Source organism: Panthera onca, chromosome E3, assembly GCF_046562875.1.
Source record: "Panthera onca isolate mPanOnc1 chromosome E3, mPanOnc1 haplotype 2, whole genome shotgun sequence".
NCBI classification, from domain to species: domain Eukaryota; kingdom Metazoa; phylum Chordata; class Mammalia; order Carnivora; family Felidae; genus Panthera; species Panthera onca.
Window position 1 is genome coordinate 42133704 of NC_138354.1, and position 72089 is coordinate 42205792.

At 46.0% G+C, this 72089-nt stretch overlaps 1 long non-coding RNA gene and 1 pseudogene across 1 annotated transcript; one reads left to right on the forward strand and one right to left on the reverse strand.

The window, feature by feature from the left end:
• The window catches only part of LOC144614803 (small nuclear ribonucleoprotein Sm D1 pseudogene), a 2750-nt pseudogene extending 2207 nt beyond the window's left edge, over nt 1–543 (forward strand).
• A 24477-nt stretch (nt 544–25020) lies between these two features.
• LOC145713260 (uncharacterized) lies at nt 25021–52646 on the reverse strand. Its single transcript, XR_014136304.1, has 3 exons — nt 52413–52646; nt 48782–48871; nt 25021–25148 (listed from the first exon to the last, which is right to left on the reverse strand). It is a non-coding gene; the product is annotated as an uncharacterized LOC145713260 (long non-coding RNA).
• Between the last annotated feature and the right edge of the window lie 19443 nt (nt 52647–72089).

The following is a 72089-nucleotide window of genomic DNA, read 5'->3' on the forward strand; positions in this document are numbered from 1 at the left end:
ATTTTTGATGAAATTGAGTCATGAAACCGTAACCATTGAATTAAAGAATGGAACACAGGTCCATGGAACAATCACAGATGTAGATGTCAGCATGAATACACGTCTTAAAGCAGTGAAAATTACTTTGAAGGATAGAGAACCAGTGTAACTGGAAACACTGAGTATTCGAGGAAATAACATTCGATATTTTATACTGCCAGACAGCTTACCTCTGGATACACTACTTGTGGATGTTGAACTGAAGGTGAAATCTAAGAAAAGGGAAGCTGTTGCAGGAAGAGGCCGAGGCCGAGGAAGAGGAAGAGGACGTGGTCGGGGTAGAGGAAGAGGGGGTCCTAGGTGATAATGTCTCTCAAGATTACTATTTCAAAGTGATACGTGATTTGGAATATTTTTTGTACAGGCTTTGTTTATGTCAGTTTTTAATAAACATGAATGTAGGACACAGTTGTCTACTGACTGTCAAATTTTAATAGTTCATATAGATTCATGATATTTACATAGTAGGAGCTAAGCATTTCTACTAGGCAATCACAGACTGATTTCATTTTAGATCAGACTTAATTTTTGAACTAAAGTTTTTGTATGAATGTATGTAGAATATGTACCTATTTCACATGCACTGAATATGCATTTTATTGTTTTACTTTGACTCCATTCTGTAGAACCTGCCTACAAGTGAAATAATAAGTTCATTTTGGTACTTCAGGAAAAAAAAAACAGATGGTCACGGAAGTTCATTAAACTAAGACTGTTAACACCTCAGCCAAGGGATTGGGAATCGCCATTTTAAACAATAAGACAAAGACATGCTTTTTCTATTAAAATTCAGGCCCTACCAGGCAAAGAAAGAAAACGATAATTACGAGAATGTGTATATCAGAGTTCTACATCTGAGATCTGAAGACAATCATATTCCATTACATATAGACTCGCAGATGCATCCACACACTAAAGTGTTCATCTGAGGCCACAGATTAACTATCGAAGAGGGAATGCAGGTAGGAAAACATAACACCATAGGGAAATAACCCCAAATCTCATAAATCTCACTGCCTTACATGACAACTATTTTGAAATTTGAAGAGGACTGTGTGAGCTGACAGAGTATGGTGATTATATATCTTAAAAATGTGAGCACTGGGTGTTGTATGGAAACCAATTTGACAGTAAATTTCATATATTAAAAAATAAAAAAAAATTAAAAAAAATAAAAAAAAAAACAAAAAAATAAAAAAATTAAAAAAAAAAAATGTGTCAGATCTGCCTGCATGCTTTCTCTGCCCACATGGTACTCTCCACTTCGTTTTTCTTAGTATCCCCTAATACTACTTTCACTGTTCTGTCTCTGTTTCAGTGTTTGCTTCTAGGAGGACCTACTCTCACCCCCCATCGAATGCACACAGTACGGTTCCTATACACACAGGTAACAAACCAGCAGAAATTGAGGTGATGGAGGATAGTAGCAAGATCACCCTTTGTGCAGAGGAGCCCGAGAGAGTTTTCTGGGGTGATGGTAATTTCCTATATCTAGATGCATGGGGTCCTTGTGCTCATTTATTTTAGAAATACTCACTGACTCCTGGTGCTTCGGGTCAGATAGACAGGTTCCTGACCCTAGAATATGGCTGATTTGTAATGGTGGGTAAGGATCAGGGACCAGCAGTGACTGTGGGAGATGAGTGAGGAGGCTACACATAGAGATCCTTACCCAGGATGCCATGTCTCCACAGACAGCAACCTTGTGCAGGACGGCTCTGAGGATCATATATTTCTTGATCAGTCCTGTGAACTCCATAATCCTACTCCAGATTTCTCACTGGGGGATGGACAGGGCAGAGGCCAGCAGCTGGATGACACCCTGATTATGGCTGGAGTGGAGCAGTGGGCCTGGGAGATTGAGTCAGAGAAAGGGAAAGGCAGAAGGTAGTGAAGAGGAGTTTGAGAGATAAAGGGAAGAGGAGAGAAGGCAGTGTTTTCTACTGACTTCACTTACATTTCTGTGTGAACAAAAGGAGATTCTTGTCTTCAAGGGAAGGGAAGAGCGCTGGCAAAAAGACAGAGTGACATTCTCAGCTCAAGTGCTCAGGATATCTGGCTTGCTCTTGAATACCTAACACAGGAAGCCTTCACTTTGTCATAAGTGGAACTGCAGCTCATGCCATTTAGTGAAAATTAAAGTGATGATGAAGGCCTCATCATTAAAGTGGTGCAACAAAAGTATGTGAACATACAGAGAGATACAATAGAAGCAAAAGTCCAAAGGTAGACCGACTGCAATACTTATGGGAATATAGACTATTGGAAAAGGAGGTACCCCAATGCAGGCTTTGAGACACCTGGGCAATATCTGAAAAAAAAAAAAAAAAAAAAAGTAGTCCTTACTTCAAAAGCAACATTAGCGTTAGACACAAAGGGATTGTGATGGAAGGTTTAGGAAGAAACCATATGATTTCATGGTGCTGTACCCATGGTCCTGTACCCTCATGTCTCACCAAATTATACCCTTTAACTTGAGGCTATTTGTTATATGTAAATTATCCTTCATTAAAGAGAGTTTCAAAACATAAAATACTAGAAGCACATGTTGGAAAGTTCCTTTCAAATCCTGAAGTGCATGGGTGATATGAATCTGCCTGCCCATGTCTCAAAAATACAAAATAATAAGATATTTAAAAACTTAATAATAGCAGAGTAAGAGGACCCTGAGCTCACCCTGTGCCATGTGTTCAACTACATAACATCCACATCCAAGTCCATGAACCAGAGAGCGATCCAAAGACTGGCAGAACAAATTCCACACCTAAATAGAGAGAAGCTGCATCAGAAAGGTAGGAAGGCCAGAAAGGTGGAGGCTGGCTGCCTGCAGAGAGGGCAGAGAAAGTGAGCCCTCACACCCAGGAGCTCACACAGAGAAGACTAATCTCCATAACATTTGGCATTAAAACCCAGAGCAGCTGAATTTCCTTGAGTTTAGATCCAGGAGCTTTGGAGGTGAGCTGACCCAGCACTGGGTGATCCAGGAGGATGAGTGCTAGCCAGGTCCCTGCCTGTGTAGAGAGGCAATGTAAACGTGGCAGTTTACACAATGCCAAGGCAACAGGAGACAGATGTATTCATGCTGATTCCTGAGTGTGTTGGAGGACTTCAACAATGATGGAGCTCACAGGCACCATTCTTCTCCCCCAGCCTCCCAGAATAAGCATAGAAGCACCCACCAGAGGCTAAGGCTGCACAGACCCTTCTACCTAACTCGTTAGCAGTGCGCCAGTCCCAGGGGTTCACTGGGGGACTCACCACACCAAGCCTCCTGATCTCAGGGCAAACATTCTTAAAACCACAATGGCACCCTGTCCGACAAGCATGCATAGCTGCCACAGTACGCTGTGCACATCTGCACCTCACCTAGCTGTGCACATCCAGGCACCCTCATCTGTCTCACCCAGACACATGTCCCCAGGCACAGACATGCTCTGTGCATATCCTCAAGCCCCTAGCTTCCACCGCTGGTCCACAGCCCCCAGCCACCAAAGGATATTGGGAAATATGGCATAGGACTAGTAGCCTTGTGCAATTTTGCTAACACTCCTGCCCTGCTCCCAAGTTACCCAGTGGGCATATACCCCCACCGCTGGCCTGCCTGGGTCCCACTAATACCACTGAGAGCAAGCACAGCCCCAAACAGGCATGCAATCAGTGCAGACACCTGCCCTGAAAGGAAAAGTAACCCAGACACAACAGCAGGGAGTGAGCAATACCCATATGATATCCTCCTGAAGGTCCAGGTCCTATAAATGGAGACGTGCACAAGTGAGGACTCCAGGACCTCTTCTTCATACAGTCATTAATTTCAAGATCAGAAGGCACTGCTGACTTTCTTAACACAGAGAAATAGAGTCAGAGAGAAGACATACTGGACACACTGAGATGTTTATCCACAATGAAAGACCTAGTCAAAGCCACAGCCAGAGATTTAAGCCAAAGAGATATAAGTAATATACCTGATACAGAATTTAAAGCAATGATCATAAGGATACTCATTGGAGTTGCGAAATGAGTAGAAGAGTGAGACCCCTGACATAGAGATAAGATATAACACAGTAGACACTGAGGACACAATAAAGGAGAAACATGCTTGCTGGAACGAACAGAGGGATGGAAGAAGCAGAGGAACAAACCAGTGACCTCGAAGACTGAGTAATGGAAATTAATCACACTGAACCAAAGAGAGAGAACAGAATTCTGCAACGTGAGATGAGACTAAGGGAACTCAGTGACTACAGCAAACATAATAATATTCATATTGGAGGAGTCCCAGAAGGAAGAGAGAATGGGGCAGAAAATTTATTTGAGGAAATAATAGGTGAAAACTTCCCTAATTGGGGGAGGTAAACAAACATCCACATCCCAGAGACTAGAGAACTCCCATCAAAATCAACAAAATGAGGCCAACACCCAGACATATTGTAAGCAAACTTGCAAATTACAATGACAATAAAGAAAAATTCTTAAGAGGAGCAAGACAAAAGAGACCTTAACTTAGAAGGCAAGACCCATAAGGCTAGCTACAGATTTGTGAACAGAAACTTGGCAAGCCAGAAGCTAGTGACATCACATATTCAAAGTGCTGAATGGAAAAATCAGGAGCCAACAATATTCTATCCAGCAAGGCTATCCTTCAGAATGGAAGGAGACGCAGACTTTCCCAAACAAAGACTAAAGGAGTTTGTACCACTAAACCAGTCCTGCAAGAAATATTAAGAGGGACTCTTTGAGTGGAAAGGAGAGATCAAAAGTGACAGTATAAAGGTAAAGGACACAAATCAAGTAAAACATGAATATTTCTGTAAAAAAATCAGTTAAGGAACTCAGAGAAATGGATTTGAAATATAATAACATCTACCAAAAGCCTAGGGAGGAGAAAATAATGGGTTCAAAGGTAAATGACCATCAACTTAATACAAACCGCTAAATGCAGAAGAGGTTATATAAGCACCTAACAGTAACCATATACTAAAACCAGTCATAAATATGCTAAGAGTAAAGATAAAGAAATCAAATATATCACCAAAGAAAATAAGCAAAACATGAAAGACAGACAAGAAAGGATCGGAGAAAATCATTAGAAACCACAAGAAAACAGGTAATAAAATGGCAATACATAGATACATATCAACCATTTCTTTGAAGGTAAATGGAATGAATGCTCCAATCTAGAGACGTAGGGTGTAAGAATGGATGAAAAAACAAAAGCTGGAGTAGCAATACTTGTATCAGAAAAAATACACTTAAAAAAAAGTGCATAACAAGAGACAGAGGAGGACACTATATAACAGTAAAGGGTACAATCCAAAAAGAAGATATAACAACTGTAAATATATCCCACAATTAAATGGGATTTATTCCCAAGGTGCAAGGGTGGTTCAATATTCGCAAACAATCAGTGTGATACAATACATCAACAGGAGAAGGGATAAGAACCATACGATCTGGGTACCTGGGTGGCTCAATCTTTTAACAGTCCGACATCAGCTCAGGTCATGACCTCATGATTTGTGAGTTCAAGTCCCGCATCGGACTCCGTGCTGAAAGCTCAGAGCCAAGAGCCTCCATCGAATTCTGTGTCTCCCACTCTCTTTCTGCCCCTCCCCTCCTCACGCTCTGTCTCTCTCAAAATTAATAAATGTTTAAAGAAAAGAACAATACGGTCATTTCAATACATGCAGAAAAAAGTATTTGACACACTACAACATCCATTCATGATTACAACCCCCTAATATAGGTTTACAGGGAACATACATCAATGTAATAACAGGTATCTATGAAAACCCTGCAGTGAAAATCAACCTTAATGGGGAAAATCTGAGAGCTTTTCCTGTAAGGTCAGGAAGAAGAGAAGGATGTTTACTCTTACCACTTTTAATAAACATAGTACTGGAAGTCCAAGCCACAGCCAGCAGATAAACGAAATGAAACGAAACGAGATGAAAGAAACAAAACAAAACAAAATAAAGTAAAATAAAATAAAATAAAAACAAATCCAAATCTGGAAGAAGTGAAACTTTCACACTTTGCAAAGTACATGACACTATATATAAAAAACCCTAAAGAGTCCACCCAATAACTGCTAGAACTGATAAATGAATTCAGCAATGTCACAGGATACAAAATTATTGTACAGAAATCTGTTGCATTTCTAAACAATAATGAAGCAGTAGAAAGAGAAATTAAGAAAACAGTCCCATTTACAGCTGTACACCAAATAATAAGATATCTATGAATAAGTCTAACCAGACTGGTGAGCGACCTATACTCTGAAAACTATAAAACAGCGGTGAAAGAAATTCAAGATGACACAAAGAAATGGATACTCATGGATCAGAGGTACAAATATCATGAAAATGTCTATACTTCCCAAAGCAATTGACACAATTAATGCAATTTCCACCAAAATACCAACAACATTTTTCACAGAACTAGAACAGTCCTAAAATTTGTATGGAACCACAAAAGACCCCAGGCTTAAGAGTAAACAACCTTTATGTGAAGTGATAATTATGGATGGCATTATGCCTCTGGATCTTCTGCTCCACAACACGGTAACTCTGACCTAAGCATTTGAACAAACGGTAGACATATCCCAACCAGGGATCATTCTACAAAATACATTCTACAGATGTACCCTCAAAACTTTGCAGGTTATAAAAAATATGGAAAAATCTAAACATCGTCATGGTCAAGTGGAGCCTAAGGAGACAGGATGACTGTAACGTGCCAGCTGGGATGAGTCTGGGACAGAAGAGGTTAAAACTGAAGCAATCTGAATACAAATATAAACTTTAGTTAATACTACCATATCTCTTCAGGATACTGATTGTGATCATGTACCAATTCATATGACATCAATAATGAGGAGACAGTCTGATGTATGTGGAGACTCAATAATATCTTCCCAATTTTTTTGGAAACTAGAAACCCATCACGAATGAACAGATTATTAGTAATCATGGTTTTATGTTTTCAACACATAATATATGACTAGTTCTAGTATTAGTTACTAGTGATGGGCATGTACCTATTCTTTTTGTTCTTACTATTGTTTAATTTAAATAATAGCATTCATGTTACAGAAAACTGAATACTGATATACGATTCATAGAAACATCTACTTTACATATTTTAAGATAATAATGCATGTATATACCACTGTATTATGTGGTATGTAAATTAAGTGTTTTTCTGATCTTGAACGAGCATGTCATTGAATGGCTTTCCATAAAGGTGGTTATCCTAGATAATGAATGATACTCAGATTTTACAGGATGTACTTCACATCATGCCTGAACATTGTCAAAAAAAAAATGTACACACGGCCAGATGGATAACTGTGACTGGCTCAATTATTGTAAATAATCCTTGCTTTAATATTTTCACGCATATTTTTAGCAGCAGTATAAGAGAATAAAATTATTCCAAATCAAAGAGATATTCAAAGACTGGAAAAATGATACGGAGTTCAAGGGGTTTCAGAAGGAAAAGATGTGACCATGAAGTGGCAGTCACAGGCAAGCAGTTTTCTCTGGTCCACTTTGACAGGTTTGCATGAGGGGATATCCATCACAGCGTATGATCTGCAAAAGGGTAAGACCCAGAAGTACAAGAGGGAAAGAACGCTTTAGGGGGAGGTGACTTGGAAAGGATGCTTCTGTGCCTAAGTGATGGCTCAGCAACCTGCTGGGGGTCCCTGGGTCAAAGACTTCAAAAGACCAGCAGTAACCTAGATCACAAAGATCTTAGTAACATAGATCAAAGGAACTTAGAGCCACAAAGAGCTTAGAGCCCAGAGTTGATTTTCATCTATGATTAGGAGATGGTCACAGTTTTACAGGATATGATCATCGGGCCGGCAGTAGATGGCTAAAATATTATTTAGGGCTATACTTAAAAATTTTTTTTAACGTTTATTTTTGAGACAGAGAGAGACAGAGCATGAACGGGGGATGGTCAGAGAGAGAGGGAGACAGAATCTGAAACAGCCTCCAGGCTCTGAGCCATCAGCACGGAGCCCAAAGTGGGGCTGGAACTCACGGACCGTGAGATCATGACTTGAGCCGAAGTCGGATGCTCAACCGACTGAGCCACCTGAGCGCCCCTTAGGGCTATATTTTAATAAAAAAATGGATGTGTAAACATTTGGGTTTGGAATGTTAAGAAAAATCACAGGCCCACCATGGAGTTACTTATGTTAAGGCCCCATGTCACTAAACCTAATTTCATTCCTGCAGGAATGTAACCTTTAACCAGTCAGCAAAGAATTTCCTAGTCAGTGCTGGAAATTTAACTGATAGACCCCTGCCATTCCCCTCAGGGAGGAAATCCTGCCTAAATAAGGTATTCCATGCCACTAAATTTGTTTTAAGTTTATTTATTTTGAGAGAGGCAGAAAGAGAGCACATGCAAGGGAGGGGCAGGAATAGAGGGAGAGAGAGAATTCCACGACAACGAGGTCATGATCTGGGCCAGGACCAAGAGTCAGACACTTAACCAAGTCATCCAGGCACCCCGAGAATGTGGCGTTTCAAAATTTAGCAGGCTTGGCTGGGATACAGCCATGAGTTCACTGGCCTACTCCTTGAGAGAAGGCAGCAAACTACTTGCAGGCAGATGGCATGGAAACAGTGGTCTGTACATTGCCTGGTGGACACAGTGGGGAGATTATACACTGATCATGGAGAGCATCCCTGAGAGGCAGTGTTCACAACTAGGGGACAAAGGAGCTATGACAGAGGAGCTTGGTGGGACCATTTTCCTCCTCTTCCCCACAGCATAAACACAGAGCCATCTGCTGGAAACAATGTCATCCCCACACTGGCTGCCTAAGCTGCTTACACCAACCCCACATTCCTGTGCTCTGGTGAGACTGGCCTTCTAGGTCAATCAGGCTTGCCTCAGTCCCAATGGAGGTGTCCCCTTCCCCAGAAGACCAGCGGAAGCCCGTGACCACACCACCTCTCTTGACCAGACAGTTCTGCAGGGCTTCACTTTGAGTGGCAGTCGTTTCAAGTCTCATTTAATGAGCAGATTGGAGCAGACCTAGATAAAACTCAGCACATTCTGGCCAAGGACCATACATTGCCCATACAACTGGCCTGAAGAATAGTGCAGCAAGAACACAAAACCGTGCATGCAACACACACCACAGACACTCCCTGATGTGCCAGGGCCTGGACACTAGATGACTTCCTCTTCATAAAGCCATTCATCTCACAGGAAGGTAACATAATGAGCTTTTGTAACACAGAGAAGCAAATACTCAGCCAAAATTCCAAGACAAGAGGAATGCATCCCAAATGAAAGAACAAGATAAGGTCATGGCCAGAGAAATGGAAGGAACACTTCCAAACTCATTCTATGAGGCCAGCACGGCCTTGAGTCCAAACTGGACAAAGACCCCACCAAAAAGGAAAACTACAGACCAATTTCCCTGATGAACCTGAATGTAAAAATTCTCAACAAAAATTAGCAAACCGGATCCAACAATACATACAAATAATTATTCACCACAATGAATTGGATTTATTCCTGGGATGCACAACTGATTCAATATCTGCAAATCAACTGATGTGATACATCACATTGATAAAAGAAAGGATAACAACCACATGATCCTCTCAATAGATGCAGAAAAACCATTTGACAAAATGCAGCATCCTTTCTTGATGAAAAAAAGCACTCATGAAAGGAGGGATAGAAAGATCTTGCCTCAATATCAGTATGTCCAGATATGAAAGTCCCACAGCTAATACCATCTTCAATGAGGAAAAAGTGAGAGCCTTCCCCCTGAGGTCAGGAACACGACTGGGATGTCCACTCTCACCACTGTTATTCAACATACTGTTGGAAGTCCTAGCCTCAGCAATCAGACAACAAAAAGAAATACAAGGTGTCCAAATTGGCAAGTAGGAGTCAAAACTTCCTTATTCACAGGCATGATACATTCCATGGAAAATCCAAAAGACTCCACCAAAAAACTGCTAGGACTGATACAGGAATTCAGGAAAGTCTCAGATTATAAAATCAATATACAGAAGTTGGTTTCATTTCTATACACTAATAATGAATCAGCAGAAAGAGAAATCAAGGAACTGGTCTCATTTAAAACTGCTTTAAAACCATAAAATACCCAGGGATAAACCTAACCAAAGAGGTAAAAGATCAGTACTCTTAAAACAATAGAGCGGCGCCTAGGTGGCTCAGTTGGTTAAACACTGACTTCAGGTCAGGTCATGATCCCGCATTTGTGGGTTCGAGTCCCGTGACAGGCTCTGTGCTGACAGCTTGGAGCCTGGAGCCTGCTTCAGAGTCTGTGTCTCCCTCTCTCTCTCTCTGCCCCTCGCCTGCTCATGTGGTCTCTCTTTCTCTCTCTCAAAAATAAACAAACATTAAAAAAAAAATAAAGGAACAAACCATACAACGTCTATGAGAGAAATTGAAGAAACACAAAGAAAGGGAAAAACTTTCCATGCTCATGGATTAGAAGAACAAATATTGTTAAAATGTCAGTACTACCCAAAGCAATCGACACATTCAATGCAATCCCTATCAAAATAACAACAACATTCTTCACAGACCTAGAACAAACAACCCTAAAATTTGTAAGGAGACAGAAAAGACCCCAAATAGCCAAAGTCATGTTGAAAAAGAAAACAAAGCTGGAGACATTACAATTCTGGACTTTATGGTGTTTTAGAAAGCCACAATCATCGATACAGTATGGTACGTGCACAAAAATGGACACAGACATCAATGGACTGGAATAGGGAACACAGAAATGGACCCTCAAACATAGGGCCGAGTAATCTTTGATAATGCAGGAAAGAATATCCAATGGAAAAAAAATAGTCTCTTCAGCAAATGGTATTGGGAAAACTGGACACTGAGAAGAATGAACTTGGACTATGTTCATAAACTACACACACACACACACACACACACACACGCACGCACACACACACACGCACACACCCCTCAAAATGGATGAAAGATCTAAATGTAAGAAAGGAACCATCAAAATCCTAGAGGAGGAGAAAAGAGGCAAGCTACCTCCTTGATCCTGGCCACAGCAACTTCTTGCTTGTCATGTCTCCGAAGCAAGGGCAATAACAACCAAAATGAACTATTGGGACCTCAAGATAAAAAGCTTCTGCACAGCAGAGGACACTATCAGCAAAACTAAAAGACAACTGAATGAGATGGGAGAAGATATTTGCAGGTGACATATCAGATAAAGGGTTAGTATCCAAAATCTAAAAAGAACTTATCACACTCAACACCCAAAAACCAAATAACCCATTGAAGAAATGGGCAAAAGACATGAAGAGACACATTAACAAAGATGACATCCAGAATGGTCACACATGAAAAGATGCTCAATCTCACTCGTCATCACTGAAATACAAATCAAAACCATAATGAGATATCCCCTCACACCTATCAGAATGGCTAAAATTAACATCTCAGGAAACGACAGATGTTGGCAAGGATGCAGAGAAAGGGAACGGTTTTGCAATGCTGGTGGGAATGCAAAGTGGTGTAGCCACTCTGGGAAATAGTATGGAGATGCGTCAAAAAACTAAAAATAGAACTACACTAAGACCCAGCAATTGCACTACTAGGTATTTATCCAAAGGATACACTAACGCTGACTCGAAGTGGCACATGCACTCCAATGTTTATAGTAGTATTATCAACAATAACTAAATTATGCAAAGAGCCCAAATGACCATTGACAGATGAATGGATAAAGAAGATGTGGTATATTCATACAATGGACTATTACTCTTACTATTGAGTATTGAGTAATACTATTACTATTACTCAAAAACAATGAAATCTTGCTATTTGCAACAACGTGGATGGAATCGGACTTTATTATGCCAAGCAAAATATATCAGAGAAAGACACATATCATATGATTTCTCTCATCTGTGGAATTTAATACAACTGATGAATGTAGTGAAAGGAAAGCAAAAATAAGATACAAACAGAGAGGGATTCAAACGATCTAAGAGACTCTTAAATACAGAGAAGAAACTCAGGGTTCCTTGAAGGTAACTGAATAGGGGTATGGGCTAAATGGGTGATAGGCATTTAGGGGGGTTACTTGAGATGAGTACTGGGTATATTTTGTACTTGATGGATCACTAAATTCTACTCCTGAGACTGTATTCCACTATAACGTAACTAACTTGGGCTTAAATTTAAAAAAGAAGAAATATTAAAAATAAGAAATGTACTACCAGTGAAAAGCAAAGAATATTTAAATCGGACTGTTTGGGGCACCTGGGTGGCTCAGTTGGTTGAGAGACCGACTTCGGCTCAGGTCATGATCTCATGGTTTGTGAGTTCGAACCCCGCATCGGGCACTGTGCTGACACCTCAGAGCCTGGAGCCTGCTTCTGATTTTGAGCCACCCTCTCACTCCACCCCTCCCCCACTTGTGCTCTGTCTCTGTCTCAGAAATAAACATTAAAAAATTTTTTGAAATCAGACTCTTTGAGTGGAAATGAAAGACCGAAAGTGTTACAGACAAGAAAGGATCACAGAAAATATCAAGAAACAATGGCAAAACAATTAGTAGAATGGCACTAAATACATACCTATCAATAATTACTCTGAATGTAAATCAACTACATGCTCCAATCAAAAGACATTGGATAGGGTGTCAGAATGGACAAAAGAAAAAACAAACAAACAAACAAACAAACAAACAACAAACAAGACCTATCTAGATGCTGCCTACAAAGCCTTATTTGGACTTAAGTCACCTGCAGATTTAAAGCAAGGGAATGAAGAAACATTGATCATGCCAATAATGTCAAAAGAAAGCCAGTAGCAATACTTATATCAGGCAAAATAAACTTTAAAACCAAGACTCTATTTTGGTACCATTTGGGTAAATACCTATTAGTGAAATTGCATGACCCAATATTTATAGCAGCATTATCAACAGTAGCCAAACTATGGAGAAAGCCCAAGTATCCAAAAACTGATGAAAGTATAAAGAAGTTGTGTGTTGTGTGTGTGTGTTGTGTGTGTATAAGTATGTATACGCATATGTACATATGTACATATGTGTATGTTCATACATACATACATACATGTGTATATACAATGAAATATAACCAGCTTCAAAAAGAATAAAATCCTGCCATTTGCAACGATGTGGATGGAGCTAGAATGTGTTATTTTAAGTGAAATATGTCAATCAGAGAAAGACAAATATATGATTTCACTCATGTGGAATGTAAGAAACAAAATAGATGAAAACATGGGAAGGGGGCAGGAAAAGAGAAGAGTGGTAACAAACTACATGAGTCTCTTAATGTTAGAGGAAAAAACTGAAGGTTGATGGAGGGAGATGGGTCGGCGCTGGGCTAGATGGGGGACGAGTATTAAGGGGAGCACTTGTTGTGATGAGCACTGGGTTGTATGTAAGGGATGAATCACTGAATTCTATTCCCGAATCCAAGAATGCACTGTATGTCAAACTAAGACTTAAAATAAAAAAATAAATAAAGCTGTAACAAGAGATGAAGACGGACACGATCTCATACTAAAAGGGACAACCAAACAAGAAGATCCAATGTTTGTATATTTTGATGCACCCAACATTCAATCGCCAAGTATATAAAACATTTAACAACAACCATAAGGGAACTCATTTATAATAATATAATGATAGTAGAGGACTTTAACACATCACTCACATCAATGGACAGAACCTGTAAACAGAAAATCAACAAGGAAACAATGGCTTTGAATGACACACTGGACCAGATGGCTTTAACAGATATATTCAGAACACTCCATACTAAAATGGCAGAGTACACATTCTTTTCAAGTGCACACGGGGCATTCTCCAGAACTGATCACATTCTAGGTCACAAATCAGGCTTCAAGAGGTACCCAAAGACAGAGATCAGACCAAGCATCATTTCTGACTGCAAAGCTAGCAAACCTTCAAAACCTGTGTTTTTTGAAGTCAACCACAAAAAGAAGGTGGGGGGGAGGCCACAAATAAAGGGAGGTTAAATAACATACTACTAAATGAATGGGCTAAACAGGAAATCAATGAGAAACTACACTGAAACAAATGAAAATGAAAATACACTGGTAAAACCCTTTGGAATGTGGCAAAAGTAGTCTACGATGGAGGTATATAGCAATTCAAGCCTACCTTAAAGAGCAAGAAAAACCTCAAACAATCCTAACTTACAACTAAAGGAACGAGAAAAAGAACCGCAGAAGGAAGGAAATAATAGAGATTAATACAGAAATAAGGAATATAGAAACCAAAAAGACACTAGACCAAATCAATGAAACCAGGGGTTGGGTTTTTGAAAACAGCAATCAACATGAAAACCACCTAGGAAGACTTTTCACAAAGAAGAGAGAAAGGACTCAAATAAAATCACAAATAAGAAAGGAGAAATTACAGTCAACACCACAAAAATACAGTTAGAAGATAATATTATGAAAAAGTATATGCAACAAATTGGACACTCTGAGAAAAAAGGACAAATTTCTAGAAACACAAACTACCAAAATTGAAACAGGAAGATACATAAAATCTGAAAACAAAGTAATCAAAACAGTAGCAAAAAACCCTCTCCCTCCAAGGGAACAAGAGTTCAGGGCCAGATGGCTTCAATGATGAATGCTACCAAACATTTAAGGAAGAGGTAATATCTATTTTTCTCAAATTATTAAAAAAATAAAAAAAGAAGGAAAACTTACAAATTGATCTTATGGGGCCATCATTACCCTGATACCAGAATGAGAGAAAACATCCACTAAAACCAAAAACTGTAGTGGTGCCTGCGTGGCTCAGTCGGTTTACTGTCCCAACTCTTAATTTCGGATTAATTATCATGCCGTGTGTGGGTTCGAATCCTATGTTGGACCCTGCGCTGACAGTGTGGAGCATGGCCAGGATTCTCTCTCTCCCGGTCTCTCTGCCCCTCCCTCACTTTTATGTATTCTATCTCTCCAAGTAAATAAATACACATTTTAAATATGCTAAATTTTTTTCAATAAAACTTCAGACCAATAGCCTGATGAGTATGTATGCACAAATTCTCATTAAAATACCTTCAAATTAAAGTCAACAATACATTAATAGAATCATTTACAATAATCAAGTGGGATATATTCCTGGGCTGCAAGGGTGGTAACACATTCACACATCAATCAACATGATGCACCACAGTAGAAGAAAGGGTAAGAAAAATATGATGCTTTCAACAGATGCAGGAAAACCATTTCACAAAATTTCACATCCATTAATGATAAAACCCCTCAACAAAGTACATGGAGACTCAACCTACCTGCACATAATAAAGGTCATCTAGGAAAAACCCACAGCTAATCTCATCCTCAATGGGGAAAAATTGAAAGTTTTTCCTCCAAGGTCAGGGACAAGACAAGGGTGATCCCTCTCACCACTGTTATTCCACATAGTACTAGAAGTCCTAGCCACAGCCATCAGACAACAAAAAGAAATAAGAGGCATCCAAATCAGCAAGGAAGAAGTAGCACTTTCGCTATTTGGAACTGGCATGATGCTCTCTATAAGAAACATGAAAGACTACCATAAAAATTGCTAGAATTGATATATGAATTTGACAAATCACAATATACAGAAATCAATTTACATAAATCTACTGCATTTCTATAGATGAATAATGAATTAACAGAAAGAGAAAAGGGATCAATCCCATTGACAGGTGCACCAAATACCCCAAGATACCTGGAATAAACCTAACCAAGGAAGTGAAATACCTGTACTCTAAAGGCTATGAAACACTGATGAAAGAAATGGAAGAGGACACAAAGAAAAGGAAATACATTTCATGTTCACGGATATGAGGAACAAAATACTGTTAAAAGGTCTACACTCCACAAAACAATCTACACATGTAATGAAATCCCTATCACACAAACAAAACATTTGTCACAGAACTGGAACAAATAATCCCAAAATTTGTATGGAATGACAAAGACCCCAAACAGCCAAAATAAATTGAAGACCAAAACTAAAGCTGGAGTCATCACACTTCTAGACTTTAGGTTATATTACAAAGCTGTACTGAACAGAACAGTATGATACTGGCAACCAACAACAACAACAAAAACACAGACGCAGAGATCAATAGAATGGAAACCCAGACATGAACTCACACATATATGGTCAATTAATTCTCAACAAAGCAGGAAAGGATATACAATGGGGAAAAAAAAGATACTCTTGGGACACATGTGTGGCTCCAAAGCGTGTGATTGTGGATTCAGCTCAGATCATGATCTCAGGGCAGTGCAGAGCATGCATGGGATTCTCTCTCTCCATTTCTCTTTGCCCCTCTTCTGCATATTCTCTCTCTCTCTCTCTCTCTCTCTCTCTCTCCCCCCCTCTCTCTCTCTCTCAAAAATAAATACATGAAGTTAAAAAAAAAGTCTCCTCAACATATGGTTTTGGAAAAACTAGACAGCAACCTGCAAAACAAAACAAAAACACAAACGGACCACTTTCTTACAACATACACAAAAATAAATCCAACATGAATAAAGAACTATTTGTGAAACCTGAAACCATAAAAATCCCAGAGGATACCTAACACAGGCAGTATCTTATTTGACATTGGCCGTACAAACATCTTTGTAGATATATCTCCTGAGGTAAGGGAAACACAAACAAAAATAATGGGACTTCATAAAAATAAAAAGCTTCTGGGGCGCCTGGGTGGCTCAGTCGGTTAAGCGGCCGACTTCGGCTCAGGTCATGATCTCACGGTCCGTGGGTTCGAGCCCCGCGCCGGGCTCTGTGCTGAAAGCTCAGAGCCTGGAGCCTGTTTCGGATTCTGTGTCTCCCTCTCTCTGACCCTCCCCCCATTCATGCTCTGTCTCTCTCTGTCTCAAAAATAAATAAATGATAAAAAAAAAATTAAAAAAAAAAATAAAGAGCTTCTGTCACAAAGGAAATAATCAACAAAACTAAAACACCTACAGAATAATATTTGTAAACAACATATGATAAAGGTTTACTGTCCAAAATATATAAAGTTATACAGCACCCAAAAAATAAGAAATCCAATTAAAAATGGGCAGATGACATGAATGGACATTTTCCCAAGATGACATAAACATAGCCAAGAGACACATGAAAAGATGCTCAGCATTACTCATCTTCAGGGAAATACAATTCAAAAGTACAATGAGATAACATGTCACATATGTGAGAATGACTAAAATCAATGAATGATGAACAGCAGGTGTTGGCAAGGATGTGGGGAAAGAGAAACCCTCTTGCATTGTGGGAAGGAATGCAAACTGGTGCAGCCACTCTGCAAAACATCATGGAGATTCGTCAAAAAAAAAAAAAAAAAAAAAAAAAAGGAAATAGAACTATGTTACGATCCAGCAATTTCACTACGAGGTATTTACAGAAAGAATACAAAAATAATTCTTTAAAGGGATACATGCAGCATGATGTTTACAGCAGCGTTTTCTACAACAGCCAAATTACAGAAACTGACCAAGAATCCATCAACTGATGAATAAGCTGAGATGTAGTGTATGGAATGTAATATTATTTAGCCGTAAAAACAGGAAATCTTGTCATTGGCCACGAGGTGGATGGAGCGAGAGAACGTTATACTGGGTGAAATAAGCCTGTCAGAGAAAGACAAATACCAGATGATTTCACTAACACGTGGAAATGAAACAAAACAAAGGGGGGGGGGGGAGGCAGTGACAAACAAACAGACTCTTAACTAGGAAACAAACTGAGGGCTTCCACAGCGAGGTGGGGAATGGGTGAAACAGCTGCTGGGGATTAAGAAGTGCACCTGGGATGAGCACCAGGTGACATGTGGAAGTGTTGCTCTATATTGTACACCTGAAACTAATATTACACTGTATGTTTACTAAGTGCAATTTAAAGTAAAAGATAACATAAGGTTAAGACACCAACCTACCAGGTTTTCTGTAGTTTTCAATCGCTTCATTAGGTTGGAAAAATAACCATAATTTTTTTTAAAAAGCATGTATGATGTGGGGGACAGTTTGTGCCCTTACCTTGGTCTCTGGTTCCAGCAGGACTCAGAAAGTGGGTCCCAGCTCATTCTTCTAGAAGGTCCTGAGATGAACATTTCATGTATTCAAGTCCTAATGGAATGCAGCTCCCGTTCTTCTGAATTTGTCAGGGTTTCTTCCCGGAAACAAGCCTGAACCCAGAACAAACCATCGACTGCATCTATGAGGTGATGTTGTGGGACCCCGCAATCCACTAGTCCTTTCGTAAAATACGTCTCGTTCAAATACTGTCCAGGCAGTGGAGGAATGAAACACGGGAACAACCCAGGAAATGCAAGGGCCTGTGCTGCTTAGCAACCAGCTTGCCCAGGGAGGCCACCCAGCGCCCCCTCCTCAGCACTCAGTACAACAAGGCAGCTTCTCTCTGGCGACTCAGGAGATGCCAAGTTGCTGCAAACCTCCCAAGGTCTCCCCTGGGGCTTGTGGCAGAACCTGCTGGAAACGCAGCTCTGATCTGTGTCCTGAGACAGCGGTAGAGGCCCTGTGTCCTCTGGGAGCAACAGCAGCCCTTCCTGATCTGAAGTGCCCTGGTTCAGAAAAGCCGATGGTGCGCCCTCTGCTGGCCATCACTGCCTAGGCAGAGGAACCCGCCCCTCTGGGTCTGTGGTCCTTGAGCTCTCTCTGCTGGCTACCATGGGAATTCCTGCAATGTTGAAGGCCCTGGGGACTCAGCTGAGGGATGGAAGGTGCCCTGGGCAACCCAGCCTGTTCTCCACATTGGGAAGGGTCTTAGTGACAGGGCCTGGGACACAAAGAAATCTTTTCCTTCTCCCTTCTTTTGAGTGAAGAATGAAACCGAATTTATTAACATAATGGCATCATTTGTAATGTTTTAAGCAATGTCCACAGAAAAATAGACCGCCAATTTACACATGCTGAGCAAGTAATTGTGTTTACCACCAGAGTGTTTAGGTTAGATGAAGAATTGACACCTTTGAGAGAGAGATAACTCCTTCCAGCTATGGAATGAATGAGTCCTAGGGATACAAGAGACAGCCAATTGAATAGTGTCAATCCTGTAATAATATTGTTGCATGCTTTCACAGGATAGCTACACTTGTGCTTAAGTACAACATAATTTATAGGCATATGGAATGACTACAATGTATGCCTAAAACTAATACAACAAATGTGTGAAGAATATTTCAGTGAAAAGTCGACATCCTTTATGCTATCTTTAATTTATTTATTTATTTTTTTTGCCAATAAACTATCATTCCTGGGGTGTTTGGGTGGCTTAGTCAGTTAAGCGTCCGACTTCCCCTCAGGTCATGATCTTGCAGTCCATGAGATTGAGCTCTGTGTCAGGTTCTGTCCTGACAGCTCAGAGCCTGGAGCTTGCCCCAGATTCGGTGTCTCCTGCTCTCTCCCCCCTCCCTCCCTCAGGCTCTCTCCAAAAAAGAAAAACAGAAACATTTTAAATTAAAAAAAAATCATTCCTAATTTAGGACCTGTGAAATTCCATTTATACTAGATTCTCTAACATCACCATCTTGATGTTGAGAGTTTATCTGAATAGTCACTAATAATATCTTTGATGACACATATTTGGCAGGGTCAGAATGCAACTTATAGGGAGCTACACATCTGTTATGAATTTACTGTATGTATCCTTGGCTAATATTTCCAATGAAATGTGCTTTAGGGATACAGATGTATGAAATAATGTCCATCAGTCATATAGGTCAAATTCCTATAGGACCATTCATTATGCCTTCAATTACTAATTGCCATCTCTTCAGAATTAAAGCTGGGACAAGAAAATGTCTTTGAATTTGATGTAAGAGAAGACTATGGTGTTTTAAAGGGTTCACTTACCATCTGGCATCCTCAGTTTGGCAGTGGACAGGAGGATAGAAACCCACGATCTTGATGCACACCGCTAGCTCCAGAGGGAGAATATGGACCTTCTTGTCAAATACTTTTTATCACTATCAGCAGTTCAACTCTGCCAGGTCCAGACTGCCGGACCTGGAGGCAACACAATGCCTGATGCCTGGGTTCAGAACATGAGGAAGGCCAGCTGGTAGGGAGCGGCAGGGAAATCCCACAGGGCCTGGGGCAGTGAGGGAGATGGGTCCGGGTCCCCTCCCCACAGGGCGGCTCTAGTATTTATCTGCCAAAGAGCAGCACACTCTCCCTCAAGACATCCCTCTCCATGACAGAACATGAGGATGAGCCCCACAATTCCAGGAGAAATGAGGGATACCCATCTTTTCAAATGCAATGACCTCTGCAAAGCTTGGCCCCAGGGATGTTGGAGTCTTGGACTCACGGAACTCTGATGCCCGTGATACCAGCCATTTCTGCCCCAGCACTCAGAGACACTTCACACATCCCCTCTCCCCTGGGCCCATCTCACCCCATCCACATTCCTGGACCAGGTCTCTACTTTCTCCTTGTACTTCCTCTTTGTCTCTCTTTCTCTCTAACCACATCTCTCTCTGTTTCTTCCTTTCACTCTCTAGGACTTGCCCAATTTTCCTATCACAAATTCAATGTCTCTCTCCCTGCCTGTCTCTTTCTCCAACTCTCCCCAGGCTTCAGGCTATCTGCTCTGTGTATGCAGCCCTGTCCAGGAGCACAGGGCCCTCCTGTCTCTCCCTCTCTCATGTCTTGTTTTGTCCCAGGCCCTGATCACAATGGAGGAGAATCCCCTGTACAGCAGCTGCTCATGTTGACATTTGCTAGAGCAATGCTGGCAGCATGTGGACAGCTAGACATTTACCCTTGGTGGCCCCGCCATGACCCAAAAGCTGCTGGAAGGCTGGCTGCTTCCCTAAGCTGGGAGGAAAAAGGGGCTCACAGGGTTCAGTGTCCCTGGGGCAAAGTGGATTGGCTTGGCCTATGTAGAAGGAGCCATATGCTTACACCCAACTCTCCTGGGTGGTGTCCAAGGAACCTATCTCAGACCATGGAGCTCTGCCCTACCCATCCCTCAGTAAGGCAACACGGGAAGCTTTGTGGGACATCATGTGACTCACCACAAAAGCTGCACCATTTGCCCCCTTGGAGGCCACCTAGATTGGTGCTATTGGGGGAAGCTGGTAAGGTGCACAAGGGCACAAGAGCTGAGTTAATGCAGGGCCTCCCCACTGGTCTCCTGAATCCATTCCTCAGCATCGGAAGAGACCCTTTCCTGGAGACAGATACCTGCCCTCCTCATCAGCACAAACCCCATCAACTAGCACGCACGCCGTGTGCTCATGAGTATCTATCTACAGATATAACAACCACCACCAGGTCTCCCTAAAGGATGTATCCAACTCCTCAGATGGAACTATAGGTCCCTTCCAGGCATTACAACCCCAAAGAATGATCTGTCTTCTTCCACCAATCCTGTACATACTATGTGTTGGCTAACTGCATATACAGGAACCCCAAAGTGTGCGCTTGATGCGGAATGAGTGTTGATTTTCCTGGAAGCAGATGCTGACACAGAAACACAACTGTGACAAGTGTATTAGGGGAAATTAGGAAGAACAAAGTGGAGGGACAGGGTGGTCAGGGAAAGCATTCAGACCAAGGGACAGATTAGACACCATCTCTAAATAAATAATAACCATAGCTGGTTTGTAATGGTTCAGTGTCCTCTTCAAATTTCAAACGGATTGTCCTCTATGTCAAAGTAATTTTGACTTATTGCAAAGGGATCTTCTGTTCTTCTCCATGCATTTTGTCTTCTATAATACATCTGTGGCCTTGGATGAGCACATATTTGTGTGGCTGCATTTGTGTGTCTACCTCAGATCTTAGATGTAGATGCCTGAATATACACATTCTCATATTTATCTTTTCCTTCTTTGTAAAGTACGATCTGAATTTTAATAGAAAAAAAAACACAGGTGTTTTTGTTGTATCTTTTGAAACAGGAATTGCCAGTCTCCCAACCTCAGGCATTATACCCTTAATTTCATGAAACTGAATGAACATCTGTTGATGATCTGTGTGCAGATACATTCATTTCCACCCTGAGAAGAGTGAATGCCCACTCATCACATACATTTTACAAATTCTTTATGTGCTTAACCACCTCCTCATCGCACTGACCTCAGAGACCAACATTGTTCCTGCTTCTCAGATTACAATGCTGAGGCTCTGAGTTGGCCTCACTGAGAGCTGGAATTAGGGCTGAGACAGCAGGATCACAGGCAGTGCCTCTGGAAATTGTGAGGGAAGTTTCAGAGACGTACACCTTCATGCAGCATCATGAAAGTAGGTTCAGGGGTGTGGTGACAAGATTCCAGCAGGGGCATTTCCTGGTCAACCCTGACTTCCCTGCTAAGAGTCTGATTCAGGCTGAAGGCCAAGGAAGCCACACAGCTAATCTACAACCTTTAATCACATTTAGTCTCACAGACTTAGGCACACAAACTTAGGCAGACAAGCATCCCATAAGAACCAAGGTAAAATACAAATCTCCAGGGCATTCTTTCACAAGGATCCAAAACCTTCAGGAGAACCTCCAAGAGAAACAACAGTCTTTATTTAGATAATGAACTAGGTGCACTTTGGCCACAATGACATTTCAGAGATGATACCTGCATGAACTATCCTTGAACCCATACAGCAGCTCTGTGTGGATGTCACCTTGCGCTCACTCTCCCTGCCCAGGTTGTTGGCCCTGCCACAAATGGCCTCCAACTCCATCTCACTGAGTCCAACATCCTCCCCTCTGTACCATCTCAGCTCTCCCTTCTCATGCACAGTCTCCAATTCATTCCCATGAGATTCATGTCTCCGTCTCTTGTACTTAAGGACCCATTACTGGAGCTGCCATTATTGTAGACCAGAAGCTCCATGTAATTTAACGCATGGGACTCTCTCCCCATTAGGACAGTTGAAGCCCCTGATGGTAAGGGTTTGCCTCATCTCTCACAGAGCCAGGGACATGGACTGTGTACAAGGCACATCTGCAGAACTGATATGCCTGCTTTTCTATTAAAAGACTCTTTCCTTCTCCACAAAGGGTATATGCAGCCAGCTCAGTAATGGAAATGACACAGCCCAACATATGTATGTCCTGAGAAACTTGAGGAATCTTAACAGTGTCCTCTTCCAGCAGCACCCTTGCATCACAAAGCGTGTGAGGCCATCTCTACGTCTTCTCAAAGACTCAACAACATAGAAGCTGAACATGCTGAACATGTCAACTCATAGAGCTCAGTTCATCTCACAAATAGTCGAGGTGGAGGTGGTGGGTCCTGTACCTGAGAACATCAAGGAGCTGGAGGTAGCCCATAGAACCCATGAACAGTGATAAAGGGTATCTGTGGGGGATGGACCTGGGAAAGAAGGAGATCCTCTTGCATCCATAGGGACCTACAGAAGTGACAGGTGTGTTGGTATGACAGACAGAAGCAGAACGCCCACAAGAGCTGAAACACAATGAAGTAGGTGTCAGCACCTGGCCCCTTGTTCATTCATGGGTCGTAGTAGAACAGAGCATCAGTGTCAGAAAACTCTACCCTTCCATGAGGTCCCACCTATAGCCTGAAAGTACCAGATGCCACAAGGAAAAACTACTGTCGCCACACGTCACTGCCCATGTTTACAAATGCAGAAAGACAAGGAGTCCTATTCTAGAAGATTGATGGCAGTAATGCCAGTATAATAAAGGAACGTATTCCAGAGAGGCAGGCATCTATGTCCAGGACCCCTCTGGTGTCCTCTTCCACCAGATATGAAGACTTTTTATTAGCACATTGAGAACAGACAGAACAAGAGGAATGAAAGAAATGACCAGAACCACACAGAGACCCAGGGCCACCCCAAGGTCAAACCTCTACCTGCCATCCCATGCCTGTCCTCACTCTGCTTCCCTCCCTGACAAAGACATCTTCTGTGCAAGGCCACAGAGACCTCTGAGGAGATGGGGGTTCCTGGAGTCCAGAATTGGGTCCTGGATATGTGTTTGCTGAGGGAAACACATTACCTGTGCATATTCTTTGGTCTCAAGCATGTTTATCTTAATTCACAGGTAATTCAGCTTTTAAATACAATATGAGTTGCAGAGCTATTTTGTGCCATTGTAAAAGAGAGGTAGAAATTCTACATAAAAGAATGAACAGAAACATGTCTCAATTTCAGGTGCAAAACTCCCATAAGGTATCATGAGACAAAGTACCAATTACAACTGCTCCCGGGACACAAGAGCACCTACTCCTATAAACACAACTGAAGAACTCTGTGAGGAATTGTCCCTGCAGGTAATCACTGATTCTCTCCCTTCACGACTGCAGTTCCACGTACATTTTTTATTACACGTGCCACTTCTGAAAATTCAGAGTATTTCCACCTAGGGGACAACTGGAGAAATTCTCTATCATACATTTACCAACACAGAAGGACTAGTAATGAATTCTGAAAATTTTCTAAGAACCCTCAGCACTGCACAAACACACAATATAATGTTGGAAAGAATTTTTATCTATTCCAGTCATGAGGCTCATAGCAGACATTCTGAACAAATTCATGGCCTACAATGAAATAGGAAAAAATGAAAATAATCAGGATAATCCCGTGTAAAGAAGGTGCTGAAGGAATCAGATGCTCCAGAAGACTTGAGGGTGCAGTGAAGTGTCATCCTCCTCAAGTTATTTCCACAAACACTAAGTGAAAGCCACGTGGTCCTCAGCCTCCATGCACTTGTGGTGTCCAGAGGCACTAGCTAACATGATGATGTTACATTGGAGAAGCCTGGAGGCTTGTGAGGATATAAATCAAACAGTAGAGACAACAGTAGACAAAAAAACAAAACAAAACAAACAAACAAACAAACAAACAAACAAACAAACAAACAAAACAGACAAGGCCAGATAAAAGTTTCCAGACAGCATTGCAACTGAAACTGGCAACAGAATTTACCTTGTCTTTTTCTGCATCCTTGGTAGAGACACAACTGATATTTTCCATTGGAGCTGCATCATGTCTTAGGTTTCATAAAGGATGGAGGTGGATGGAGGTGGATGGAGGTTGATTCTGACTTGCATAGACTGTGTGGAAGAAAAACAAACCATCCTGAACATGTTTCATTATATTCAACTCATTCACACTCTCGGGTTCCTTACCAGGGACAGAGTGTTTTTCATGTGCCTCGGGTGACCCTTGAGGACAAGAGGGAGATCTGATCCTGTCTCTTGAGGAAGGTTTACAGGGCCCTGGTTCAGGTATTTTTATAGCTAATCAAGCAGCTGTGAACAGCTCAAGTCTCAACTCGCTAGAAAGTATGTTAGGGGTGTGTTTCATCCCTCAGAGAGCCCAGCACATGATCTCTGTACAAGCTACATCCTAGGGAGTGCTATTTCTGTCAGCACGTATAAGGCGTCTTTTCTTCTCTATCAGAGACACGTGTTGCCCAGCTCACTATGTGGAAATGACTGCCCATTTCATGCATGTCCTGAGAAACTTGAAGAACATTACAACATCCTCACTCAGGCTGACCTGAAAGCCCTGTGGTGCCCTCACTGCATCTTCTTCAACACATAACAAGTAAAAGACAAAACGTGTTTTAGAAGTCAGCTCATACTGGTCATATCATCTTTCCACATGGTGGAGGAGGAAGGTGAGGTCCCAGAGGACCCCAGTTTGGAGAATATGGGGGTGGTCCAAAGCCCATGGGTTGTGATTAAAGTCAGCCCACGGGGTATGACATGGAGGGCACTTCTGGGAAAGGAGGAAATATCCTGGAAACCACATGGATGGACCTGAAGGACAGAAATTAAACTTTTGAGATTTGGTAGGGTAAAAGGTGAAAAATCCAACCCCAGCACCAACACTAACATACCTGAACCCCAATGAAGCCGGAATGGTACCTGTCTCCTTCCCCTCAACCTGATTTCAACAGGGCAGCATCAGTGCCACTAAAATCCATGGTTCCCATTGGGTCCCACCTAGAACTTCTAGGAGTTGGAGGAGACAAAGCAGTGCCTTGCTGGCAGCATGGTACTAGCTGTGTCTGCAAATGTGGGGAAGGAAGTGGCTAGTCTTAAAGGATCAGAGGGATAATTCCAGACTACTAAAGAAAGTCTGTTCCACACACACAGTCTGCTATGTCCAGGACTACTCTCCACCCAGCCCTTCACCACCTCAACAGCTCCGTCTTGGCATAGTAAGAGCTGAAACGATGGGGAAGAATTTTGTTTCCGTACTATTCATTTACATCTTTAATCCATTTCAAGTTAATTCTTGGAGTGGTATAACATAAGGTGCTAAGCTTTATTCTTATACACGTGTATATCCAATTTTCCCAGCCCCAGTTATTCAAGAGACTACCCTTGTCCACTGTGTATTCTTGACTCCCTTGTCAAATTCTAGTTGACTGTGCATGCAAGGGTTTAGTTTGGGCTCTCAATTTCTGTTCCATTGTCTTGTGTGTGTGCTTATGCCAGTGACATAACTGATTTCTTTGTGTTAGAATGCAGCTTGAAATTGAGAAGTGTGATGCCTCCTGTTTTGTTCTTTCTTGGCATTGGCTACTTGGGTTTTTTTTTTTTTTTTCGTGTGTGGTTCCAAATACATTTGAGGATATGTGTTTCTAATTGCATAAAAATTGCATCGGAGTCTTGATAAAGATTGCACTGAATCTCTAGATGGCTTTGGGTAATATGGACATTGTATCTATATTAATTCCTGCAAAAGATGGATGTGGGATGGCTTTTCACTGACTTGTGTGTTCTTCTGTTTCTTTCATACAAATTGAATTTCTTCCATTTCAGTATGCGGGTGTTATGGTTTTCTGTAGAGAGATCTTTCACTTCCTTGGCTAAATTTATTCCTATACAGTTTATTGTTTTTGATGCTATTGTAAATGGATTGTTTTCTTCTTAGATAATTTGGTTACTGTATAGGAAAGCTACAGAATTTGATGTGGTGACTTTCTAGTTTGGAACTTTAATGCATTTCTTGATTAGATATTAACAAGTTCTTTTACACTGAATTATTTCATTCTTTTACCTTATTAAAAAATCATGAGGGGTGCCTGGGTGGCGCAGTCGGTTAAGCGTCCGACTTCAGCCAGGTCACGATCTCGCGGTCCGTGAGTTCGAGCCCCGCGTCAGGCTCTGGGTTGATGGCTTGGAGCCTGTTTCCGATTCTGTGTCTCCCCCTCTCTCTGCCCCTCCCCCGTTCATGCTCTGTCTCTCTCTGTCCCAAAAATAAATAAAAAACGTTGAAAAAAAATTTAAAAAAAATCATGTTATTTGGGAATAGCTGATACAGTATGTTACATTAGTTTCAGATGAACAACATAGTGATTGGACAAGTGTATACATTCTGATAAGCTAACACAGGTGTAGCTACAATCTGTCACCATGCATCACTATTCTAGTACCATTCTCAATGTTCCCTATGCTATATCCTCTATCTGTAATTTATTATTCCATAACCAGAAGCCTGCATCAACCAATCCCCTACACATACCTAGGGCATCCTTGTCTTGTTCCTTATCTTAGAGGACAATCTTTCACAATTTCAGTATAGAGTATGATGTTAGATATGGGCTTCACATACATGGCCTTTCTTATGTTGAGATATGTTCCCTCTACAGGGAATTTTTAAAGAGTATTTTAGCACAAATGGATACCAAATTTTCTCAGAACTTTTTTTTTGTGTCTATTGACATCGTCACAGGGGTTTTCTTTTTAATTTTGAAAATGTATGGGGCGCCTGGGTGGCTCAGTTGGTTGAGCGTCCAACTTTGATTCACATCATGATCTCATGGTCTATGGGTTCGAGCCCCGCATCAGGCTCTGTGCTGACAGCTCAGAGCCTGGAGCCTGCTTCGGATTCTGTGTCTCACTCTCTCTCTGCCCCGCCCCTGATCATTCTCTCTCTCTCTCTCTCTCTCTCTCTCTCACTGTCAAAAATAAACATTAAGAAAAATTTAAAAAATGTATTTATTTTGTTTAGTTTAAATTTATTTATGTATTTCTTTAGTATTTATTTTTTCAAGTTTTTATTTAAATTCCAGTTGGTTAACATACAGTGTAATGTTAGTTTCAGGTATACAATGTAGTCATCCATCACTTACATACAACACCCAGTGTTCCTCACTTCTAGCGCCCTCCTTAGCCCATGACCCATTTAACCCATCCCCCTGCCCACCTCCCTTCTAGTAATCCTGCGTTTGCTATTTATAGTTAAGATTCTGGTTTCTGGTTGATTTTTCTTTCATTCAAGGATGTGAGGAGTCACATTTATTGATTTGTATTTCTGAAACATACTTCCTTTACAGGGAAAAAAACCCTACATCACCGTCAATGATCCTTTTTATGTGATGCTGAATTTGGTTTGCCTGTATATCATTGGTATTATTCATCTATATTCATCATGGAAATACTGGCCTATAGTTTTCTGTTCAGGTAGTATCCTTTTCTGGTTTCCTGCCAGGGTAATTCCAGTCTCATGAAATGAGTTTATGGTGTTCATTCCTTTTGAATCAGTGAGAGGACTGCTGTTATTTCTTCTACAAACGTTTGGTCACATTCACCGGTGAATCTACCTGGTCCTTTTCTTCCCTGAGAGAATTTCAATTACTGTTTCAATTTACTTACTTTGGTTATCTTCTTGTATTGATGCAGTCTTCTTTAATGGGTCGGTGCAAACCTTCTATTTCTTCCTGATACAATCTTGGTAGGTTGTGTGTTTCTAAGAACCTATCCATTTCTTCTAGTTAGGTGATTTGCTGGCATCTAATTTGGCCATGGTAGCCTCTTTGTCTCCTTTATGTTTCTTTGGTATCAGGTGTAATGTCTTCTCTTTTATTTATAATTATTTTGAGTTGGGTCATCTCTCTGTCTTAGCATAGTCTATGTATAATCTTGAAAATTTTGTTTCACTCTTCAGAAAACCCACTTTTGGTCTTCTTCATATTTTCTATTGTTTTCATGGTCTCAGTTTCATTGGTTTCCACTCTCATATGAATTACTTCCTCCCTTTTGAGAACATTGGACACTGGTAGATTGTTTTTTTTTTTCTAGTTCTTTTAAGTTAAAGGTAGGTTGTTCATTTGAGTCCCAAAGCTATCCTCCACGGATGCAAAACCAGTGACTCATCAGAGAACCTTCAATAGGTCTCTCCTGCCCTATTTCTCATTCTCCAAACTCTGAGAAATGAAACCAGAAAATTTATTTGAAGACACAATAGATGAAAACTTCCTTAATGCGGGGAATGAAACAGATCCAGAAGCAGGAGGCAAAGAACCCCCAAAATATTCAACAGAAGCAGATCCACATCAAGTCATCTAGTAATTAAAATGCAAAATGCTGTGATAAAGAAAAAAATTTAACAGCAGGAAAACAAAAGATGACAATTACCTACAAGAGAAACCCCATAAGGTTATCACTGGATATTTTTCAGAAGAAACTTTGAAACTGTAAGTGAGCAGCACGTTATGGTAAAGGTGCTGAATGGATAGCATCTGCAGCCAAAGAGAGTCTATCCACAACACTATCATTCAGATGGAAGGAGAGATCAAGAGGTTCCCAAATAAATACTCATGGGGTTCACAACCAACAAACCACCCCTGCAAGAAATGTTAAAGCGGACTCTTTAAGTGGAAAAGAAACACCTAAAGTGACAGTATTAAAGTGCGAAACGCAAAGGCAATAAAAATGAGTATATCTGTAAAACATCAGCCAAAGTATTCGCGATATGAAAGGTTTTGAAATATGACACTACATATCTACAACACGGGGAGGAGAGGAGTAAAGAACTGGTTCAAACTTAAACAACTATCAACTATAGACTTCTATATGCACAAGTGGTTAGGTACAAATCTAATAATAACCACAAATCAAACACCACCAATACATATGCAGACTATAAAGACAAGCAATTTCAACTGTGGTACTAAAGAAACCCAGCAAACCATAAAAAAGAGAAAGAGGAGAAAGGATCAGAAAGGTTCAGAAACAACAATCATCAAGTAATAGAAGGACAAGTATATGCCTATCATTACTTTGAAGGAAACAGAATAAATGCTCAAATCAAAGGCACAGGGTGACAGATAGGGGCCCCTGGATGGCTCAATCACTTGAGATTTCAACTCTTGATTTTGGATCAGGCTATGATGCCAGGATCATCTGATTGAGCCCCAATTGGGCTCTGCACTCAGCATGGAACTTGCTTAAGATTCATCCTCACTCTCATTCTCTCTTTTTGTCTCTATCTTCCCCCATTCCCCCCACCCCGCCCTCCCATCCCTGAGCTCTCTCTCCTCATAATAAAAGGCACTGGGTGAGAGAATGAATGAAATATAAGACCTATCTATCCTCTACCTATAAGAGAGTAATTATAGAAGTAAATTATCAAAAGAAAACAGCAATAGCCATACCTATATCAGACAAATAGATTTAAAAATAAAACACTAACAAGAGAGAAAGAAGGACACTATAATGATAAAAGGTATAATCCAATGAAAGATACAACAAGTGTAAACATATATGTGCTCAAACTGAGAGCATCCAATACACAAAACACTGAAAACCTAAAGAATTGATACTCATACAATCATAGAAGGGCACTTTAACACCGCAAAGACATCAAGGGAGATATCATTCCATCAGAAAATATACATTTGTATATTTTCTAATAACAGCATACACATGGGTTCCAGAATTGATGAAGAAATTCTCGACACGGAACGTGGAATATTACTATGTCATTTACAAAGCTCGACGGCAGCGGCATGAGAGGATACCTGAAGCCTACTCTAAGGGTGGCAATTACATTTGTCTAGCCTTGGAACACATAGAATAATCCTGACCAGCACACAAACTTGTGACTCCACTCAGCCCTTTGGGAAGACACCTGCTCTGCTCTGGGGTAAATACCTGGAGCATCCAGGGACCTAACCCTAAACCAAATGGTTACCCTAACCAGAATACTCACCCTACACCTAACCCTATATATCATAGTGGCACTACAACAGATGCACATCGGAGCATGTGCCCACATTTCAGCCTTACATGGAATTCAAAACACTGATGTCGCTTTGATCCTGGCGACTTCCCTGGACTGAACCATAAACCTCTCACAACACCACGTGACTGGGGTCCAGAGGTGGTAAAGGGTCACTCGGAATGGAACCTGGAACCTCACCATGTCACTTCCCAGGCCCGGCTGCAGCTGCCCAAAAGGATTCCTGAGGCTTACCCTACCATGGGGCCATAGATTTGTGTGAAATTGGAAGCCAGAGAGTGATCTTGACCGACACCCCCCAGTGCCCTCAACTGAGGCCTTCGGGGAGATCACTACACTGATGTGGGTTCAGCGCCTGGAACCTCCTGGGACCTAACCCTAATCCTAACCCAACCCCTAATTGGAATCCTCCACCGAAGTCTAAGCCAACATCGAACCCTAACCCTATACTTGAGCCCCACCGTTGCATACGCCCTCACTTCAGACCTCGAGGGAGATCATGAGTCTCGGATCAAGTGGTCCTGGCCACATCCCTGGACCGAACACTAACCCTAGCTAAACATGGAGACCCAATACCCCAGTCTGACAACACCACGTGCCAGGGGTCCAGAAACGATGCAGGCTCACTCGGCATGGAACCTGAAACCTCAACATGTCGTTTCCCAACCTGGCTACAGCTGCCTGAGAGGATTCCTGAGGCCTCCCAGAACAGGGGGCCAGAGAGGTTGTGGTCTTGGAAGCCAAAGATGATCCTGAACGGCACCCTCCCATGTGCCCTAAACACAGACCTCTGGGGAGTACACTGCACTGCTGAGGGGTCACCACCACATCCTCCTAGGAACAAACCCTAACCCTATCCCTTCCCGTAACTGGAACACTCCACCGAAACCGAAGCTGACCATGAAACGAAACCCTAGACTTGAGCCGCACCGTCGCATGGGCCTTCACTTCAGCCCTTGAGGAAGATCACAAGACTAGAGTCGCTTCTGCCCTGGCGACGTCCTTGGAAAGCTCTCTCCCCATGGGGACATAATAACAAAGTCTGACGATACCACGCGCCTGGGTTCCAGAAGCGGTGCACGGTCACTCGGCATGGAATCTGGAAGGTCACCATGTCGTTTCCCAGGCCCGGCAGCTGGTGCCCGAGAGGACTCTTAAGCCTCCCCTACCAGAGGCCCATAGAGTTGTGTGGCCTTGGAAGCCAGACGCTGATCCTGAACAGCACCCTCAATGTGCCCTCAACTCAGCCCTTCAGGCACACCACTGCACAGCTGGGGGTTTGGCGCCTGGAGCCTCCTGGGACCTAACCCTAACCCTAAGCCTAACCCTAACCGCAACCCTCCACCGAAACTTAAGCCGACCTCGAAACCTAACCTTACACTTGAGCCGCACCATCGCATGGGCCCTCACTTCAGCCCTCGAGGGAGATCATGAGACTGGAGTAGCTTCGTCCCTGGCGATGTACCTGGAGAGAATCATAACCCTAGCTAAGACTCTCTCCCCATGGGTCCCAACCCAATATCTGAAAACACCACGTGCCTGGGGTCCATAAGCGGTGCAGGCTCACTTGGCATGGAACCTGGAAGCTCACCATGTCGATTCCTAGGCCGGGACCACCTGCCTGAGAGATTCCTGAGGCCTCCTCGACCAGGGGCCCAAAGAGTTGTGTGGCCTTGGAAGCCAGAGACTGATGCTGACTGGCACACTCCCTTGTGCCATCAACTCAGCCCTTTGGGTAGAACACTGCACTGCTGTGGGTTCAGCGACTGGAGCCTCCTGGAACCTGACCCTAACCCTAACCCTACTCCTCAACGAAACTCTCCACCAAAACCTAAGCCACCCTCGAAACGTCCCCCTACACTTGAACGCACCAAGGCGTGAGCCCTCACTTAAGCCCTCGAGGGAGATCATGAAACTGGAATCGCTTCTTCCCTGGACACGACCCTGGACTGATCCCTAACCCTATCTTAGGCTCTCTTCCCATGGGGACCCAAAACCAAAATTTGAAACCACGTGCCTGGGGTCCAGAAGCGGGGCATGGTCACTCGACATGGAACCTGGAAGCTCACTTTGTTGTTTCCCAGCTGCGACAGAAGGTGCCCGAGAGGATTCCTGAGGCCTCCCCGACGAGGGACCCATCGACCTGTCTGGCCCTGTGTGGTCCCCATGGGGACCCAATTCCAACGTCTGACAACACCACACGACTGGGGTCCAGAAGCGGTGCAGGCTGACTCGGCATGGAACCTGGAAGCTCACCATGTCTTATCCTAGGCCCTGGTCAGCTGCCCGAGAAGATTCCTGAGGCCTCCCCGACCAGGGGCCCAACGACGTGTGTGGCCTTGGCAAAGACTGATGCTGACAGGCACCCTCCATTGTGCTGACAACTCAGCCCTTCGGGGAGTCCTCTGTCCTGCTGTGGGTTCGGTGCCTGGAGCCTCCTGGGACCTAACCCAAACCCTAACCGTACCACAAACTGGACCCTTCTACCGAAACCTAAGACAGCCTGGAAACCTACCCCTACAGTTGAGCCGCAACATTGCATGGGCCCTCACTTCAGCCCTGGATGGAGATCATGAGACCAGAGTCTCTTCAGCTCTGATGTCGTCCCTGGACCGAACCCTAACCCTAGCTAAGGCTGTCTCCCCATGGAGAACCAATAACAAAGTCTGACAACACCATGCGCCTGGGGTCCAGAAGCAGTGCAGGCTCACTCCGCATGAACCTGGAGCTCACCATGTCATTTACCAGGCCTGACTGCAGATGCCCGAGAGGAATCCTGAGGCCTTGCTGACCAGGGGCCCATCGACATGTGTGGCCTTGGCAGCCAAAGACTGATCCTGACTGGCACCCTCACGTGTGCCCTCAAATCAGCCCTTCGGGGAGACCACTGCCTTGCTGTGGGTTCGGCGCATGGAACTCCTGGGAACTACCCCTAACCCTAAACCTACACTGAATAGGAAACCTCCACTGAAACCTGAGCCAGCCTCGAACGGTAACCCTACATTTCAGCCGCCACATCGCATGGGCCCTAACTTCAGCCCTCGAGGGAGATCACGAAACTGGAGTCGTTTCGGCCCTGGCGAGGTCCCTGGACTGAACCCTAACCATAGCTAAGGCTCTCTCCCCATGGGGAACCGACACCTAAGTCTGACAACACCACACGCCTGGGGTCCTGAAGCAGTGCAGGCTCACATGGCATGGAACCTGGAAGCTCATAATGTCGTTTCCCAGGCCTGACTGCAGCTGTCTGAGAGGATTCCTGAGGCCTCCCCAACCAGGGGCCCATCGACATGTGTGGCCTTGGCAGTCAAAGAATGATCCTGACCAGCACTTTACCTTGTGCTCTCAACTCTGCCATTTGGGAAGAACACTGCACTGCTCTGGTTTCATCACCTGGAACCTCCTGGGATCTAACCCTAACCCTAACCCTACCCTGAACCGGAACCCTCCACTGAAATCTAAGCCGGCCTAGAACCTAACCCTACACTTGAGCCACCCTGTCACATGGGCCCTCACTTCAGCCCTCGAGGGACATCATGAGACAGGAGTTGCTTTGGCCCTGGTGACGTCCCTGGACTGAACCCTAACCCTAGCTAAGACTCTCTCCCCATTGAGACCCAACCAAAGTGTGACAACATCACGCTCCTGGGGTCAGGGAGCGGTGCAGCCTCACTCAGCATGGAACTTAGTAGCTCACGATGTTGTTTTCCAGGCCAGGCTGAAGCTGCCCGAGAGAATTCCTGAGGCCTCACCGAGCTGGGGTCCATCGACTTGTGTGGCCTTGGCAGCCAACGACTGATCCGGACCAGCACCCTCCCTTGTGCCCTCAACAGAGCCCTTTGGGGAAACCACTGCCCTGCTGTGGGTTCAGCACAAGGAACCTACTGGGCTGTAACCCTATCCCTACCCCAAACCGGACCCCACCCCTGAAACCTAAGCCGGCCTCGAACCCTAACCCCACACTTGAGCCACCACGTCACATCGGCCCTCACTTCCGCCCTCAAGGGATACCACAAGACTGGAGTCGCTTCGGCCCTGGCAACGTCCCTGGACCGATCCCTAAATCTAGCTAAGGCTCTCTCCCCATGGGGACCATTTACCAAAGTCTGACAACACCACGCGCCTGGTGTCCAGAAGCAGTGCAGGCTCACTCGGCATGGAACCTGGCAGCTCACCATTTCGTTTCCCAGGCCCGACTGAGCATCTGCCCGAGAGGATTCCTGAGGCCTCCCCGATCAGGGGCCCATCGACGTGTGTGGCTTTGGCAGCCAAAGACTGATCCTGACCAGCACCCACCCTTGTGCCCTCAAATCAGCCCTTCGGGGAGACCATTGCCCTGCTGAAGGTTCGGCACCTGGAGACTCCTGGGACCTAACCCTAACCATAACCCTGCCCTGAAACGGAGCCTCCACTGAAACCTAAGCCGGCCTTGACCCCTAACCCTACACTTGAGCTGCCCCATTGCCTGGGCCCTCCTTTCAGCCCTCGAGGGAGATCGAGAGCCTGGAGCCGCTTCAGGCTTGGTGACGTCCTTGAACCGAACCCTAACCCTAGCTAAGGCTCTTGCCCCATGGGTACCCAATACCAAAGTCTGACAACACCACTGCCTGGGATCCAGAAGCGGTGCAAGTTCACTCGACATGGAAGCTGGAAGCGCAGCATGTCAATTCCCAGGCCCGGCTGCAGCTGCCTGAGAGTTTTCCTGAGTCCATCCCGACCAGGGGCCAATCGAGTTGTTTGACCTTGGGAGACAAAGACTGATACTGACCGGCACCCTCCCATGTGCCCTCAACTCAGCCCTTAAGGGAGACCACTGCTCTGCTGTGAGTTCAGTGCCTGGAGCCTCCTGGGACCTAACCCTAACCCTACCCTGAACTGAAACCGTCTTCCAAAACCTAAGCCGGCCTCGATCCCTAACCCTACACTTGAGCCGCCCCGTCTCATGGGCCCTCATTTCAGCCCTTGAGGGAGATCAAGAGCCTGGAGTCGCTTCGGGCTTGGCGACGACCCTGGACTGAACCCTTACCCTACCTAATGCTCTCTCACCATGGGGACCCAATACCATATTCTGACAACACCACGCGCCAGGGGTCCAGAAGCAGTGCAGCCTCACTCGGCGTGGAACCTGGGAGCTCACCGTTTCGTTTCCCAGTCCCGGCTCTACCTACGCGAGAGGATTCCCAAGGCCTCCCTGACCAGGGGCCCATCGACCTGTGTGGCCTTGGCAGCCAAAGACTGATCCTGACCGGCACCCACCCTTGTGCCCACAACTCAGCCCTATGGGGAGACCATTGCCCTGCTGTGAGTTCAGAGCCTGGAGCCTCCTGGGACTTAACACTAACCCTAACCCTTCCCCGAAACGGAGCTGCAAAAGAAACCTAAGCCGGCCTCCAACCCTAACCCTACATTTGAGCCGCCCTGTCGCATGGGCCCTCACTTCAGATCTCGAGGGATAACCCGAGACTGGAATCGCTTAGGCCCTGGTGACATCCCTTGACCGAAACGTAACCCTAGCTCAGGCTCTCTCCCCATGGGGACCCAATACCAAAGTCTGACAACACCATACACCTGGGGTTTAGAAGTGGTACAGGCTCATTTGGCATGGAATATGGAAACTCACCATGTCATTTCTCAGGCCCGCCTGCAGCTTCCCGAGAGGATTCAGGAGAACTCCCCACCCAGGGGCCCATCGAGTTGTGTGGCCTTGATAGACAAAGACTGTTCCTGACCGGCACCCTCCCTTGTGCCCTCAAATAAGCCCCTTGGGGAGACCTCTGCCCTGCTGTGGTTTCAGCGCCTTGAGTCTCCTGGGACCTAAACATAACTCTAACCCCACCCTGAACCAGAACCCTCCACCAAAACTTAAGCTGGCCTGGAACCCTAATCCTACACTTGAGTCACCTGGGCCCTCACTTCAGCCCTCGAGGGAGATCACGAGACAGGAGTCGCTTCGGCCCTGGCAACTTCCCTGGACCAAGCTCTAAACCTTCCTAAGGGTTTCTGCCCATAGGTACCCAAAACCAAAGTGACAACACCTCGTGCCTGGGGTCCAGAAGCGGTGCAAGGTCACTCGGCATGGAACCTGAAGCTCACTATGTAATTTCCCAGGCCCGGTTGCAGCTGTCCGAGATGATTCCTGAGGCCTCCCCGACAATGGGCCAAGAGATTTATGTGGCCGTGGAAGCCAGAGACTGATGCTGACCGGCACCCTCCCTTGTGCCCTGAACTCCGACCTTCAGGGAGCCCACTGCACTGCTGCCAGTTTGGCGCCTGTAGCCTCCTGGGACCTAACTATTCTCCTAAACGGAACCCTCTACCGAAACCTAAGCTGGCCTCGAACCCTAACCCTACACGTGACCGCACCATCGCATGGGCCCTCACTTAAGCCCTCCAGGGAAATCACAAGACCCGAGTCGCTTCAGCCCTGGCGACGTCCCTTGAGAGATCCCTAACCCTAGCTAAGGCTGTATCCCCATGGGGACCCAATACCAAAGTCTGAAACACCATGTGACTGTGATCCAGAAGCAGTGCTGGGTCATTAGGCATGGAACCTGGTAGCTCACCATGTCGCTTCCCTGGCCCAGATGCTGTTGCCCCAGAAGACTCTTGAGGCCTCCCCGACCAGGGGCCCAGAAAGCTGTGTGGCCTCTGAAGCCAGAGACTGACGCTGACCGGCACCCTCCCTTGTGTCCCCAATCAGCCCATCGTGGAGACCACTGCACCCCTGTGGGTAAGGCGCCTGGAGTTTCCTAGGACCTAACCCTAACCCTAACAATACCCCTAACCACAACCCTCCACCGAAACCTAAGCTGTCCTCGAACCCTAACCCTACACTTGAGCCGCACCGTCGCATGGGCCCTCACTTCAGCCCTCGAGGGAGATCACGAGACTGGAGTGGCTTCGGCCCTGGCGACGTCCCTGGACATAACACTAACCCTAGCTAAGGCTCTCTCCCCAAGAGGACCCAATACCAGAGTCTGACAACACCACGCGCCCGGTGTCCAGTAGCGATGCAAGGTCACTCGGCATGGAACCTCGATGCTCACCATGTCGTTTCAGAGGCCCAGATGCAGCTGCCTGAGAGGATTCCTGAGACATCCTCGTCCAGGGGCTCAGTGAGTTGTGTGGCCATGGAAAGCAGACTGATGCAGATGGGCACCCTCCCTTGTGCCCTTAACTCAGCCCATCGTGGAGACCACTGCACCCCTGCAGGTTAGGCTCCTGGAACCTCCTGGGACCTAACCCTAAAACTAACCTTACCACTAACACCAACCCTCCACCGAAACCTAAGCCGGCCTTGAACATAAACCCTACACTTGAGCTGCACCGACGCATGGGTCCTCACTTCAGCTCTCGAGGGAATCACAAGACTAGAGTCACTTCAGCCCTGGAGATGCCCCTGGACCGAACCCTAACCCTAGATAAGTCTCTCTCCCAATGGGGACCCAATACCAATATCTGACAACACCACATGCCTGGGGACCAGAAATGGTGCAGGGTCACTCAGCATGGAACCTAGAAGCTCACCATGTCCTTTCCCATGCCCGCCTGCAGATGCCCGAGAGGATTCCTGACGCCTCCACGACCAGGGGCCCATAGAGTTTGGTGGCCTTGGATTCCAGAGACTGATGCTGACCGTCACCCTCCAGTGTGCCCTCAACTCATCCCTTCGGGGAGACCACTAAACCACTGTGGGTTGGGCGCCTGGAGACTGCTGGGACCTAACCCTAACCATAACCATAACCCTCCACCGACACCTAAGCTGGCCTCGAACTCTAACTCTACACTTGAGATGCACCATCGCATGGATCCTCAGTTCAGTCCTAGAGGGAGATCACAAGACTGGAGTCGCTTCATCCCTGGCGACGTCCCTGGATGGAACCATATCCCTAGCTAAGTTATCTCCCCATGCGGACGCAATACCAAACTCTGACAACACCACGCGCCTGGAGTCCAGAAGCGGTGCAGGGTCACTCGGCATGGAACCTGAAAAAGCTCACCATGTCGTTTCCCAGGACTGGCTGAAATTGCCCGGGAGAATTCCTGAGGCCTCCCCGACCAGGGGCGCATAGAGTTGTGTGGCCTTGGAAGGCAGAGACTCATGCTGAACTGCACCCTCCCTTGTGCGCTAAACTCAGCCCTTCGGGGAGACCACTGCACTGCTGTGATTTCGGCAACTGGAGCCTCCTGGGACCTAACCCTAACCCTAACCCTACCCCTAATCGGATCCCTCCACTGAAACCTATGCTGGACTCGAAACCTAATTGTACTCTTGAGCCACACCATCGTATGGGCCCTCACTTCAGGCCTCAAAGTAGATAACGAGACTGGAGTCACTTCGTCCCTAGCGACAGCACTGGACCGAACCCTAACTCTAGCTAAGGCTCTCTCCCGATGGGGACCCAATGCCAAAGTCTGACAACACCACGCGCCTGGGGTTGAGAAGCGGTGCAGGGTCACTAGGCATGGAACTGAAAACTCACCATGTCGTTTCCCATGCTCGGCTGCAGATGCCCCAGAGGATTCCTGAGGCCTCCCCTACCAGGGGCCCATAGATTTTTGTGGCCTTGAAGCCAGATACTGATCCTGACAGGCACCCTCACTTGTGCCCTCAACTGAGCCCTTCAGGCAGACCATGGCACTGCTGTGCCTTCGGAGGCTGAAGCTTCATGGGACTTAAACCTAAACCTAATCCTAATCGGAAACCTCCACTGAAACCTAAGCCAGCCTCGAACCCTAAACCTACACTTGAGCTGCACCGTCACATGGGCCCTCACTTCAGCCCTCAATGGAGATCACGAGACTGGAGCGATTCGGCCCTGGCGACGTCCCTGGACTGATCCCTAACCCTAGCTAAGGCTCTCTCCCCATGGGGACCAAATACCAAAGTCTGACAACACCACGCGCCTGGGGTCCAGAAATGGTACAGGGTCACACCCGACCTTGTGTGGCCTCCCCGACCAGGGGTCCCTAGATTCCAGGGCCTTGGAAGCCAGAAACTGATACTGGCCTGCTCCCTCCCTTGTGCCCTCATCTCAGCTCTTCGGGGAGACCACTTCACTGTTTTGGTTTCGGTGCCTGGAGCCTCCTGGGATCTAACCCTAACCCTAACCCTACCCCTAACCGGAACCCTCCACTGAAACCTACACTGGCATCGAACCCTAACCCTACACTTGAGCTGCCCAGTCGCATGGTCCCACACTTCAGCCCTCGAAGGAGATCACGAGACTGGAGTCGCTTCGGCCCTGGCAATTCCCTGGACCGAACCCTAACCATAGCTAAGGCCCCCCCCGGATTGGGACCCAATACCAAAGTCTGACAACACCACGTGCCTGGGGTCCAGAATCGGTGCGGGGCACTCGGCATGGAATCTGGAAGCTCACCATGTCATTTCCCAGTTCCGGCTGCAGCTGCCCGAGGGGATTCCTGAGGCCTCCCTGACCAGGGGCTCAACGAGTTGTGTGCCCTGGAAGCCAGAGACTGATGCTGACTGGCACCTTCCCTTGTGTCTTCAACTCAGCCCTTCGGGGAGAACACTGCACACCTGTGGGTTCGACGCCTGTAGCCCCCTGGGACCTAACCCTATCCCTAACCCTTCCCCTAACCAGAACCCTCCACCGAAACCTAAGCTGGCTTCGATCCCTAACTCTACACTTTAGCCGCACCATCACATGGGTCCTCACTTCAGCCCTCAAGGGAGATCATGAGACTGCAGTCGCTTCAGCCCTGGCGACGTCCGTTACAGCCCTAGCCCTAGCGAAGTCTCTCTCCCCATGGGGCCCAAACCAAAATCGGACAACACCATGTGCCTGTGGTTCAGAATCATTGCGGGGTCACTCAGCATGGAACCTGGGAGCACCCATGTCGTTTCACGGCCCAGCTGCAGCTGAGAGAATTCCTGAGCCCTCCCCGACCAGGGGCCCAGGGAGTTGTGTGGCCTTTGAAGCCAAACACTGATCCTGACCCGCACCCTCCCTTGGGCCCTCAACTTAGCCCTTCGAGGAGTCCACTGCACTGCTGTGGGTTCAGCTCCTGGAGCCTCCTGGACCTAACTCTAAATCTAACCCTACCCCTAACCGGGATCCTCCACTGAAACCTAAGCCAGCCTGGAACAGTACTCCTACACTTGAGTCGCACTATCTTATGGGACCTCACGTCAGCCCACGAAGGAGATCACGAAACTGGAGTCCCTTTGGCCATGGCGAAGTCCCTGGCCCAAACCTTAACCCTAGCTAAGGCTCTCTCCCTATGGGGCGCGAATACCAACGTCTGAGAACAACACGCACCTTAGGTCCAGAAGCGTTGCAGGGTCACTCTGCTTGGAACCTGGAATTTCACCATGTCGTTTCACAGGCCCGGCTGCAGCTGCTCCAGAGAATTCCTGAGTCCTTCCCGACCTGTGGTCCATAGAATTTGTGGCCTTTGAATCCAAATTCTATTCTGACCGGCACCCTCCTTTGTGCCCTCCACTCAGCCCTTCGGGGATACAACTGCAGTGCTCTGGCTTCAGCACTTGGAGCCTCCTGGGTCCTTACCCTAACCGTAAATCTAACCACAATGGTCAGTGGAAACCTAACCCTTTCTGAGAGATTATCCTACACTTGACCCTCCCCGTCGCTTGGGCCCTCACTTCAACTCTTGAGGGATATAACGAGTTTGGATTTACTTTCCCCCTGGGACGACCCTGGACTGAACTTCAAACCTAGCTAATACTCTCTCCCAATGGGGATCCAATACCAGAATCTGACAACACCACGTGCCTTGTCTCAGAAGAGATGAGGGATCATTGGACTAGATCCTGGTACATTAGCATGTCGTTTCCAAGGCCTGGCTGCAGCTGCCTGAGAGTTTTCCTGATGCCTACCCAACTAGTGGCCCATACAGCTGACTGGTCTTGGAAACCAAAGACTAATATTGACCAGCACCTTCCATTTTGCTTTCAACTCAGGTCTTTGGGGAGACAACTGCACTGCTGTGGTTTTAGCCCCTTGAGTCTCCTGGGAAATAAACCTAACCCTAACTCTAAGCTTATTCCTCAACCAAACCCTATTGTATAAACGAAGGTCATGAGACTGGAGTTGCTTCAGCCTTGGTGAAGTGCCTGGATCGAATCCTTAGCAATATTAAGGCTCTCTCCCAATCGGGACCCAATTCCAATGTCTGACAACAGCACGTACATGGGTTCGAGTATCAGTACAGAAATACTCGGCATGGAACGTGGAACATCACCATGTCATTTCCAAAGTGCACCTGCAGCTGCACGAGATGATACCTGAGGCCTCCCTGAAGGGTTGACCATATTTTGTCTGGTCTTGGAACCCACGCCTATTCCTAACTCGCACCCTCCCTGTGTACTCCACTCAGCCCTTCGGGCAGAAAATTGCTCTCCTGTGGGGTCAGTGCCTGGAGCCTCCTCGGACATAACCCTAACCCTAACCTTAACCCTTACCATAAACCTCAACCTACACCTAACCCTATCTGTCACAGTAACTCTACAGCAGACCCGCATATGCCCTCACTTCAGCCCTCCATGTAATTCACGACACTTGTGTCATTTCAGCCATGGTGATGTCCCAGGTCGAAATCTAACCCTAGCTACGGCTGTCTCCCCATGGGAACCCAATTTCACAGTCTGACAACAGCACACACACGGGTTCCTAAATCGGTGCAGAAATACTCAGCATGGAACCTGAAATATCACCATGCCATTTCCAAACCACGACTGCATCTACAAGAAAGTATTTCTGAGGCCTACTCAAAAGGTGTGCCTTAGAGTTGGCTGGTCTTGGTACCCAAAGATTAATCCTGACTGGACTCTCCATTGTGTACTCCACTCAGCCCTTCAGGGACGCAAGTGCACTGTTGGGGTTTCAGTGCCTGAAACCTTCTGGGACCTAACCCCAATCCTAACCCTTACCCTAACCATAACCATCAACCTACCCCTAAACCTATCTCATTAAAAAGAACAACAACAGAATCATAGCGTCCCAATGATAAAGAGAGAGAAAAGGGGTAGAAGTGTTAAGTTAGCAAATCATAGCAGATAATTTTTCTTACCTGGGAAAAGGCACAGACATTAAAATCCAGGAAGCACAGAAGTCTCTCATTAGATTCAAGAAAAACCCACAAGTAAAAGAAATATTACATTCCAAGTCAGAGAATACTCAGGCAAGGAAAGAATCATGAAAGCAGCAAGGGAAAAAAGTCCTCAACAAACAGTGGAAGACAGATCAGATTAGCAGCACACCTATTAACGGAGACTTGGCAGGGCAGAAAAGAGTGGCAAGGTATACTCAGTGTGCTGAATCAGAAAACTATGCAGCTAAGAATTCCTTATCCAGCAAATCTGTCATTCAATATAGAAGGACAGATTAAAAGTTTCCCAGAAAAACAAAACTTAAAGGAGTTCGCGACCACTAAACAAGTCCTCAAGGAATTTTCAGGGGGACTCTCTGAGGAATAAGAGATGTAAAAAAGAAAAAAAACACAAAAAGTACCAAAGACTGGATAGCACAAAAACACCACCACAAAATCCAACTCTACAAGACACATAATGCCAAAAATCTCATATCTTTGAGTACTCACTCTAAACGTCAGTGGAATAAATGCTCCAATCAAAAGACATAGGGTAACAGAGTGGGGAAAAAAAGAAGATCCATCTATATGCTGTTTACAAGATACCCACATGAGACCTAAAGACACCTTCAGATTGAAAGTAAGGGTATGGAGAACTATCTATCATGCTAATGGTAGCCAAAGAAAGCCAGAGCAACCATACTCATATGAGACAATCTAGACTTTAAAAAAAAGACTGATACAAGAGATGAAGAAGGATGTTGCATCATAATTGAGGGGGCCTATCCACCAACAAGACTTAACAATTGTAAACATTTATGCTCCCAATGTGAGAGCACCCAAAAATATAAATCAATTAATCACAAATATAAAGAAGATCATTGATAGTAAAACCATAATAGTATGGGACTTCAACACTCCACTATAACAACAGAAAGATCATTTAAACAGAAAATCAACAGACAATGGATTTGAGTGAGACACTGGACCAGATGGACTTAACAGATATTCAGAACATTTCTTCCTAAAGCAGCAGAATATACATTCTTCTCCAGGGCACATGGAACATCTGCAGAATAGATATCATACTGGAAACAAATCAGCCCTCAAGAAGTTCAAAAAGTTCGAGATCATGCCATGCGTATTATCAGACCACAATGCTATGAAACTCAAAATCAACCACAAGAAAAAATTTGGAAAGAAAACAAATACTTGGAGACTAAAGAACATACTACTAAAGAATGAATGGTGGAATGCAAGCTGGTGCAGCCACTCTGTAAAAACAGTATGGAGGTTCCTCAAAAAACTAAAAACAGAACTACTCTACGACCCAACAATTGCACTGTTAGGCATTTATCCAAGGGATACAGGTGTGGTGATTCAAAGGGACACATGCACCACCCCCATGAGTATAGCAGCACTATCAAAAGTAGCTAAAGTATGGAAAGAGCCTAAATGTCCATCAATGGATAAATGGATAAAGAAGAAGTGGTACATATATACAAAGGTGTGTTACTCGGCAATCAAAAAGACTGAAATCTTGCCATTTGCAACTATATGGATCGAACTGTAGTGTATTATGTTAAGTGTAATTAGTCAGTCAGAGAAAGACAGAAACCATATGTCTTCACTCACATGAGGACTTTAAGAGACAAAACATATAAACATAAGGGAAGGGAAACAAAAATAAAATAAAAACAGTGAGGGGTCAAAACAGAATTAACTCATAACTATGTAGAACAGACAGAGGGTTACTGTACGGGATGTGGGAGGGGGTTGGGCTCAATGGGTAAGGGGCATTAAGGAATCTACTCATGAAATCATTGTTGCACTATATGCTAACTAATTTGGATGTAAAATTTAAAAAATAAAAAATAAAATTAAAAAAAAAGGAATGAATGGGTGAACCAAGAAGTTAAAGAGAAAATTTAAAAGTACATGGAAGGCAATGAAACTGATAACACCACACCCCCAAACCTCTGGGATTCAGCAAAGGTAGTCATAAGAGGAAGTTTATAGCAATCCAGGCCTTCGAAAAGAAGTAAGAAGGTCTCAGATACACAACCTAACCTTATACCTTAAAGAGCTGGAAAAAGAACAACAACAACAACAACAACAACAACAAAAACAAAAACCAGCAGAAGGCAAGAAATGATAAAGATTACATCAAAAATCAATGCTATCAAAACTGAAAACAAAACAAAAACACACACAGAAAAAACAACAACATATAACCCCACACAAAACAAACTAACAAACAGTAGAACAGATCAATGAAACCAGAAGCTGTTTCTTTGAAATAATTAATAAAATTGATAAACCCTTAGCCAGTTGGATCAAAAAGAAAAAGGAAAGGACCCAAATAAATAAAATCAAGAATGAAAGAGGAGAGATCACAATCAACACAGCAGAAATACGAACAATGATAAGAGAATATTATCAGCAAATATATGCCAATAAAATCAGCAATCTGGAAGAAACGGACAAGTTTCTACAAATATATAAACTACCAAAACTGAAAAAGGAATAAATAGAAAACTTGAACAGACCCATAACCAGCAAAGACATTGAATTAGTAATCAAACATATCCCAAAAAACAAGAGCCCAGGTCCAGATGGCTTTCCAGGGGTATTCTACCAAACATTTAAGGAAGAGTTAACACCTATGCTCTTGAAGCTGTCCCCAAAAAAGAAATGGAAGGAAAACTTCCCAACATTTTCTCTGAACCTAGTATTACCTTGATTCCAAAACCAGAAAAGGACCCACTAAAAAGGAGAAGTATAGACAAATTTTCATGATGAACATGGACACAAAAATCTCCCACAAGATATGAACCAACCAGATCCAACAATACATTTAAACGTTATTCACCAAGACCAAAAGGGATTCATACCTGGAATTTAAAGCTGGTTCAATATCCGCAAAACAATGTGACTTATCACATCAATAAAGGAAAGGACAAGAACCACATGATCCTCTCAATAGATGCAGAGAAATCATTTGACAAAATACAGCATCCTTTCTTGATAAAAAGCCTCAAGAAAGTAGGGATAGAAGGATCATACCTCGAGATCATAAAAGGCATATGTGAAAGACCCAACTCTAAGATCATCCTCAATGGAGCAAAACTGAGAGCTTCCCTACTAAGGTCAGGAACAAGACAAGGATGTCCACTCTCATCACTGGTATTCAACATAATATGGGAAGTCTTAGCCTCAGCAATCAGACAACACAAAGAAATAAAAGGCATCCAAATGGTTCAGGAGGATGTCGATCTTTCACTCTTCGTAGATGGCATGAAATTCTATGTGGAAATATAAAATAGTGCACCAAAAAACTGCTAGAAATAATACATGAATTCAGCAAAGTGGCAGGATATAACATCAATGCACAGAAATCAGTTGCATTCCTATGCACTAACAATGAAGCAACAGAAAGAGAAAACAGAGAATCGATCCCATTAACAATTGCACCAAAAACCATAAAATACCTAGGAATATATCTAACCAAAGAGGTGAAAAATCTATACACTGAAAACTACAGAAAGCTTATGAAAGAAACTGCCAATGACAAACACACAAAAAGGAAAAATATTGCATGCTCCTGGATAGGAAGAACAATTATTGTTAAAATGTCAATAGTACCCAGAGCAATGTATATACTCAACACAATACCTATCAAAATAACACCAGCATTCTTCACAGAGCTACAACAAAGAATCCTACAATATGTATGGAACCAGAAAAGACCCTGAATAGCCAAAGCTATCTTGAAAAGGAAAACCAAAGTAGGAGGCATCAGAATCCTGGACTTCAAGCTGTATTACAAAGTTGTAATCACCAAGACAGTATGGTCCTGGCACAAGAACAGACACTCAGATCAATGGAAGAGAATATAAACACAGAAATGGACCCACAGATGTGTGGCCAACTAATCTTTGACAAGGAAGGAAAGAATATCCAATGGGATAAAGACAGTTTCCTCAGAAAGAGTGCTGAGAAAACTGGACAGCGACATGAGAAGAATGAGTATGGACCACTTTCTCACACTCAAAATGGATGAAAGATACTCAAATGGATCAAAGACCTAAATGTAACATAGGAAACTGTCAAAACCCTTGAAGAGAAAGCTGACAGAAACCTCTTTGATGTTTGCTTCCACAATTTCTTAGTCAACGAGTCTCTGGAGGCAAGGGAAACGAAAGCAAAAATGAACTATTAGGTCCTCATTAAAATAAAACGCTTCGGAACAGAGAAGGAAACAATCGGCATAACTAAAAGGCAACTAACAGAAAGGGAGAAAATATTTGCAAACAACATATGAGATAAAGGATTAGTATTCAAAATCTATAAAGAACATATCGAACTCAACACCCAAAAAACAAGTAATCCAGTGAAGAAATGGGCAAAGACATGAGAAAACACTTCTCCAAGGATGACATCCAGATGGCCAAATGAGACATGAAAAAATGCTCAACATCACTCATTATCAGGGAAATACAAATCAAAACCACAATGAGATCACACCTCACTCCTGTGAGAATGGCTAACATTAACAACTCAGGCAACAACAGATGTTGGCAGCGAAGCGGTGAAAGAGGAACTCTTGCACTGCTGGCGGGAATGCAAAATGGTGAAGCCACTCTGGAAAACAGTAGGTAGGTTCCTCACAAAATGAAAAAGAGGACTATCCTAACCCAGCAGTAGCACTACTAGGTATTGATCCAAGAGATGCATATATGCTATTTCGAAGGGACAAGTGAACCCCAAAGTTTATAGCAGCACTATCAACAACAGCTAAAGTATGGAAAAAGCCCAAATGTCCATTGATGGATGAATGGATAAAAAGATGTGGTATATATATGTATGTATATATACATACACAATGGAGTATTAGCAACCCAAAGAATAATTGTACAACTCTCATGAAGGCAAATATACTTTTTAAAACAAAGCTCATTATGAAATAGACAATCTATGCAGAAAAATCCTAAGTTCTATTTCCAACAACCAGCTGCACCCAAAGAAAGAACAAGACTCTCTTAAGTATAAATAACTGACTTTCAAAGTCTACTACGGTTTTCACCAATACAGCTCAGTCATGTTACCAAGAACACATGGTAAACTCTTACAACAAAGGCAATGACCTTTTCCTCTATATTGTAGGAAAAAATAACAGCTATTATCTTGACATTATGAATTCATTGTATAATTCAGACCTGTTACAAAAGAAACAAACTCAGTATTCTTGCTGGCTAAATTTTGCAAAGGGACAAATGCATTTATATAATCAATAAGGATAACAGAAATTGCAGCAGTAAAAAATAAAAGGATGTGATATTGTAATTCAACCTGAGGGTATAATTACTCAGATACTAAACTTAATCCCATTTCCTGGAATGTGACAGCAGCTTTACATGTACCGTTGCTTATAATATACCAGGCTGAAGTATGGCCTTTCCCCGTTCATCTTGGGGACAGTGTGGTAGATGAAAGAAAGTGGGCTTTGGAGCCCATGAGAACAAAGTTATCCAAAGAACAGCACTTACTAGTACTGTGATCTCAGAAACATGACCTACTCTTTCTTGAGCTTCAGATTGTGGATTTTCAAAATGAAAATAATCATACTTACCTCACCTAGATGTTGTGATGCCCATGTTAAGGATGTAATTCCAGTGCCAGCCAGGAACTTGGAGTATAGAGGTAGAGGGAAGATGCAAGCCTATACAAATAAATAAACAGAGTTATAACTTAGGCTAAGGGCAAACTGGGATTAGCACTGTGTGAGCAAATAATGGGAAAAAGGGCATAGAGAAAAAAAAAAACATGTAAGTAGTGACTAGGTACAACAGACAGAAAACTGTTATGGAATGCTTTTGCCCCCTAAGTCCATATATTGAAGTCCTAACTACCCATGGGACTGTACTTGGATACCATATCTTGAAAGGTAAAGTGGAGGTCGAATGAGCTCAATTGCTGGGAGGGACCCTAATCTGATAACTGGTGTCCTATAGGAAGAGAGTGGGCACCTACACACATAGAAGGAAGACCACGTGAAGACAGTGGGAAGGAGGTCGTCCACCAGTCATGAACACAGGACACCCACCCTGGCCACACCTTGATCTAAAGTGTGAGAAAATTGGGGGCGCCTGGGTCGCTCAGTCGGTTAAGCGTCCGACTTTGGCTCATGATCTCGCGGTTCATGAGTTCAAACCCCGTGTCGGGCTCTGTGATGACAGCTCAGAGCCTGGAGCCTGTTTCAGATTCTGTGTCTCCATCTCTCTCTCTGACCCTCCCCCATTCATGCTCTGTCTCTGTCTCAAAAATAAATAAACGTTAAGAAAAATAAAGTGTGAGAAAATAAATAAATCAATTTCTGTTGCTTAAGCCACCCAGTGTGGTACTTTGTGATCGTGGACCCAGCAAAGTAATATGAAATCCCAATATTACTTGCTCAGCAAATGGTGTTTGAGCCTTTGAAGGAGTTAGACACTGATCTAGAGCCCTACAGAAACAGCCCTAAACAAGCTAGTTTGGTCTTTGCACCCCATGGAGCCGACATTCTGGCAGGGACTGCAGTAGGCGACATCCAGAAAACAAGAAAGAAAAACAGATGGTGCCAAGGGCCGGGAAGAAAAGAAAGCTAGGAAGGGATACCGGGTGTTCAGGTTGGAGAAGGAGCAGCTTTCGGTTTTAGATAGAGAGCTAGCAGAGACTCCACTGTGCAGGTGATGTCAGAGCAAAGATATGACGGAAATGATGGAGTATGCCATGTTGGTCTGTGGGAGAACATTCCTGACAGAGAGAGGAAAAGTGAGTGCAAAGACCTGAAGCAGGAATATGTGCCTGACATGCTCAGGGGGCAGGGAGGGGGCAGGTGTGGCCGCAGCCTAGTAAACAAGGGGAGGGGAATAGGAGAAGCCTTCAGGGAGGAAGCAGAGTCTGGGGAGGGTAGCACCTTTGTGGTATACTTTGGAGTCAGTAGTCTGGAGACATGAAGAGCTGGGGGCAGGGCATAAAGACTTGGAGGCCCCAGCTGCTGGTAGATAGAAGCCTGAGGCTGGCTGCAATGACACCAGAGTAAGGGTGGACTGAAAGCAGATGGGGGAGGGTGTGGGAAAAAGATGAGTACCAACCAACACAGACACTGGTGAGCAGCGGCCCGGATGGTGGGAGGAGGACGGAAGTAATTTTTAAAGAAAGGGGGTAATCAAGTGAGTCTGTAAAATGGTGCCACGTCGTCCACATACTGGGGGTTGAGACTTCACTGTGAGCTTTAGCGATGTATGTCATTCATTAAAGAGATGAGAACTAGGGACGAGTGGGAGAGGAAGCCCATTCAGACTCAGCTGACAGAGACAAGGGAAGGTCTGCAGGCACCGGCACATGCAATGCTAGGCATAGGAAGACCAAACAGGTGGTGCTGGATGGGAAGTGATTGCTCCCCATGGGCTGGGAGAAATAGCTGGAGGTGCACAGAATGGCCGGGTCCTGAGAAAACTCGCGGTGTGCAGGAGAGAGAGAAGCGGTATGGGAAGCATGTTAGCAAGACATGGATTCCTCCCTTAGGAATACGACCCAAATGTGTCAACGGGACACCAGCCAGAGCCAAGGGGATAGATGTAGCAAGGTGGGCGGCTGTGAGGTTGTTGGGAATGTGTGTGATTGGGAAACACGATAAAGATGCCCTACGTTCTCTCTGCCTGTAGAATGGGATCATGGCCAGCATTTCAATACTGATGCACACGAGAAACAGAGCATCAAGCCCTCCATAGGGACTCCCAAGTTGTCCTCTTACAGCAGACATTCCCACCTCCTTCCTGCACCCATCAACTTTGTGATGCCTGGCAATCCCTGATCTGCTAACCATTTTTATGATTGTGTCACATCGAGAGGATTATACAAATTGAATTGAAAAGCATGTGATCTTTTTAGGATTCGCTTTTCCACTCTGGGCATAATTCTCCAGAGATTCAGTCCTGCTGCAGTGTCTGTCAGCAGTGCGTGCCCTGGCACTGCTCACAGGTGTGCGCCCACCACACGGGGATAGCATGGTTTGGCTGTCTCCCTATGGAAGGACACGTTGTACTAGGCTGTTCAATGGCATTCAAAGAAAGCAAGTCCCAATAGCTGGAATCTAACTCCCATCGATGGGATCTAGTTAAGGATCTTGAGTCCTGGGTTGCCTAAGTGAGCCCTAGATGGAATGACGAGCATTCTTAGACAGGTGAAGGGAGACTTGACAAATAGGAGGCACTGTATCCATGAAAACAGTCTGGGGTGATGTGGTCACAAGCCAAGGGAGGTTGGTGGCCACCAGGAGCTACTAGACGGAAGGGGTACACTGTCCCCTGGAACCCTGGAGTCTCCACCGGGAGTAGAGCCCTGGTGACACCTTAGTCTCAGTAAAGGGATTTTGGGTTCCTGGCCTCCAGAACTCTGAGAGAACATGATTTTGTTCTCATAAGCCATCAAGATTGTGGTAAAAGAGCAGGTGTGTGCACAACAGGCCCCCCTTCCCATCTCCCTTGGACTTTGGAGTCTTCCTTCCCTGAGAAAGTCAGGGAAGTTCTGGCATTTCAACTTAGTTGACTGCAGGCAGCCATTGAGTCATTATTATGACTATTGCCCGTTCTCCAGGCAACATATTAAATTACATTTCCTGCAGGAAGAACCGTGTATCCATGTCTGGCCTATCTTATGTCACCCTCTTTGGTGTAATACTCTTCGAACCCACTCCCATACTTGTCCCCCATCTACTACCAGTGCGAAATGGTAATATCCTGCAACTCCCCTGCATGGACACCTGATCATGCGTGGACCTGATCCCACACCTCCGTTTGGAGTACACTGGAATCCCTCTATTTTCCAGGAAGTAAACACAGATGGTAGACGTGGAGCATGAAGATCACTGTTCTCGGTCATGACAGTATTGTCTTAGACGAAGCCATTGAAACCTTTTCTCTAGGGGTCCTGGGGTGGGATAGGACTATTTTCCTCAGACAGGGGAGTTGCTTCTCTTGGCAACAAACACAAGATACTCACCTTATGAAGTCATACGTTTTCTGGTGTTTTTCCCTTGCTTTCAACCTCTCCTATTTCCTGCGTATACACCAGACACCCAAAACTGACCCCAGACAGGCTCTGTAACTGCCCCCCATGGCCACAGTGACAACTCCACCCGTGATCCTCCAGTGTGCTGTCCTCCATCACTCCACACCAGCACTAGTGGTAATGTGAGCAAATGTGAAATCACCTCTTACCACCAATGTCCAGTATCCACTTCTGCCATCAAGGAAGCTACTTGTATGTCTTCTACTGGAAGATCAGTCCAGTCCCAGAATTCCAGTTCTAACCTGTTTCCTGTGGCCACTCGTGGTACAAATTACCACTGGTACAGGACTGCGACAGAGGCAGACAGCACATCCAAAAGCAGTGAGTGAAGAGCAGTGCAAAGGTAAGAGAACCTCCAGGAGATGGTGGAGAGGCCAAAGCAGCCATGCTAAGCAAAGACAAGATGTTTCCACCAAGAGGAAACTGCAAAGAAAAGTGGTTCCTGATCCTGTAATATTTATCCGGAGAGGAGAGACTTGTGGGGAGGTGTAATGCAGAGGAACATGACTACAGAATCTCCCTGTTATCCATGGGGATATGTCCGGAGACCCCAGGTGGGTCCCGGAAACCATGACAGTACAAACACTGTAGTGGCCATGAAGGGGTGCTGGCGCCACAACCCTACGTAAACCATGAAGGGGCACAGGTGGTTCTCCCCTACATCGCCCAGGAAGGGACACAGGCGTGACATATATACAAGGCCAATGAAGGGGCACAGATGGGCTGCAAGTATCAGACCCCTGTATTGCCGATGTAGGGGTATCAAGACTGTCCTTGAAGGTCAAAATATATGATTCACACGCTGTAGGCAGCTGTTAGAGATACGGCCATGAGCATTCGTAGTAGATCTCAGGCACTGGTATATGATCTTAAGATCTGAGTATCAAAAATAGACAACCAACTCCTAAGTTAACACTGGGTGTATTTCATAATAGAAACAATATTGGTAGTATGTGCAACAAGAAATATTTGTACTTGCCTAAGCTCTATCAGGGCGGATAACCATGGATAGTTAACCATAAGATAAAAATAACCTAACTGTAAAGTCAATATCAAACCAACTGTTGATGCAACACAGATAGGCCATTAAGGAAAGATGAAAAGAAGTAAAAGGAACTCAGCAAACACAAACCCCATCTGTTTACCAGTAAAGTCACCTCTAGCATTTCTAGTTTTAGAGGCCCTGCCTGCCCAGAGACATTCGTGAAATGGCCATAGTATCCTGACCATGCAAAGTAGCATAATCACTTGTTCCCTAAATAGTGACTCATATGAATGGCCACACGAGGGTTTTACTGTCTCTTCCAATCGGTGAAATGGACCTTCCTGTGAAGAGGCGGGAATAGGGCAAGAAGACAAGTAGAACGATGGATCTGCCTTCAAATGTTTTTAGCTTCATGTTTTTGGAGAGAGAGAGAGAGAGAGATACAGAACACACGTGGGGAAGGGGCAGAGAGTGAGACACAGTATTTGAAGCAGGCTCCATGGTCAGAGCCATCAGCACAGAAGTGAAGCCAGGGTTTGAACCCACAAACCGTGAGACCATGACCTGAACGAAAGTGGGACACTTAATCCAATGAATGGCTGAGGCAGTGCAAATACGTGTGACCTAAAAGGAACATGAACGCTACAATGCCGATGAAGGGATGCAGAAGGGACACATGCATGATCCCCTCCATGCTGAGGTGGGGGAGAGCACATGAGTGACACCCCTCCATTCCAGAGACAATGGCGCAATGGTGACCCCCCACCCTTGATGTGGTAGGGTGCATGTTTCAACCCCTGTCTGTCCAAAGGCGGGGGAGTGCTAATGCTTGAAAACCTTCCATACCCAGGGTGGAGGAAGTATGACCTAAGACTTACCCTCCCCTTATGTCAGTGCCAACCCTAACCCTTACCTTAAGAGATGCACGTTTCTTCAGCTGTGAAAGTGAAAGAACCATTCGTGAAACATCACGTTTAATAGTGACATCACTACTCTCTCCCTGAAGGATGGCACTGTGCATGCGTGGCCATCTCATACACCAACCAGGGACAAGGCAGAATTCTGAACCACCTCTGGTGTCAAGTGGGGTGGGGCACATGTTTGAACACCCTCCATCACTGAGGAGGCTTCTGTGCATGTGTGAACACCCTTCCCGACGAGGTGAGTTGGGCCAAGCGTGAATGCTCTCCCTTGCTGAGAGAGGGTTGTGTGCCTGTACAAATGGTCTACCTCACAGAGAGGGGGTTGTGGGCATATATGAACCCCCTTCGGACAGGAGGGGGGGCTTTGCATATGCGTGATCACCATTCTGGCAAGGGGAGCGGGGAGCATATGTCAACGGCCTCCCTGGCCACAGAGTTGCATGGCACATGCACGAAAGCACCACTTCCTCATAGAGAGGGGCTTGTTCGTATGCGTGAACACCCTGCCATGTCAAGGGGGCATGGTGCGTATGAGAACCTTCTCCCCGTGGAGAGGGCTGGGCGCATGCATGAACCCCATTCCACAATGAGAGTGTTTGTGCACATGTGTGAGTACCCTTTTGTCCCTATGTGTGGCAGTGCACGTGCGTGAATAGCCTCCCGCAATAAGGGGGTGGGACGCATATGTCAAAACCCTGCTGTGCCAAAGTGGGGTTGGGCTCATGGGTGAACACGCTCCCATGCCAAAGGGGGACACGCTAATGCTTGGAAATCCATGCCCAGGGGGAGGAAGCTTGATCAAACCCTTACCCTACCACTGATGGTAATGTTAACCCTAAACATAACCTTAAGAGATACGTTTTCTTCAGCTGTGAAAGTGAAAAGAACCATTCATGAAACATCACATTCAATAGTGACATCAGTACTTCCTCCCTGAGGGGTGGCACTGTGCATGGGTGACCGACTCACATGCTGACAGGGGGCCAGGCGGAAGCCTGAACAACCTCCTGTGCTAAGTGGGGCAGGGCGCATGCGCCAACGACCTCCCTGGCTGAGGTGGTGGTTGTGCGCATGTCTGAATACCCTTCTTTGCTCAAGGGAGGGGGAAGCATGTTCAAATGCCTTCCCTCATTAAGGGGGGCTGTGTGCATGCGTGAACACCCACCGGTAAGGGGGGGGTGCTGTGCGCATGCCTGTAGAGCCTACTGCAGTAGCGGGTAAGGAGCATGCATGAATGCCCTCCTTCGCTAACGGGGGTTGTGCTAATGTGGAAACGCCCTATATCTTTGAGCGGGACTTTTGTGTATGTGTGAACACACTTCCGCCAGTAGGGAGAGCTGTGCACATGTGTGAACAGCCCCCCATGGTATGGGGTGGGGCCCATGTGCGAATAGCATCCCTCCCCTAGCCGGGGTTGTTTACAAACGTGAACACACTTCCGCCATGACAGGGGCTGGTCACATCTATGAACAACCTCCAGTGCTGAGGGGACGAGGTGCATAGGTCAACACCCTCCGTGCCAAAGTGGGTATGGGGCGCATGCTTAAACCATTCCCTTGCTGAGGGATGCATGGTGCATGTGTGAACACCCTCCCTCATGGAGAGGTTGTTGTGCGCATGCATGAATACCGTCCCTCAATGACTGTGGGCTGTGCCCATGCATGAACACAACCTCCCCTCCCGGGCGGAAGAGGGTGGGGCAGATGCGTGAATATTCTCCCATGGTGATGTATCAAGTCACATAGGTCAACACCTTCTCATGCCAAATGGGGGATGGTGCACATGGGTGAATGCCCTTACGCCAGGAGGGAGGGGGCCTTACACACATGAGAACAAACTCCCGCGCTAGTGGGGCAGGATGCATGCGCAAACGCCCTCCGTTGCAAAGGGGGGTTGTGCTTGAGAACATCCTTCTACCCCGAGGGAGGGCTGTGCGCATCCGTGAACATGTGCCAAGTGGGGCAGGGAGCATGAGTGAAACACCTCTCGTGCAGAGAGGGGGAGTAAGCATGACCTAACCCTTACCCTAAACCCTAGATGTAATGCTAACCCTAACCCTTACCTTAAGTGATGCGTGCTTCTTCAGCTGTGAAAGGAAAAGAATCATTGATGAAAAGTCACATTTAATAGTGACAACACTACTCCCTCTCCGAGGGGTGGCACTGTTAATGGGTGACACCCTCCCTCGCCAAGAGGTGAGGAGCATTCGTGAACCACCTCCCATGTGGATGGAGACAGGGCACATGTGTCAACACCCTCACTCACCTTAGGGGGGATGTGCAAATGTGCGAATACGTGAACGCACTACCAAGTGGAAGGGGATGGGGCACATGTGTGAACACCCTACCATGCTGAAAGGGGTGGGGCACTTGCATTAATATTCTCCTGCACTGAAGGGCGGTGCTATTGCGTGAATATACTCTGGTGACGAGGGGTGTGGAAGCATGACCTAACCCTTACCCTAACCGTTAATGGTAATGCTAACCCTAACCCTTACCTTAAGGGTTGTCTGCTAGTTCAGCTGTGAAAGTGAAAAGAAACATTCATGAAACATCACATTTAATAGTGGCATCACTATTCCCTCATTGATGGGTGGCGCTCTGCATGGGTGACCTCTCCCACACCAAGGTGGGGCTGTGCACATGTGTAAAAACGCTCCCATGCTGAGGTGGGCAAGACACATGCATGCACCATCTCCCATGCATAGGTGGGGTGTGCCATGAGTGAACACCCTCCCACACCGAGAGGTGGTGGTACACATGTATGAACAATCTGTCCCGAAGTGGGGACCTACGCAGCAGAGGTGGAGTGAAGCACATGCTTCAATATTTTACCACTCTCAGGGGGTGGGGTGAAAGGGTGAACACTCTCCTTTGCTCAGGATAGCAGGGTAATGCATGAAACATTCCCATGCTGAGGGGGGAGAGCAAGATTAAACTAACAGTTATCTTAACCCCTAACTGTAATGCTAACCCTACCCTTGACCTTAAGAGATGTATGCTTCTTCAGCTGTGAAAGTGAAAACAGCCGTCCATGAAAAATGAGATTTAATAGTGGCATCACTACTCCCTTATTGACTAGTGGTGCTGTGCACAAGTGACCCTCTCCAGCGCCTCAGGGGGGCAGGGCACATGCGTGAACCCCTCCCACACCTAGAGGCCTGTGCGTGCACATAACTGAACACCCTCCCAAGCCAATGGGGGACTGTGCACATGCGTGAACACCCTCCTGAGCCAAAGAGGGCAGGGTGCAGGGGCAAATGGCCTCCCTCGCCTAGGGTTGTGGTGCCCATGCGTGAACACCCTCGCACACGAGAGGGGTGCAGGCACATACATCAACACGCTCCCCCGCGGAAGGGGGCTGAGTCCTATTGGTGAACACCCTCTTCAGATGAGAGGGGGCGTGGAGCATGTGTGAATGCCCTCCCACTCCAAGGGAGGGTGCAGGCATGGTCTAACCATGAACGGCAATCCTAACCATAACCCTTACCTTAAGAAATGCCTGCTTCTTCAGCTGTGAAAATGAAAAGAGCCATTCATAAAACAACACATTAAATAGTGGCATCACTACTCCTTTGTGGAGGGGAGGCAGGGTGCATGCCTGAACACCCTTTGGCACCAAGGGTGGTGGGGGTCAGGTGTGACCGTCCTCCCTTGCCAAATGGGGGGGTGCAAGCATGACCTAACTCTTACCCTATCCCTCAGGGTAATCCAAACTCTAACCCTCATCATAAGAGACGCTGCTTCTTCAGCCATGAAAGTGAAAAGACCCATTCATGAAACATCAGATTTAATAGTGGCATCACTACTCCCTCGCCAAGGGGTGCTGGCACATGGATGACACCCTCCCATGCTGAGGGGTGGCAAGGTGCATGAGTGCCTCCCTCCCACACCTAAGGGGGGGGTGTAAGTGTGACCTAACCTTTATCCTAACCCCTAACTCTAACTCTAATCCTAACCCTAACCCTAACTGTAACATAAGACTGCTTCTTCAGCTCTGACTGTGATGAAAACTATTCAAGAAATGTTAGATTTAGTGGTGGTATCACTACTCCCTTGCCGATGGGGGAGTGCTAGCATGACACCCGTCCAAGACCGATAAGGGATTTGAGCATTACACCCCTGCATCACCAAGTACGTGTATCAGGCTGACCTAGAAGGGCAAAAGATATAATTTGCGTACTGTAGGCGGTTGTTAGGTCTGTGGTGATGAGCGTTCATAGTATGGCTCAGGCACTTGTATATGATCTTAAGATCTGAATACAAAAAAAAAGACAACCAACCCCTAAGTTATGACCAGGTTAATTTCACAATAGAAGCAATAAGGCTAGTATGTGCAACAAGAAATATTTGTCCTTGGATAAGCATCTATCAGAGCAGATAAGCATGGATAAACATAAGATAAAAATAACCTAACTGTAAAGTCAATATCAAACCAATTGTTGACCCAACACAGATAGGCAATCAAGGAAAAATGAAAAGAAATAAAAAGAACTCAGTGAACACAAACCCCACCTGTTTACCAATAAAATAACCTGTAGCATTTGTAGTTTTAGAGGCCCTGCCTGCCCAGGGACATTCGTGAAATGACCGTGCAAAGGTAGCATAATCATTTGTTCCCTAAATAGTGACTCATATGAATGGCCACACGAGGGTTGTATTGTCTCTTCCAATCAGTGAAATGGAACTTCCCATGAAGAGGCGGGAATAGGACAAGACCCTATGGAGCTTTAATTCACTGGCCTGCAGAGACAACATCAATACAACCAATAGGGACAACACATCTCCCATGGGCCAACAATTTAAGTTGGGGTGACCTCAGAGAATATCCTCTCCAAGGGATTTAGATGTACACTTACCAGTCAAAAGTACAACCTCACTTATTGATCCAAAATACATGACCAACACCTTAGGTTCCATACATGTACCCTGCTGGAGTTTCATTTTGGGGGTGGGTGGTTGTTGTCTCCACATTTGGTGCAGGGTTATGAAACGGTGGTGGTGGGTGTTTTCTCCTCTTCCATAAAGAGTTCCAAGGCGACCATTTGTGGGAGAAAAGTGGTAGCTGGTCTGCTCCTGAATCCCTCTCTGCTTAGGGTTCCCTGTTGGGCGTCGTAGCAGTGGCCTAGTGGAAACATGAGAGAAGATGTCAGAAGACACTCAGGTAACCAAAGATGCGAATGAAGAACCTCCTCAAACACCATCAGAAGACTATGGGACAGTGGTACCATCCATAGTTACAGTCCAGTAGCCGGGAGCATGTGGGATGCGCTAGAGGAATGCAGTGTTACAGTGGACAAGAGGTGTCCGGCTCGTAGAAGAAATGTTGTGCACCCCCGATGCTGGTTGGGGAAATGTCCTATATGTCGTCAGCTATGTCAAAGATAACAAAAGAACAATGGACAAGACAGACACCCTGCTTCTTCAGGAATGAAAGTGAAAGGTGCCATCCAGGAAATATCAGATTGAAAATGATTTTAGGTACATTAATTTTTGAAAGAGACAAAGAACACAAGTGGGGCATAGGCAGAGAGAGAGAGAGAGACAGACGGTATCTGAAGCAGGCTCCAGATTCAGAACCATCAGCACAGAATCCACCCAGGGCTCAAAACCAGACCGAGAGACCATGACCCAAGACGAAGTGGGACGATTAACCAAATGAGACACCCAGGTGCCAAAGAAAACATCTGAAATAAAAGGAATATCACTGCTACATTGCGGATAAAGGGGAGCAGATGGGACACATTCGAGAAGCCCTCCTACACCAAGGGGGATTGCGATCATGACCTAAACCTTACACTGACATCTAATATTAATGCTAACCATAAACCTTACCTTATGAAACGTCTGCTTTTTCAGCTGTAAAAGTGAAAAGAGATATTCAAGATTTAATACTGACATCAGTATCAGATTTAATACTGGCATCAGTAATCCCAATCTAAGGAGTGGTGAGGCTCATGGGTGATACCATCGCATGCAGAGGGTGTGGAGGGTCACATATGTGAACACAACCCATGCACCAAAAAAGGAATGGGAGATATGTGAAACCCTACCATACTGAGACAGGGCGGGATGACAGTGTGAAACACTCCAGAGCAAAGCTGGAATGGGGCGAGGGGAGAACAACCTGCAATGCAGAGAGACTGGGGTGATAGCATGAACACAATCCCTCAAAGATGGAGGGTGGTGTCCACGCATGAACACCTTCCCTCTCAAAGTGGGGGTGCAAGCATGACCTACTCTTTGCCCAACTCCTAACCCTATCACTAAACGAAATCCCACCAACTAAAGCTAACACCTAACCATAACCATAACCCTAATGCTAAATCCTGCCTCTACCCTTCCCCTAACCCTACCCCTAACTCTAACTAACCATTAACGTAAACATAACCTGAACTAACCCTAACCTTAAACTTAACCGTCTAACACTAACCCTCTAACTCTAACCCTAAAACCCTAACCTTAATGCTCTAACTCTACCCGCTAACCATAAAACTATAAACCTAAGGCCCACCCTCACGGGAATCCATATCGAAAGACTGACAACAGCATACACATGGGGACCATAAACAGTTCATGAACACTCGGCATGGAAAGTAGAAAACACCATGTATTTCCAAGTGTGGCTGCAGCTGCACAAGAGGATTCCTGATGCCTAACCGATGGGTGACCCATACAGTTGTCTGGCCTTGGAACCCAAAGAATAATCCTGACCAGCACCCTCCCTTGTATACTCCACTCAGCCCTTTGGGAAGACAACTGCTCTGCTGTGGGTTCAGTGCCTGGAGCCTCCTGGGACCTAACCCTAACCCTAACCAGAACTGTACGCTAACCCTCAACCTCAACCTAACCCTATCTCTCACAATGCACACACATATCTACACCAGACCGGATACAGTTGTCTATCCTTGGAACCGAAAGACTAATCCTGACAAGCAGCCTCCATTGTGCACTCCACTCAGTCATTCCGGGAGGCAACTGCACTGTTGTGGATTCAGTGCTTGGAGCCTAGGGACCGATGTGAACCCTAACCATACCCCTATACATAACCCTCAATCTAATCGTAACCCTGTTTCTAACCCTAACCCTACACTTGAGCCGCACCTTCGCATGGTATCTCAGGTCAGCCCTCAAGGGAAATCACGAGACTGGAGTTGTTTCGGCACTGGTGACTTCCCTGCACCGAACCCTAACCCTGGATAAGGCTCCTTCCCCATGGGACCCAATTCAAAGTCTGACATCAGCACGCACATGGTGTCGAGAAGCAGTGCAGGAATACTCGGTGTGGAATGTGGAACATCATCATGTCATTTCAAAAGCCTGGCTGCTACTGCACTCGAGGATTCAACAGGCCTACCCGAAGAGTGCCCGAAACATTTATCTGGACTTGGAAACAAAAGACAAATCCGGACTGGCAGCCTCCATTGTGCACTCTGCTCAGCCCTTTGGGGAGACAAGTGCACTGCTGTGGGTCCAGCGCCTGGAGACTCCTGGGACCTAACTCTAAACCTAACCGTAACCCTAACTATAACCTTCAACCTAAACCTAACCCTATCTCTCACACTAACTCTATACCAGACAAGGGTTCTCACTTCAGCCCTCCATGAAATTCATGAGACTGGAGTCCCTTGGCCTGGTGATGTCCTGGCACTGAATCCTAACCCTAGCTATGTCTCCTCCCTCATGGGGACCCAATTCCAATAACAGACAACAGCACACGCATGGTGTAGAGAAGCGGTGCAGGATTACTCAGCGTGGAACCTGGAACATCACCATGTCATTTCCAAAGCCCAGAGGGAGCTTCACAAAGGCGCTGCTGAGGCCCAACTAAGGAGTGTCCTACACCCAAGGATGGCCTTGACACCCTAAGACTAAGAAGGAATGGCACCATCCCTTGCGCCCTCCACTCAGCCCTCTAGGAGACCTCTGCACTACTTAGGTTTCTGTACTTATGCACCTTCTGGAACCTACCCCTAACCCTCACCATGACCCTAGCCATTTTCCTCAACCTAAACCTCACCCCAACCCTAACACTAACCCTACCCCTGACCTGCTACCACGCATGGCCCTCACTCAGACTCAATGGAGATAAATGGAATGTTGTTGCTTCAGCTTTGTTTATGCCCCTGGATCAAACTGTAACCCTAGCTGTTTCTCTATCCAGATGGGGATCCAATTCCTAACTCAGAGAATATCACGCACATGGGGTCCAGAAGCGGTGCAGGATTACGCCACATGGAACGTGGAGCACCACCACGTCATGTCCAAATACCAGAGGGAGGTGCAAAAGTGCTTGCTGAGGCCCAAATGAAGAGTGGCCCACATGCAAGGCTGGCACTGGTAACCAAAGACTAAGCCTGACCAGCACCTTCCCATGCGCCCTCCACTGAGCCCTCCCAGGAGACCACTGAACTACATGGGGTTCATCACCTGGGGACTCCTTGGAGCTATCCCTCACCCTAATCATGACCCAAACCATACTCCTCAATCGGAACCTCACCCCAAGTCTAACGCTAACAAGAGGCTGGTCTTGGCACTCAAAGTCTCAGCATGACCGGCACCGTCCCATGCGCCCTCCTCTGAGTCCCCCAGGGAAACAACTGCACTGCCTTGGATTCAGCACCTTGGGCCTCCTGGAACCTAGCCCTAACCACAACCTGGCTCTCCCCGTACTCCTCAACCTCTACCTCACCTCAACGCTAATGCTAACCCTACACCTGACCCTCACCAACTCATTGGCCCTCATACAGGCCCTCATGGAGATAACGGGACCGGTGTCTCTTCAGCCCTGCTTATGTCCCTGAACAGAACCTCACCCTATCCGTGGTTCTCTCCCAATGGGTATCCAGGTCCTAATTCTGAAACACCACACGTATAGGACAAAACCCCTGCAGTATTATTTAGTATGGAATTGGAACATCATCATTTCGTTTCCACTGCCGGGATGGAGCTGCCCCAGGAGGTTACTGAGACCCAAATGAAGTGTGGCACACACGGAGGCTGGCCTTGAAACACAAAGAATAAGTCTGAACTGAAGGCTCCCATGCAGCCACCACTCAGCCTTCCGTGGAGACCACTGTGATGCTAGGGGTTCACCGCCTGGAATTTCTTGGGCCCTAACCCTAACACTAACCGTGACCCTCACCATACCCTGAACCTCAAATCATTCCAACACTAACTCTAACCCTACAACTGACCCTCACCTGCACACTGGACATCATTTTTCACCCCATAGAGGTAAGTGGAATGGGGTAGCTTCAGCCCTGCTTATGGCCCTTGTCTGAAACCCAACTCTACCTAAAGCTCTCTCCAGATGGTGACCCGATTCTTAAGTCTAAGCATACCTCACACATGGGGTCCAGAAGAAGGGGCGGATTACTCGGCATGGAATATGGAATATCACCATGAAATATCCAATGCCCGGATGTTGTTTCAGAAGCAGCTCCTGAGGCTCAACCAAAGTGTGGCCCACAAAGGAGTCTCGCCCTGGGTCTCAAAGACTAAGCATGACCCACACATTCCCACGTGCTCACCAATGAGCCCTCCGGGAAGACCACTGCACTGCTGGTGCTTCAGCCCCTGGAGCCACTTGGGACAAAACCTAACCATTATATTTACCGGAGCCATACACATCATCCTCAACCTCACCCCAACCCTAAAGGTAACCCTACACCTGACCTGCACCCCTGCATGGGCGCTCATTCAGCCCTCCATGTAGATAATGGGACTGGTGTCCCTTTGGCCCTGCTTATGTCCCTGGTCCAAATCCTGACCCTAGCTATGGCTCTCCCCCAATGGGGATACAGTTCCTAACTCTGAGAACACCATGCACATAGGGCCCAAACCCCTTCAGTATTCTTCAAGATGGAATTGGAATATCAGCATTTCATTTGCACTGCTGGGAAGGAGCTGCACAAGAAGGTTGCTGAGGCCCAACTGAAGAGTGTCACACATAGGATGCTGCCCTGGCACGCAAAGACTAAGTCTGAACTTTAGGCTGCCATGCAGCTTCCACTCAGCCCTCCGTGGAGACCACTGCACTGCTAGGAGTTTACCTCCTGGAACCCCCTGGGACCTAACCCTAACAGTAATGATGACCCTCACCATACCCCTCAACCTAAAGTTCACACCAACTCTAACCATAATCCTAAACATTCTTGCATTAGTGCATTGGCCCTCACTTCAGCCTTCCTGGGTGATCACGGGACTCCTATCCCTTCAGCCCTATCTATGTCTCTGGGCCAAACCCTAACACTAGCTAAGACTCTCGCCCGATGAGGACCAAATTCATAAGTCTGATATGACCACACACACGTGGGCCCAGAAGCGGTGCAGCGTTACTTTCCACGGAAAGTGGAACATCACCAGGTAATTTCTAAAGTCCAGAGGGAGGTGCACAGGGGGTTCCTGAGGTCCAACTGAAGAGTGGCCCACAACTGAGGCTGGCCCTGCCAACCAAAGACTAAGTTGAACGGCATCCTCCCATGCACCCTCCACTCTGCCCTTCAGGGAGATCACTGCACAGCTAGGGGTTCAGCATCTGGGGAATCCTGGAACATAACTCTAAACACAACCAGGATCCTCGTTGTCCTCCTCAACCTCAACCTCACCCCAACACTAATGCTAACCCTACACCTGAACCGCACCCTTGCATGGGCCCTCATTCAGCCCCCATGGAGACAATGGGACTGGTGTAGCTTCAGCCATGCTTATGGCCCTGGACCAAACCCTAACTCTAACTAAGGCTCTCTCCCAATGTGGATCCAGTTCCTAACTCTGAGAAAACCATGAACATAGGCCCCAAACCCCTACAGTATTATTCAGGATGGTATTGGAGCATTATCATGTCATTTCTACTGCCGGAATGGAGCTGCAAAAGGAGGTTGCTGAGGCCCAACTGTAGAGTGGTACACATGGAAGGCTGGCCCTGACACACAAAGCATAAGTCTGAACTGAAGACTACCATGCAGCTTCCACGCAGCTGTCCTTACAGACCACTGCACTGCCTGCGTTTCAGAATCTGGGGCCTCCTTGGCCCTACCCCTAACCTTAACTGTGATCCTCACCATACTCCTCAACCTAACCTCACCCCAATTCTAAAAATAACCCTACACCTGACTAGCATTCACGCATGGGCCTCCATTTCAGCCCTGAAGGGCAAACAGGGGACTAGTGTCACCTCGGCCCTATCAATGTTCCTGGCATGAACCCTCAACCTAGTTATGGCTCACTGCCGATAGTGATCCAATTCTGAAATCTGAGAGACCACACACGTGGGGTTCAGAAGAGCCGGATTCCTTAGCATGGAACGTGGAAAATGACCAGGTAATTTCCAAAGCCCAGAGGGAGCTGCACAAGGGGGTTGCTGAGGCCCAACCAAAATGTGGCCTATATCCGAGGCTGGCACTAGCCCCTAAAGATTAAGCCTGGATGACACCCTCCCATGCGCCCTCCACTGAGCTCTCTAGGGAGACTGCTGCACTGCTTGGGTTTCAGCACCTAGGGCCTCCTGGAACCTAACCCTAACCCTAAGCATGACCCATGCCATAATCCTCAACCTAAACTTCACCCTAACTCTAATGCTAAACCTATACCTGACACGATCCGTGCATGGGCCTTAATTCAGGCCTGCATGGAGATAACACAACTGATATAGTTTCAGCCCTGCTTATGTCACTATACCGAGCCATATCTCCACCTAAGGCTCTCTCCGATGATGACCCAATTTTTAAGTTTGAGGATACCATACACATGGGGGCCAGAAGAGGAGCAGGATTACTCAGCAGGATTATATCACCATGTAATATCCAAAGCCCAGATGTCATTGCAGAAGGGGTTGCTGAGGCTAAACCAAAGAGTGGTCCACAAAGGAGGCTCGCCCTGGCACGCAAACACTAAGCACGACCCATACTCTCCCATGTGCCCTCTACTGAGCCCTCTGGGAGGACCACTGCACTGCTGATGGCTCAGTGCATGAGACCACCTGGGACGTAAACCCAACCCTAATACTTACCAGAACCTTACACATCATCCTCAACTCACTCTAAGTCTAACGCTAACCCTACACATGACGCGCACCCTGTGCATGGTCCCTCATTTAGACCTAAATGGAGATAATGGGACTAGTGTCGCTTTGGCCACACATATGTCCCTGGCTCAAAACCCATCCCTAGCTATGGTACACTCACGATGGAGATCCAATTCCTAACTCTGAGAAGACCACACACCTGGGGCCCAAAGCAGTGCAGGATTATTCAGCATGGAATGTGAAGCGTAATCATATCATTCCCAATTCCCTCATGGAGCTGCACAAGGGGGTTGCTGAGGTCCAACTGAAGAGTGGCCCAAACCAGAGGCTTGCCCTCGCCTTCCCAGACAAATCCTGACCAGCACGATCCATGGGGCTTTCACTCAGCCCTTCTGGGAGACCACATCCATGCTGGAGCCTCCTGGACCTAACCCTATCCAGGACCTTAAACTTACCCCTCAACATAAAAATCACCCCTACTCTAAACATAATCATATAATTGACCCACATCCTCGCATGGGCCCTCATTGCACCACTCCAGGGAGATCACAGGACAGCTGTCACTTCAGTCCAGCTCATGCATCTTGATTGAACCCTAACTCTAGATAAAGCTCTCTCCCAATGGTCACACAATTCTTCAGTATGAGGACACCACACACATGGGGCGTCCAGAAGAGGAGCAGGATTAATGGATATCAGACATGGATTATCACCATGTAATATGCAAATCCCAGATGTAGTTGCAGAAGCAGTTGCTGAGGCTCAACCAAAGAGTGGCCCACAATGGAGGCTCGCCATGGCACTCAAAGACTAAGCATGACCGACACCCTCCCATGTGCACTCCACTGAGCCCTCTGGAGAGACCGCTGCACTGCTGAGTGTTCAGCACCAGGAGCTACCTTGGATGTAACCCCAACCCTTAAAGTCACCAGAGCCATTCACATAAACCTCAACCTCACCCCAACTCTAAAGCTAACCATACACCTGACAGGAACCCTTTCATGCGCCCTCATTCAACCCTCCATGGACATAAAGAGACTGGTGTTGCTTCAGCCCTGCTTATGTCCCTTGTCCAAACCCTCACCCTAGCTATGGCTCTCTCCCAATGGGGATCCAGTTCGTAAATCTGAGAACACCACGTACACAGGGCCCAAATTCCCTGCAGTATTATTCGGTATGGAATTTGCACATCATCATGTCATTTCCACTGCCAGGATGGAGCTGCACAAGGAGGTTTCTGAGACCCAAATAAAGAGTTGCACACATAGGAGTTTGGCCCTGGCACGCAAAGACTAAGTCTGAACTGAAGGATCCCATGCAGTCTCCACCCAACCCTCTGTGGAGACAACTGCACTGCTAGGGGTTAAGCATCTGGGGCCTCCTTGGAAGTCTCCATAACACTACCCGTGACCCTCATCATAGTCCTTAACCTAAACCTCACCCCAACTCTAACTCTATACCTGACCCTCACCCATGCATGGGCTCTAATTCAGCCCTCCATGGACTTAACGAGACTGGTGTATTTTGGACCCTGCTTACAGCCCTGGACGTAACCCTTACTCTAACTAAGGCTCTCTCTCGATGGTGACCCATCGAGGATACCACACACATGGGGTCCAGAAGAGGAGCAGGATTATTTGACAAAGAACATGGAATATCACCATGTAATATCCAAAGCCCAGATGTAGTTGCAGAAGCAGTTTTTGAGGCTCAACCAAAGAGTGGCCCACAGAGGAGACTCGCCTTGGAACTCAAAGACTAAGCATGACTGAAACTCTCCCATGGCCATTCACTGAGACTTCTGGGGAGAACACTGCACTGCTTGTGGTTCAGCGCCTGGAGCTGCCTGGGACATAAGCCGAACCCTAATAGTAAACAGAAAGATACACCTCAACCTCACTCCAACTCTAACGCTAACCCTACACCTGACCCACAGCTGTACATGGCCCCTGATTGAGCCCTCCACGGAGATAACAGGACTGGTGTGTCTTCAGCCCCACTTATGTCCCTTGCCCGAACCCTCACCCTAGCTATGGCTCCCTCCCAATGGGAATCCAGTTCCGCATTCTGAGAACACCACACACATAGGGCACAAACCCATGCAGTATTATTCAGTACGATATTGGAGGACCATCATGTCATTTCCACTGCCAGGATGGAGCTGCCCGAGGAGGTTGGTGAGGTCCCACTGAAGAGTGGCAGACACGGGAAGCTGGTCCTGGCCCACAAAGAATACGTCTGAACTGAAGGCTCCCATGCAGCCTCCACTCAGCCCTCCATGGAGACTACTGCACTACTAGGGTTTCACTACCTGGAACCTCCTGGGTCCTAACCCTAACACTAACCATGACCCTCACCATACCCCTCAACCAAAACATCACACCATGTCTAACCATGACCCTACTCCTGAATTGCATTCACACATAATACCTCACATCAGCCCTCCAGGGTGATCACGGGACTTGTGTAGCTTCAGCCCTCTCTATGTCACTGGGTTGAACCCTAAACCTGCTAAGGGTCTCTCCCAATGACGACCAAATTCCTAAGTCTGGTATTACCACGCATATGGGATCCAGAGATGGTGGAGTGGTACTTGCCAAGGGACGTGGAACATCACCAGGTAATTTCAAAAGCCCAGAGGGAGCTGCACAAGGGGGTTGCTGAGGCCCAACCAAAGAGTAGCCCACAGCTGAGGCAGGCCCTAGGTCCCAAGACTAAGACTTCCCGGCACACTAACATGCATCCTCAACTCAGCCTTCCAGGGACACCACTGCACTGCTTGGGGTTTAGAATCTGGGGCCTTCTTAGACCTACCCCTACCCCTAATCGTGACCCTCACTGTACTCCTCAACGTAAACCTTACCTCAACTCTAATGCTAACCCTACACCTGACCCTCACCCACTCACGTGCCATCATTTATCCCACCATGAAAGTAATGTGGCTGGTGAGATTCCGCCCTGTTTTTTGCCCTGGAAAGAACACTGACTCTAACTAAGGCTCTCTCCCAATGATGACCCATTTCTTAACTCTGAAAATACCGTACACATGGGGTCCAGAAGAGGAGATGAACTACTGGGCATGGAATGTGGAATATCACCATGTAATATCAAATGTACAAATGGAGTTGCAGAAGGGGTTTGCTGACAGCAAAGAAAAGAGTGGCCCACAAAGGAGGGTCGTCCTGGCACTCAAAGACAAAGCATGAGAGACACCCTCCTATGTGTCCTCCTGAGCCCTTGGGGGAGACCATGCACTTCTCGTGCTTCAATGCCTGGAGCCACCTGGGATATAAGCTCAACCCTAATAGTGACCAGAAACATACACATCAACCTCAGCCTCAAACCACCTCTAACTTTTACCCTACACCTAGCCTGCACCATGCATGGGTCCTCATTCAGCCTTACATGGAGATAATGGAACTGGTGTCTCTTCGGCCATGCGTATATCCCTGGATCAAACCCCCACCCTAGCTATGTCTCTCTCCAATGGGAATCCACTTTCTAACTCTGAGAGCACCACACACATAGGGCACAAACACCTGCACTACTGTTCAGGATGGAATTGGAACATCATGATGTCATTTCCACTGCCGGGATGGAGGTGCACAAGGAGGTTGCTAAGGCCCAACTAAAGAGTTGCACACAAGGGAGTTTGGCCCTGGCACAAAAAGACTAAGTCTGAACTGAAGGCTCCCATGCAGCCTCCACTCAGCCCTCCATGGAGACCACTGCACTGTTAGGGCTTCAGCATCTGGGGGCTCCTTGGACCTACCCTTAACCCTATCTGTGACCCACATCATAGTCCTCAACCTAAACCTCACCCCAAATCTAACGCTAACTCTACACCTAACCCTCACACCCACATGGGCCCTCATTCAGCCCACCATGGAAATAACGGGACTGGTGTAGCTTCAGCCCTGATTTCGGCCCTGGAATGAACCCTTAGTCTAACTAAGGCTCTCTGCCAATGAAGACCCATTTGTTAAGTCTGAGGATACCACACACATGGGTTCCAGAAGGTGAGCAAGATTACTCAGCATGGAAGGTGGAATATCACCCATGTAATACCCCAAACCCAGATGCGGTTGCAGAAGGGGGTTTCTGAGGCTCAACCAAGGAGTGGCCCACAACGATGGCTCACCCTGGCACACAAAGACTAAGCATGACTGACACCCTCCCATGTGCCCTCCGCTGAGCCCTCCGGGGAGACCACTGCACTTCTGTGGATCAGCAACTGAAGCCACCTGGGAAGTAATCCCAACCCTAATAGTGACCAGAAACATACACATCAACCTCAACCTCAACTCCAGCTCTAACGCTAACACTACACCTGACCCGCACGAATTCATGGGCCCTCATTCAGCCCTCCATGGAGACACCAGGACTGGTGTCGTTTTGGCCCATCTTATATCCCTGGGCCAAACCCTCACCCTATCTATGGCTCCCTCCCAATGGGTATCCGGTTCCTATCTCTGAGAACACCATGCACATAGGGCCCGATCCCTACAGTATTGTTCAGATTTGAATCAGAACATCATCATGTCAATTCCATTGCCGGCATGGAGTTCCACAAGGTTGCTGAGGCCCAACTGAAGAGTGACACACATGGGAGGCGATCCTGGCATGAAAAAACTAAGTCTGAACTGAAGACTCCCATGCAGCCTCTACTCAGCCCTCAGTGGAGACAACTTCTCTGCTAGGGTCTCACTGCCTGGAACCTCCTGGGTCCTACCCCTAACACTAACCGTGATCCTAAACATGCCCCTCAACTTAAACTTCATACCAACTCTAACCATAACCCTACAACCATAAACCTACACGACACAGGGCCTTGTACATAGTGAGTACTCAGCACACACATGTTGAATCAATGAATGCATGCTCTGAAGTCAGACCTCTCAGATAACCATTCCACCTCCACCACTTAAGGGCTTTGTGATTGGGCAAGTTATTTAATCTCTTAATGTTTCTTTGATATTAAAAAAGTGTACCAGAATCCTTAATGAATTAGGGAGTTGTGAGGAGGAAATGAGCTTGCACATAGTAAGGGTTCATTTAGTAGGAGATTGGCAGCAGCAGCAGCAGAAGCAATATTCACAAGCATCATTTTCTGTCACACACAGTTAGGGCCACAATACCCTCTGGTGACCACACAGTGTAAATGCACATGCACATGCACTTTGCCCTCCCTCCACCCTAGGTGGGAGGCTGGGGAGATATGGCCCGGAAAATCTTTTTCCTGCACCTGCCTTCCAGGAGCCCAGACATAGCCATGATGCCCTCTGTGTCCTCGTCCCTACCTCCCTTTGAATTGGGTCCAGCTGCTCAACACAGCTGATTAAGCTACGGCCAGATATTCCATCAGGGCATTCTCCACCTCACTGGCCCGATTCAGCACCTGGAGGATCAATGACTCCTTCTCGGTTTCTGAGCAGCTGGCAGGGCTGGGTGACCCAGGCCATCAAGTGTCATATTTTGGAATGTCACATCTTACTTTTGTATGTAGGATAACTATCTCAGGGAGCCCAGATACCTGTGTCCTGCCTCTGTCTTGGGCCCCAGATATGAAGAATGGACACTCCATGTAGTAAATATGACAGTTACTGGGCACCTGGGTGGCTGAGTGGGTGAAGCATCCGACTTCAGATCTGGTCATGACCTAGCAGGTTGTGAGTTTGAGCCCTGCATTGCATTCTGTGTTGACAGCTCAGAGCCCGGAGCCTGCTTTAAATTCTGTGTCTCCCTCTCTTTCTGCCTCTTCTCCTCTCACACTCTATCTGTGCCCTCTCAAAAATAAATAAGCATTTTAAAAAAAGAAACACGATAGTCACATGCTCCCCAAAGTTTCTTACCTCACTGCCTCTGGTCAGGGAAGAGGACACATGTTTAGT